The 72,089-nt window shown below is 36.1% G+C and overlaps 2 protein-coding genes across 3 annotated transcripts in view; one reads left to right on the top strand and one right to left on the bottom strand.

The window, feature by feature from the left end:
* Gbeta5 (guanine nucleotide-binding protein subunit beta-5) overlaps positions 1 to 15,509 on the top strand; it is an 18,518-nt gene extending 3,009 nt beyond the window's left edge. The window contains exons 3-10 of one of the 2 annotated variants that reach the window (XM_069825555.1): positions 862 to 998; positions 4,326 to 4,444; positions 6,439 to 6,565; positions 8,282 to 8,425; positions 8,552 to 8,692; positions 13,060 to 13,156; positions 13,236 to 13,402; positions 15,245 to 15,509. In XM_069825555.1, coding sequence (XP_069681656.1) covers positions 862 to 998; positions 4,326 to 4,444; positions 6,439 to 6,565; positions 8,282 to 8,425; positions 8,552 to 8,692; positions 13,060 to 13,156; positions 13,236 to 13,402; positions 15,245 to 15,256 — 944 coding nt within the window. In that variant the 3' untranslated portion in view covers positions 15,257 to 15,509. The remainder of the gene's footprint in view (positions 1 to 861; positions 999 to 4,325; positions 4,445 to 6,438; positions 6,566 to 8,281; positions 8,426 to 8,551; positions 8,693 to 13,059; positions 13,157 to 13,235; positions 13,403 to 15,244) is intronic. The other variant, XM_069825554.1, reaches the window with a different exon arrangement.
* A 10,211-nt stretch (positions 15,510 to 25,720) lies between these two features.
* On the bottom strand, positions 25,721 to 45,411 carry LOC138699562 (venom serine carboxypeptidase). The gene is made up of 6 exons (XM_069825553.1): positions 45,066 to 45,411; positions 32,597 to 32,780; positions 32,027 to 32,173; positions 29,623 to 29,697; positions 29,379 to 29,545; positions 25,721 to 26,519 (listed from the first exon to the last, which is right to left on the bottom strand). The coding sequence occupies exons 1-6, from the start codon at positions 45,351 to 45,353 to the stop codon at positions 25,980 to 25,982; spliced, it is 1,401 nt and encodes a 466-aa protein (XP_069681654.1). The 5' UTR covers positions 45,354 to 45,411; the 3' UTR covers positions 25,721 to 25,979.
* Positions 45,412 to 72,089: the final 26,678 nt, after the last annotated feature.

Below are 72,089 nucleotides of genomic sequence, written 5' to 3'. Positions count from 1 at the left end.
AAAGTGTGTATTGGGCAAGTAGAAGACAACAGAGTAAAATGACTGATTACTTCCCTTCTAAGTAAAGTAGTTTGGTGAGTAGTGAACAAACTGTTTTAATACAGAATACTGTATTTATAATTCTAGGCCTACGTGTATTTTATTTTTGTTCATTGTAGGCTTAAAAGTCAGTACATAAATCTAAAATAAGTCTAATTAAGTTTGTTATTTTTCATTTTCCACCTCACTAGATTGATAATGTGAATCTCGGTTACTACGACACTCGTTTATAACAACATAATGTTTAAGGTCCCTTGGATGTCGTTATAACCAAGTTCTACTGTATTGTACGTCCCTTAGACAATTGGAACAGACTTTGCTGTAGTCCCAGCCATGGGACTGATGCCGGATGGTCTATGGCGAGTCCTTGGCCTCATTTCATTTCACTCCCTTTGATCTGATTACCTGGTTGTGTTTTTTCCGAGGTTTTCCCCAACCATAAGGCAAATACCAGGTAATCTTTTGGCGAATCCTCGGACCTCACCTCATCTCACTACATCTCACCAAAATATTGTAAAAAATTGTAAGAAGTTGTAGAAAATTGCAAAATTGTAAAATATTGTAAAAATTGTAATTGTAATTGTAATCTTGTAAAATTTTGACTTGTTCCACATCTTAAAGCTTCATTGCTAATGTAAGATCTATGGAATATAATAAATGAAATGAAAAATGTCGCCTCTTTCACTCATGATTACGAAGATAGCTGTAACCTTTAATATGATGTATTTTTCATGCACGTTTACAGCATTGTGAAGAATCCAAAGAAAGACTGTTTTGAATTACGACCATTGCATGCATAGTGAACTGGTTGTTATGCTGCAGTGTCCACAGTGGCTGAGCGGCTGGAAGTGATCAACTACTTGAACATCAAACCCCGGCGTGTGCTGAAGGGCCATCAGGCCAAGGTGCTATGCTCTGATTGGTCACCAGACAAACGTCACATTGTATCCTCATCTCAGGTAATGTATTATAGTAGATTTAATATTAATATTGTTATTATTATTATTATTATTATTATTATTATTATTATTATTATTATTATTATTATTATTTATTGTTGTTGTTTCTACAATCAAGAAAACCCTACCAAGAAGAATGTTAGAATTTTTGTAAAAAAAAAAAAGTGATATAATATACTTGCCGAGTTAGCTCTGTGATAGTGCATCTGCCTCCATACTAGCTGGCCAGGTTCGATTCCCGGTGGGTTCAGAGATTTTTGTGTAAAATTTCTAAGTTGGGACTAGGAGAGGTGACAGTGCACAACTTCAAATCATTAGATTGTGCACCAATATGCCTGGGGTTAAATCCCAAATTTCTTCGCAGTGCATATGTCACTGTTGATAGTGATTCGTCTGTCTGATGGGGATGTTAAACCTGGCAGTTTCCTTGATGCTATTTGACAGGAGTAGACTGTGTGTCCGCACCAGGTTTTCCCTTCTCCCTTCTCCCTTCCTTATCCTCACCCAATCCCTACACTATACTTACACGAACATTTACACATACACTCACCCTAGTACACGACATAACTCTCCACAGATACACATCATGCACAGCAATGGTCTGCTGACGTGATGTGCAACTTGAAATTGGGTCACAGTCCTGCCATCTATCCGCAATATGCGTAGCCTGAATCACGTAAGTGAAGTGAATAGGCATTGGATATACACACACATAATATAATTTACTTACTTATTCCTTAGAACTATGGTCCTCTTGACAACCTCCTTTAACACAGAATTTTAGTCTCCTCTAACTTCTGCACATTTTCGCCATCAGTTAGGTCTTTTGGATCTAAGGTCTGACTGCACATCATCCTGTCACCTCAGTCGAGGGCGTCCTGTCCAACTTCTCTCACCAGGGTGTCCAGCTAATGTTTTTTTGGGTTCTTTCTTTCTTTCTTCCATCCTGTATATGTGTCCCAGCCATCTCAGCCTACCCAAAATATATATAATATGGCAATTCGATAAATTCTTTGTAGCATCAGGATTTTTGGAATACTTTACAAAGTGGAGAGCTATATTCAGCATTACTCGTGCCTATTGATTTCATATATGAGGTAGTTGAACAGAAGGTGTTAACACATATGAAAGTCTTCAAGACAAGAACACGTAGAGTTTATATTTATGTGTGTTAAATCGTTTGAAGTACTGTATTTCTCCGAATATAAGACGACCCCTAGTTTTTCAAAGACTTCTGAAGGATTTAATTTTTTGGCATAGACAGACAAACAGGTAGACAGCAAATCCAAAAATAACTTTTTCGCTAATGCTGAAAACATGCATATCCCTGAATATCTCGAGGTCGATTTTCCTTCAGCACAACAATTACCGATATTTTCTATAATAAAAAAGTGAAATTCAAGAGCAAAAGATCCCAGACAGACAGACATAAACAAAAGCAGTGGCAAACTTACAGAGTGCACGTCAAGATCTACTTTTTCAGTCTGAAAGATGTGGAAAAGTCCTGGACTGAAACTTATCTTCCTTATTCTAAGAAGTGAAGATGTGAACCATGGATTATTACTCGTTTAATATTTAATATGCAAAACCAGATCACTTACAAGAAATACCTACTTTCCAACAATCTATGTCTGACTCAAAAGTAATCACCTCTCATCTACTTACATATCAATTAAAAAATTCGGAACTGGCTGTATTTTCTTAAGATGCGAATTTAAGACAGGCCCCCATTTCTCAGTTGCAAAAATTGAGGAGGGGAGAGTCTTTCTGATGATACACTACTAGCAGGAATTATCATAATTGTTTCACTAAGTTTTTTTCCCTTGCGGCAATGCTTCTGAAAGTCCTAAGGTATGCAATTCTCCCTGAAATACGTAGATGGGTTTATGACGGAATTTGAGAGATGAATACGCAGACATATTGCATTACAAATTAGAAAATTCTAAAAGAGTGTGCTTTTACAATTTTAACAGCAAAATCTAAGTAATGGTGTTTCGAAGTAAAAAAGTTATTGAGAAGGAAAATTGTTATTGAGCAAATAAATACGTTCAACTATCTATGAAATTTTGTTTTATATTAAAATGAAAAAGATAACGAAAGTAAAATTTCGAAGGGTTTGAAAATATCAGAAAATTATTACTAATATTTTCAAACTTAACAGAGTTCGAAAGAGTACCGGTACAACAATAAAATTATAGTATACAACACTCTAGTCCTTTTGTGCTGTTATATGGGAGTGAAAATTGTACCATTAGGGCCAAAGATAAATTCAGGACTGAAATCTGTTGAGATTAAATTTATGCAAAGAACAGTAGAAAACAATTATTGGTCAGATTTCGAACGAAATGACGAACTTTTGCAAGTACCGGTACTGAAAGTAAACCCCAATTTGGGATGCGGAATCTATGTACAAAACAAATTGGATTGAACATGTAAGCCGAATGTCCAGATAAAGATTGCCAAAATTAAATGCTCCACATGGAAGAAGAAAGCAGGGCTGACCAATGAAGGAACTGACAGAAGAATTCTAAGGCCGAAACAGTCAACAATGATGTAGTATAATGATGGTGCCAAAAAAAGGATCCAACTTAATTCAGAATACAAATACAAGCCTACCTTTTACATCCATCAAAAGACTAATTAAAAATGAATATAAAATCAAGCAAAACCAAGCACTATGTACCAAAGTCAAAGATAAAAAATGGAGCATTTTAATAAAAAAAACAGAAATTATTCCAGAAGTCCCACGTAAATCTGCAGTAGCAAAATTCAGACTGCTTACAGAACACGATTATTTGGCCAAACACTTGAATAAAATAGGAATTTATACAAATCCAAATTGCCCTCTATGCAACAAAGAAGAAGAAATGACTGAAGATCATCTCATAACCTGTGAAGTTCTACCTGATGGATCCACCACAGAGAAATATTGGAGAGCAAGAACGCTAATGGCTTCGTTGCCAAAGCCCGGCATTAGATAACAACAACAACAACAACATGATGGTGATATGCATAACAAATTTGTTTTGTAAGCACATCATCTTTAAATATTGTCCATAATGTTTAAGGAACTTACTGTGTATTCTGTAAGCCATTCAGTCATTAAATGAAACATATTCAAAATGTTTCGTTTGCCAACTTTTCCCAGAATTGTCTTTTCTGTCAAACTTAATTCTCCATCCATAAACTCTCTGGCCCACTTCACTGGTGACCACTGCTGTTTTTTTCTGAATAATTATGGAATAACTCACATTTTTATTCCTTAGACATAGCAACCTTAACTATGTGTAATAGAATAGTAACTTTGCAGGGATGCTTTCATTGCAGGATGGGAAGATGATAATTTGGGATGCCTTCACCACAAACAAGGAACATGCTGTGACTATGCCGACCACATGGGTGATGGCTTGTGCATATGCACCCTCGGGAAATCTGGTGGCATGTGGGTAAGTTGCTGAAGGGTTGACTGTGGTTTTATGCGGTGGTGAGGGTGTATTGATGTACTTACCATCTTTGCAGGGATATGATATTTATTTTATTAAGTATTCCGTCATTAACTTATCTGAATATGATTGAAATTCAATCACTCATACAAATTATGTTTTAAATTTATTCTCATGTGCTAGTACTTTCACCTATTTGGGCATCTTCAGATCCTTCAATTATGTTGACTTGTGTTGAACACTTTTAATATATATGAAAATCAAACAAACTAAGATGTTAATAATTGATTAAATGGCGATCTTACTCGTGTTAATTGTGTACACAATTGGCACACAATTAACACGAGTAAGATCGCCATTTAATCAATTATTTATATTCAAGTGTTAAAAGTAGTGTACGAAAGATTCAACATGAACTAAGATGTTATTACTGTTACGTTAAAAATGCTAAAATATTAAAAAAAAAAACATGACACTGATATAATACAATTTAAAAAAGACATTGATAAGTATAAAAACACAGACATGTTAAAATACAATAAGTTGTAATTATTGAGTTTAAAACTGTTGTTTATATATATTGGGTTGTTGTATGTGTCGATAGTAGTACACGTCTTCTTAATTCACTTATGACTGAATAACAGCCATTCTTACATATGTGATTCAACAGCTAAGCCCATTTTCAGTATAATGTAAAATGAGATTGTCATCCATCTTTGATTTATGTAGATTATGAGCATAAGTGTTATATGTACCTAATAATAATAACATTACTATCACGATGTTATTACTTAAGACCATACAGTAATCTAGGTGTACAAAATTACGACGTAAATATTTATCTTGATCACTTTGTACACACGTAAAAAAAATTAATGTGGTTCAATACTTAACTTTCATTGCCGCCCTCACATAAGCCCACCATTGGTCCCTATCCTGAGCAAGATTAATCCATTCTCTACCATCATATCCCACCTCCCTCAAATCTATTTTAATATTATCTTCCCATCTACGTCTCGGGCTCCCCAAAGGTCTTTTTCTTTTTTTTTTTTCCTCCGGAATACTTAATAAAATAATAATATCTACCATAACTTATATTTTAGCTTCGGTCAATATGCCACAGTCTTTCAGGCTGAGATTTTTGCTATCTTAGCCAACATCAGGGAAAGTATTAAGGAGGGACTACAGTCGTAGACACATTCTTATACTTTCAGATAGTCAAGTGGCACTTACGGCGCTTGAAGCCTCCTTGATTAAGTCGAAATTGGTCTTGGAATGCTGCGAGTCCCTCATGATACTGACTGAACATAACACAGTGCAACTGAAATGGGTGCCAGGACATGCAGGGATTCGGGGTAATGAGAGAGCAGATGAGGCTGCCAAAGAGGGAATCGAGATCCCATTCATAGGACCTGAGCCTTAGTTGGGACTACCTCTAAGACCAGTAAAGCAGGTTATCACTGTTATCAGAAACTGGTTCTCAAGAAACACAAAAACTACTGGAACTCAAGTGAGGGCTGCAGACACTCTAAGGCCCTCATAAGAGATTTTGATAAAAGCAGGTCAAGTGACTTGTTAAAATTGAGGAAGAAACAGCTCTGCTGGCAGTTGGATTCCTTACAGGACACTGTGCCCTAAGAAGAATCTACACAGGGTGGGACATAAAGTCAACCCAGCCTGTGCTCGTTGTTCACTGGGAGATGAGTTTGTAGCTCATCTGTTGTGTGACTGCAATGCACTCGTGCATCAAAGAGCTCTCATCTTTGGAAAACATTTACCAAAGTTTGATGAGCTATCAACTGTCCCAGTCTATAGTTTGATTCAGTTCATTAAGAACATCATACTATTATTGGACTGATTGGATATTATGACGGGGAAGCAAAATAGATCTTTCAAGTCACAGTGCTAGGGCTGTCAAACCCTCCCCATTTAAATTCAATTCAATTCAAATACCATAACTTATCAGATCTTAAACTGTCAATAAAAAATCTTTGCAGGGGTCTGGACAACAAAGTGACTGTGTATCCACTCAGCCTGGAGGAAGATGTGTCCACCAAGAAGAAGACTGTTGGCACACACACCAGCTATATGTCATGTTGCACATTCCCCAACTCTGACCAACAGGTGGGCGTTGTTTATTTAGGGTTACCAGATGAAAAGAATGAAAAGTAGAACATTTCGTCAAGAAAGAGATGGGGGATTCATCAAATCCCATAATTGTGTGAAATGTTTATGCTGTTCGTGATTGTTATTGTGAACATGGTTAGGATTGTAAGGATTTAGGGATTTGAAATAACATTTTGATATTTCTTTTCATTTCTGTCTTTAATTTTTTAGTAGGTTATTTTACGACACTTTATCAACAGCTTAGGTTGTTTAGCGTCTGAATGAGATGAAGGTGATAATGGCAGTGAAATGAGTCTGGGTTCCAGCACCGAAAGTTACCCAGCATTTGCTCATATTGGGTTGAGGGAAAACCCCGAAAAAACCTCAACCAGGTAACTTGCCCCGACTGGGAATTGAACCCGGGCCACCTGGTTTCGCGGCCAGACATGCTAACCGTTACTCCACAGGTGTGGACTTCTGTCTTTATACTCCCCGCATTTAAATTTAGCAAGATGGAGTCTTCTTGTTGATTAATTCATAATTGCTTCCTCATTCCATGAGGCCTAGTCTCGAGACAACAATGCAATTGATAGCCTAAACGGTTCATACATTAATATATCTTTGGATGGAACATGATAACTCCAAAAAAGCTGCTTTGGGATACAATCATGTTTACTTTTCCTTTAAATATTAGAATTATAGTTTACATACAAATGTGAATGAAAATAACATAGATTTTAATTATATGCACATGCTCATGCTTTTCTATAGCATGTAAGTACCCTACAGGTAGATATAGATAGCAAGAAATGGCCATTTTGGTGTTATGTTCTGACCAAACCCCACAGATATATTGCTTGAATATGTCATTGGAAAAAATTGGATTAGTTCGGATATTAATAAGCATATTGCTCCTAGCACTCTTATATGGTTCTGAGACGTGAACATTAACCTGACAAGAGAGTGTTTGAGGTGACAGAATGAAATTTTTCAGATCTTTCGCAGGATCTTGAATTTGAAAGCAATACAGCTAAAGTAAATACTTGTGTAAACAACTGGTTAAAGCACTATAAGAATAATAATCATATTTAAATACCATTTAAAATTTACAATTATAGACTACTTAGAAAGTTGAATGACCAAAGAACAGATGGTATGATCAGTTTTTGGAATCCTGAGGATGAATAGCCAATAAAATGTCTAAACCGCGAAATTATTGTTGACACATAATGAGTATGTTTTTGCTAATGACATCGAAGATGATAAATTTATGTCATATTGATATTCGTCTAAAATAAAGAACACACAAAAAAAAAAGTGAAGACAATTTGGCTGCAGGTTTTTTTCTGTGCATATCTTGAAAGGTAACTTAAATAAGGGATAATAAATGAGCAATGCACGAATATTTAAAAAAAATTACATAGAACAACATAAAATAATAAGAACCTCTTGTATGATAACATAGAGAAAAGAACTCAAACACAAATGGGTTGCTATGGAAACATAAAGAGAAGAGTGAAAGTTGGTTGATTACGACCACATTTTTTACAACTTTTCGCTCAGGGAATGTGGAATCAATTTATCCATTAACAGATGACTTGTCATCTTCGTCTCATTGAAATAGCTCACTGTATCAAATGGCCCCCAAAGCCAATCAGGATTTGTGCTAATAATTGAGTGACACTGGCAGTCTTATCCACATGTCCTGTGCTGAGATTGTGACTTGTGTTATAGATACTGACAGGCAGCGGGGACTCTACATGTGCACTGTGGGATGTTGAATCGGGGCAGCTGCTCCAAAACTTCCACGGTCATGCAGGAGATGTGATGGCTCTAGATCTGGCGCCATCAGAAACTGGAAACACATTCGTGTCGGGGGTAGGCAAGACTGTTGAGTGTATGGTTATTTTAAGAGAGCATTTGTCAATAAGTTTGGAAGACCTGCTAAAAAGTCTAAAGAATTGTTGAATGTGTAGCTTGCAGCACTTTTGGTGATCGTTTCAGAGCTGTGACAGGATGGTACTGATCTGGGATATGCGCACTGGCCAATGTGTGCAGTCATTTGAAGGTCATCAATCTGACATCAATAGTGTCAAATTTCACCCCAGTGGTGATGCAGTAGCCACTGGTTCTGATGACTCAACAGTAGGTACCACAATGCGTATAAGTATATAACATGGTTTTGTTCTTAGACGCAAATTTTTCTATATATTTTCTGAAATCTGTTTTTTTTTTTTTTTTTACTGTTGTGAAGATTTTGGATTTTACAAAATTATATTTAGATTTGATCTCTCTGGCCTTTCAGTACAGAAGATCTGCAGAGTTGCCAACTTTATTGAGTCTGTTATTCTTAATTTTTTTTCTCATTATACGAAGTATGATGTTGCAACAAAACCGATTTTGAGATTTTCACCAAAATACATGTTTGTAACATATTTGCATTCTTGTTCCTGGACCACATCATTGGCTCTTGGTTATTCAAAGCAACTACAAAAGGTTGGATAAAAAGTAATGGCAACAGTTCGATAATTCTGACATGGCTTTATTCACAGGGGTACAACATTTCCGTACCTTCAATATAGTTGCTCCCCTTATTTATCACCTTTTGCCAAATGTTTGGAAGGTGTCGTACACCATCAGCGCGTCCATGTTTGTTGATGTTCCATATTGACTGCTCTATAGCACATAAGCTCATCTTTGGTATTGCACCGGGTCCCTCATAGTTGTTCTTTCACTTTGGCGAAGAGATCGTAATCGCATGGACTCATATCGGATGAATACGGTGGATGTTCCAGAATTTCCCATTGCCAGCGGCGCAAGAGATCCTTGACAGCAGCAGCGGTGTGACTCCTTGCATTGTCATGAAGAATGATGGGTTTCTTTACCACCAAGTGTCGTCGTTTTCTCCTAAGCGCTAGACGAAGGTGGTGGTGCTTCACGCAGTCCCTGAAAACATTCTTATGCACTACCACCTCGTGCCACATCAATTTTGATGCAGAAACATTGCTCTAGTTTTGTAAACATGATCGCACTGTTCCTATGAAAGTCAACATTTGACACACAGCAGTAGATTGACAGAGTACTGTCGCCGCTGGCTGCACTAACTCATCTAACAGTCCTTGTTCATGTCCGCACAGCTGGCAGCTCTCGAATGCACTATCGTCATGTGACAGCAGTGTTGCCATAACTTTTTATCCAACCCTTGTAGATATGTCCGAACACAGAATAGGTAACCTGAAGATGGAAACTACGTCTTTTTTCTACATATTCTGGTGCAGGCATTTTGAATTCACATGCCTTTATATTATTTTTAGGGTCTTTACTTCCTCTTTGGATTTACTGTGGCCCATAATGTTTTGAGCTAAAAACCGGTTGTGAGTTCGTCTCCTTTCATTTATATATTGTGAAAATTAGCTAAATCTTCAAATGGTATAATGTTTTAAGCATTATAATAATATGCTAGATTAAATTATAAATTGCTACCAATATCTTCTTCAGCCAGTGACTTCTCTCCTCACAAACGCATTATTTGAAATAAACACTGTATTTCACTATGTTCTGTAAAAGCTGTAAATAAAATAAAACAAAAAATGAAAAATATTTAAATATGCAAAGTTTGACATGAATGCACTTGTCATTTCTGCGTATACAGTGGATGCAGCGTCTTTATTTTATAATTACAGCAGAACCTTGATTAAATTATCTGTAATGTACTTAGTCAGTGGACTATTCATTTTGTTTCCCATGAGTTAAATTTTTTACATAGACAGAGTTAGACATTCCCTACAAGTACTTCATAAATCAGCTCCAAACAATGCTCTGCTTCCAGACATTTTTACCACCAAAAAAGGCGAATGAACATAAAAACGAAACTAAGCGAAGTGCAGAAATAAGTGACTGATTTCTTCACAAAAGCATAAGGGGATAATTTATCTTGTAGAGATGTTGTATAAATAGTATAAATATGGGGGTCAGAAGCAAAGGGGTACAAGTGACATTTGTAAGGACATGAATTAAGAGAATCCAGGACAAGTTAAAGCATCTAAAATTTTAGTGGCAAAGAGATATATCTTTTAACCACATCACACAATAAAATTGAAATCAAAAAGTTCACGGAATTTACAAAAGCTTAAGTACTTGAAACCACATTTTCTAAAAAATAATTTAAGTGCACTTATACCCCTTTACTTCTGATCCCCTCAAATGAACTAGCAAATGTTTCAATTTTAAAATATTTTTATAGATTGCAGTATAGCGATAATTCAATGCAGTGTTTCTCCAGCAAAATCATGTGTAGTATGCAGACAATAATGATTTCATTACGGCAGTAACTTCAGAATACTATATTGTGCACTTTGTCTATGAAAATTAAATTAAGGCACTAAGTGTCTAATTTTTTTTAACTGCCTCTTCAATTTTATTAGAATGGTTAATCGGAGGAAGGAATGAAGGAAGAAGAGAGAGCACAATTACAATACTGTACAATCCATTTTATTATTATTTAATGCTGGTAATGTGTTATTGTGCGTAATTTATCAATTAAACTATCTCATAGATGTATATTGATTATAAAAGAAAGAGAGCAATTGCAAAACGGGAAACAAGAAAGTGACACCGAGAGAAATGGAGTGATTTCGTCTCAAGATTAGAAAGAGATTTAACATTACCAAGACCCAAAACTTTCAAAATTTTAAAGAAAATAAATTCGGAGATAAAAGAAAATGTTGTTATAAACCCTATTCCTAACGAATCTCTACTTGCCTACTTTAAAAATATATGGTTTCACAAAAACATCTCTCTTACATTAAAGAATTCCAACAACAACACGACAGATATTATTACTTATGATGAACTCATTGAAGTATATAATCGTTTAAAAAACGGGAAAGCCCCAGGCAAAGATAATTTAAATTTCGAGCTTTTTAAATACGCTGGAGAAGAATTTACCTATCGATTTTTATATTTCTTAAACAATATATGGGCAGGATTAAACCCCCCAGAAAGTTGGCAAAAAGCCATTGTAGTACCCATTTATAAGAAAGGAAACAAAAAACTACGTGAAAATTACAGGGGTATAAGTCTTCTCAATTCTGGATATAAGATCTATACAGCCATAATCAAAAATAAACTAGCACATCTTTACGAAGACAAAATCACTGAAGAACAGAATGGATTCCGAAAAGGAAGATCATGTTGTGACAGCTATTTCACCATGAAGATTTTAATTGAAAAGCACAGAGAATTAATATTCCAACCCACTTAGCTTTTATTGATTTCATAAAAGCTTTTGATAGAGTTGATAGAAATAAACTTTTAGAGATTTTACGCTATGATAATGTGCCAAACCAAATCATTCTCTCCATTTATAATTTATATCAACAAAATGAAATTGCCATAAGAACTGAACGCGGAACTACTAGCTGGACTTCCATCAACCAAGGTGTTAGACAAGGGTGCGGTCTTTCCCCTCTGTTGTTTATTATATATATGAATCATATTTTATACCTTTAGAGGCAAAGTCATCATGCTGGAATTCAAATTAATCGAAACACAGTTCTCGATACACTAATGTTTGCCGATATTCAGGTTATTATCGCTAAAACAGAGGATGCTTTACAAAGAACCATTTATAATTTGCAAATAATCGCCTCTGATTTCAATATGGAAATCTCAAAAGAGAAAACAAAAGTCATGGCATTTTCGGGAGAGAATCCAATTCAAAGTAAGATCATGATAAATAATACTTTAATTGAAAGTGTTAATTCATTTAACTATTTAGGTTATAACCTCTCTTATATCACTGATGAAGATATGTCAAACAAAATATCTAAATTTATCAAAATCACTGGCGTCATTAACGCCGTCTTCAAATCCTCCCATGTTCAGAAACATACAAGGCTAAAGGTATATAAAACACTAGCTCGACCGGTCCTCACTTACAGTAGCGAGGCATGGACAATCAGAAAAGCTGATGAGCAAAGGCTGATGACAGCGGAAATGAGGTTCATGAGACGAACAGCGGGATGCTCTTTGCTGGAACACCGTAAAAATGTGGACATATTGCAGGAACTCAAAATGGATCCTATAGTTAATTTTGTTCAACAATATAGACTTCAGTGGAAAAAACATGTCGAAAGGATGGATCGCACTAGATGGCCTAAACAGATTCTTACTTATGTACCAAGAGGAAAGAGGAAATTGGGAAGACCACGAAAGCGCTGGCATGAGACCATAACAGATCCTGTAGGGTCTAATACGTGAGGGATATGATGATGATAGATGTATATGTAAATGAAAAGTAACTTAAATATAGTTCACTACTATCCATGGTAGGTTTTGCAGCATGTTACCTATGGTTACAGGGAGACTGCTGTATTAATAAGCATGATTTTATTTATTAATATTTCGAAAAGTTGGAGAAGTTAAATGTCATTGATTTGCAAACTCAAAATCTTCTTCACAACCTATTTTTTTTGTAATGTTTGATCTCATATTCGCTGCTCTGCTTTCAGTGTCGCTTATTCGACCTGCGTGCAGACAAGGAAGTCGCAGTGTACAGCAAGGAGAGTATAATCTTCGGAGTGAATTCTGTGGACTTCTCAGTGAGTGGTGAGTGGCTGTGTGATGCAGGAATGGCAGGTCTGTGTGCATGTATGTGTTCACACTGATGTATGTATGCATGTTGCAGGCCGTCTGCTGTTTGCCGGTTACAATGACTACACTGTGAACGTGTGGGACTCGCTCAAGTGCGTGCGAGTGACTCTGCTGTATGGCCATGAGAATCGGGTATCCTGCCTCCAGGTGTCACCCGACGGTACTGCGCTGTCTACTGGCAGCTGGGATTACACTCTCAGGGTAACATTCCTTCTTTTCTTTTTAGTGTTTCTTCATTTAAAATTATTGTTTTGATGGATGGATAACACCATGAGGCTGTGACTAATTTGTAATATTCACATAAAAGTCACTGCATAGTGCTTTAGCTGGGATACTAACTGGTTTTGGTATTTTGCATTCTGTATGTTCATTTTAAAACTTCCCACCATGAAGAATTTTAGATGTGCTGGAGACACGATTTTGAGGAAAAACATGTTGATTTAGTTTTCATGGAAGAAATTCAAAACCACTGATTGAATTTTCTGTTCCACCCCCTTCGCCCCCTGTCTCCCCTTTTGAATTTCATATTGCATCCCCTATGTTCAGGCAGGCATATCATTTTAAAGGGGATGACAAACCCTATCTGTCTAAAAAAATAATAATTTGGTCCATCCATTTCTGAGATAGAGTCAGAAATGTATCATTTATTGAATTAAAGTTTAGTTGATATGAAGATATTGTGCTAGAAACAAATCTGTCCTTTGCCAGCTATGATTGGAGTTGCTGTTGTCATGAAATTGTACTGCAGGTATTATTTTTAAGTTTATTTTTATACACTTCAACATCTTAGGTCATATTGCATGTAGGATCTTTGGGTATTTATCAGTAGGCCGTGAACTATTGCTTGATTCTTCTTCAATCGTCATTTGTTATAAATGGCTTGTATTCATTTTTAACCCCTATAATCTTATTATTGTTATTCATTAAATTATACGTTTCTATCTCAGAAATGGGTGGACCAAATTCATTTTTTTTTCGGGATAATTTAATGAATAACAATAATACGATTACAGTGGTTAAAAATGAATATAAGCCATTTATATAACAAATGACAATAGAAACTGAATCACAATAGTTCAAGGTCTGCAGATAAATACCGAATTACCCCACACACGTGATGTTATGACCTAAGATGTTAAAACGTGCAGCTGCTTTGAAAAAAAAGTCTTGGATAGTAGAAGAGGAAGTTTTTTGCCATGCTACTAATGGCTCCTCTAGATGCATTGACATAATGTATTCCCAGACTACCATGACAGGATATATAAGTGATCCTACCATGAGGATTGAAATGGAGAGTAGCCAGCTGGAGGATGTGAATCAAGAAAAGATCAACATTTACCTCCCAACAGTTGATTACTTCAAAGAAAAATATCAGCTTGAAAACAGTGAGGTGATTGGTCTTTTTATTGGAGCTCGTGGTGGCATTCCCAAGTTCTTTGAAAGCTTCAGGAAGACTTTTGAACTACCACAAACACTGAAATCATGTCAGCTTTGAAACGTTCTTGCCAAATTTTGAGTCATCATATTTACTTTATTTAAGTTTCTTCACTTTATAATTCATTATATACTGTATATACTTGTTTTAATTTTCTGTAAAACATTTACTTCTGTAAAATTCATATACTGAGTTCTTCTGGGCTACCTCCAATGGGAGGCAGTTAATAAAATAAAAAATAACAACATATTATCTTCATAATATGGCCTAATATAAACTAAACTCTAATTCATTAAATTATGTTTCTGGCTGTATCTCAGAAATGAATGGACCAAATTATTATTATTTTTTAGACGGATAGGGTTTATCATCCCCTTTAAAATTATATCTGAAGATACAAAGTGCAATTTGAAATTCAGAAGTGGGGCAAATGGATGGAACAGAAAATTCAATCAGCAATGGTTTTGAACATAGACTCGAAAACTTAATAGACGTGTTTTTTCTCAAAATCGTGTCCCCTGCACATCTAAATTATTCAAGATGAGAAATTTTGAAATGAACACATGGTATAATCGGACATTGTATGCAGCTGTTGTCTGTTGTTGCAGGTGTGGGCCTGAGCTGAAGTGAGCATGACCTCAAGATACCAAAGTTAGCATATCTCTGGGAGTTACCTAGTTACCCGCTACTATGTATCCTTACTACCACACGTCAAAGCTATGGTGAAGTGTGCACGTCATTGCACTTTGTCACCATGGTGTGTCTACATGCTGGTCATTTTTAATTCAAAGTATTATTATTATTATTATTATTATTATTATTATTATTATTATTATTATTATTATTGTGATCTAGATATTACCATATGTATAGCGCAGTTATAGTTGTGGTGTCTAGGGTGAGTTCACTGCCAACAGAGTTGTTCTCGATAAATCAAATACTCAAGGGATTGCTTCATCCTGCATCTATTTCCAAATTAGAGGAATGTTAGGACATTCATCCTCCAACTATTGTTATATGAGACTTCTGGTGAGCCATGGTTTATGTGCATGTTATTGATGGTGAGCAGACTTGATGCCATTGTTTTCAAAACCCACCAAGTGTTTCTTCATTTTAAATTATTGCTTTGAAAAAAAAAAATAATATACAGCCTAGAGCAGTACTTGCAGTAAGTGGAGTAGGGAGCTGCTTTCACGTAAATTATTTATTTTTTTTTGCAGTTTTTATGAGATTTTCAAAAAAGTTTTCTTTTAACCAATGGTACTTGACTTTGTGTCATCGACTCGTCTCCCCCCCCCCCCCCCTCTGTAAGTGACGTATTGTGACGTGTAGGTCTTCTTGCTGCCATAGCATTCCCCTCAGTCATATACAGTACATAGCACTGGATGCCGCATCCAGGGGGGTCCAGGTTCGATCCCCAAACAGGTCGTAATGGGATTTATGGTGGTGCTGTAGGGAGTTTTCTCAGGATATTTCCATTTTCCCCTCTATCATTCCACCATCACACTGTAACTTTCCTTCATTTCATCTATCATCTGCAGTAGTTAAGAATAGTCTGAGGTGAAGCCTTGGGAATAGTATGGGTTTCTGATGCTGATATAGGAAGGGCTTGGGGCTCCAGGCCCTAGAGCTTATCAGGTGTTGTCTGAGGATGGGGCTCTGTTAGGACTGAGGCAGTATGACCCATCTGTCAGCATCAAATTCACGAATGTCATTTGTGCCACCTGTTGGACTTGGACAGTCATCACTCATCACATGAAGGGTTCAGAACCATAGTGGCCCAAGCGCCATTTACTAAAACCGTAGAAAACAAGGGTTAAAATGAAGTTATTACCATAATTCAATGAAAACATATAGTAAGTAATATAAAGTATACATATTAAAACTAAGTGATATGTCAATCTTCATTAAACTATGGTATTCACTTAACTTTAACCCTTGCTTTCTCAGTTTTTAATAAATGGCGCTTGGCCCACTATGGCTCTGAACCCTTCATATATAAGCCAAAGCAAGCCTAAGTGTAAGAATCTGTCTCGGGTCCAGCCTTCGTCAAACATAGCACAGGATGGAGTAGAATGTCTGTAAGGGAAATGGGAGTACCGTACAAAAAATCTATTACCAAAATGACTCCTTCAATATACGATGCATGAAGAGAAAGTATTGTGATAATGCAGAACTTGTTTCAAGATTTTCGCAAACACATTTTCAGCAATCTCCGATACAGAAAGGAAGTCGTTTTAGGCATACTATCTGCATGTGTACAACCTGTTTCTCCCAAAGTATTACATATAGAAATTTTGTTCACATTCAATATAAGTGGGAATTTGCACATGAAATATAATTATGTCACTGCCACAGAAGTAACTTCTGACATCTCTAATAAAGCATGTGATGGTACAGGGCTAGAGCATGGTGTTACAACTAGCAGCATTTCCTTTCCCTCCCTCGGAAGCAGAGAGTAAGCAGGCAGGGAGAGATTTTATGTTCATTACTGTTACGCATGGAAGAAAGTGTTTGTTACAATAACTATTGAGCTAAGGATCTACAGTATGTGGCAATGCCGTCGTCACTTGCCTTATGGTGCTAGAAAGGCGAGTGACAAATTCTCTATTGGCTGAGCCAAGCAGGCAGCAGGTAGAAGGAAGCAGTTGTTAATGAGACTGTCAAAAGCTGCTTTTTTGCTTGTGACAACTTCCAGATAAAATGGCAATTAACAGAAAATTGACTCTGTTTTTCCTTGTATAAGATCATATGATAAATGGGACAGGAAGTATGTTTCTAAAAACATTTTTGTCAGAGATATTAATGATATGATATGATATGATATATTTGGTCACAGCACTTCTTTACATATAATGGTGTACCTCACATTTTTGTATCCGGTGCCACCATTAACATCTTACAGTAACACATTATTTGCAGTAAGCGTCTACACAAATTGTCCCAATTACACAATGTACCTTTTTTTATTACTTGTTCAATCTCCCCTTCAATATTTCTCCTACATTTCATTTGCTATTCTCTATTTGATCATTAATCGTAATATATCTAAAATTATATAAGCCTTTCAAACCCCCTTTTTCCTCTAACTACTATTCACTAAGATTTCAATTTCACTTATTCTCTACAAATTATCATATTGAATTATTTGCCCCATTTGTTCTTTGACCTTTTCTCCTATCTTTCTCTTATATTCATTTACTGTTCCAACGTTCAAATGTTAGTACTAATTTTATGCTGTCACTTGTTCATTTCTCTTAACCCTTTTTCACTATTTTCACTTTTTCCTATTTGCGCTCACTTTCACTTTCTCACTATTCCACTTACATCTAATCATTTCACACTACTCTCACTTCCTGTAAATACTTATATTTCTCTCTACACATCAGCTTATACACTTTCTCTCTCCCCTATACTTCTCTATTATTTACAATTACAATTTCCCTTTACTAGCACTTTTTGATCACATCCCCACATTTTTTAATCATATCTAATACCATTGCTATATCCTCAGCTGTCGCAGGTTCTGACCTTTCTTTACTGTTCATCTCTGCTTTATTTCTATCTCTGTCTTTCTTTCTATTTCTTTCTTCTTCTTCTTCTATTCCTCTTTTATTCCCCCCCCCCCCCACGCTTTCACTTTCACATCCTAGATTTCCACTTACACTCGCACCCTTAATCTTTTCACTACTTTCTTCCCTATCACTTCCTAACTCTTGGTTTCTCTTTTTATCCCCACTCGCCTTTTTTCTAGCGCAGAGATATTAATGATTATTTAGAGAGTTATGCTCCAAAGAAAAACTTCAGTGACTTATAGATACCTGTAGGGTGGATTTTTCAAAATTAACATATTTCTTACTGTTTATGAATTATTTAGTGATGCTGTATAAATTACGAAATTATCATAATTGGAATTGGTGATAACAAAACAGTACTGTATTTTGAGATGAGACCGAGGATTATCTGACATTCATCTAAAAAAAATGGGAACAACCTCGGAAACAACCAAGTAGTTAATCAGCCCAAGCAGGTTTCAAATCCACACCCGAATGCAGCCTCAGATCAGATCAGGAGATCAGCTCCTTATCCCTGAGCTCTGGCAGTAATTTTCTAGCCATTATTGAAATGGAGAAAAAATAAACATTATTCTGTAGAAAATAGATTTTCTGTATAATAAAATTATGTTATGGTCTTTTTTCCCCCCCAAAGGTTCCTCCAACAGTAAGGCATCATCAAATCCTTCAGTGCTAGATAACTGTATACTTGATGCAGCACTGTTAAATTAACAATACAGAAATATACGTCTGTTGTAAGATTTTGGTCAAGTGCAATATTTACTGATAATTTCATGTAGACATGTACATACGAAATTTCAAAACTCTGTCAAGAAATTAGGGTATTTCCTAAATTCTTCGGAAATAAAGAAAAAGGAAAGAAGATTGTTTTAAATCAACTGTTAGCCTTTTTTCTTGGTAGAGCTATTACAGGAGAATTACTAACATAGATTTTAAAAAAATTTGTTTCAAAGAAGTCACTTTTAAATGGTGAATTTTGTTGTGACATATTTTCGCATGCACCACTTCAAGTCTGCTAGTAAACAATTTGTTCAGGTGTGCAAACCATGAAATGCTCTCCAAAAGTTTAAGGATTAGGATGAATATTAAATGCCCAAATGCTCTCCAAAAATTTAAGGATTAGGATGAATATTAAATGCCCCGTCTGTTATCTATTACTGTATAAATGTATTACTGTTCTGTTTACAATATAAAATTGAGATTCTCATGAAAGAAGACAGAGTTGGACTGACAAGGAAACTGTTAATGAGCTCATGTCGAAACCTCCCCTTAAACTGCTCTCACAGATCTCTACACCAGGTATTAAAAAAAAGTTACATTCCCTTACTAACTGTAAGGGTATTAATATATATGTTGCATTAAAAGCGATGGTGTGTATATGTATTCTCCATGAAAATCTGTGCTGTGATATGAGAGAGAAGACGGTGTACTCAGTGTGCTTTGCCAGCTGATTGAGCATATCTACTCAAGGCCAGGAGCTACTCGATTTTTCGGTAAACTTACATTCAAGCTTTAATTTCGCAACCTTGTTAGTATGAGCGGCCAATATTTTTGTATTTGTTATGGTTATCTAACATTGTGCACAGTTTCGACATGGGCCCATTTACAGTTTCGTTCTGAGGAAGGAGCAGTATCATGAAGGTCTGCTTCCACGATGTGGAAATGCATCGAGTGGAATCAAAGCAAAGAGATGGAAATTTCCTTTCTGCTCCTCATATCTAGTGGAATCTATTCGAAACGAGATTTTCGACTTGATGTCATCATTCAGAATGTTTGTTTAATAATGCTAACTGCTTTATTTGAAGAAGCAGAGAAAGAAGAACAACATAATATGAAAATACACAGGAAACAATTTTTTAATCATGAAATACAAGAAATAAGAAAAACGAAAGAATTTTCAACATTATTTCAGTATTTGCTGTGAGACGAATCAGAATGTGTTCAGAATGATTAGAGTTGTAATTAAATAAAATAGTTTTAAATACAAATTTTAGAGAAAATTCAAAATTATAGACAGAAATGGAAATCTCATATACTCAGGATGCCTAGAACAAGAATACCACGCCAAGCACTAAATTACCGCCTATTAGGAATAAGATCTTTGGACTATCTACTGAAACGATGGAGTGAGATCGTGACAGGCCACCAGGCTTAATACGTGATAGGAAGAAGAAGTTGTTTTAAATACATGACCATTAACCTGTACAGTTTCCCACTGCTTTTCATATTTCCATCCAGGCATTTTCTTTACAATAAGTCGACCTGCTTGGTGAGTTAGTATAGCGCTGGCCTTCTATGCCCAAAGTTGCGGGTTCGATCCCGGACCAGGTCGATGGCATTTAAGTGTGCTTAAATGCGACAGGCTCATGTCAGTAGATTTACTGGCATGTAAAAGAACTCTTGCAGGACAAAATTCCGGCACACCCAGCGACGCTGATATAACCTCTGCAGTTGCGAGCGTCGTTAAATAAAACATAACATTTAACATCTTTACAATAATGGACATTTATTACATTTATCTGTGCTGCACAAGCTACATTAATTTTTCCAAGTTCATTATATTTTGATAAAGGAGCTGACATTAGAAAATAGAAGTAATATTAATTGAATTTGATGCCAAATGGATGATTGTGATTACTAGCAAAGATTCATGATTGCTTCACTTTGATTCTACTGTGGAAAGCAGAAAAAATATGCTTGGCAGAGAATTCTCTTTGCCACGTTTCATCATGCCCCCATTCTTGATACCCGCTTCCACCGGTCTCCATTTAAAGAAAATATCTCCTCTATTCATTTCATTGTGTTTCCACGTAGTGGGAGCAGACGTTCATTCTGCCCAGTATTACATTGTGCTATGTACTTAATTGACAAATGACACAGCTGAATCTTTTACCTCTGAAAATAACCCACATCAATTATTGTCACTTGCAAGCACTGTGGATCCCTTGAATGGGGCTCTGTTCCTACCTTTGTGCTTCGTTGAGTTTAAGATGCAGATGCTCTGTTGAATTGTATCCAGAGTTATAATCGATGTTGAATGTTACCATTGTTAACTTGCAGTTGCTAGTCTGTGTTGTATCACTGCATTTAGAATTCATTCCAAGTTGTATTTTGTTAACATTGTTACTGTGCTTATGTTCATCTGAAAATTAAATAATAATGTTTATGTACAAACTCAGTTTGTGTTGTAATTCATGTCTTCGAGAACTTACCCTCATGTCACATGTGCAAGAGTTGTTCGATGCCAGTATGATGTAACATTAACTGCAACCATATGGTTTGGAAAGAAAGGAATGGGGAACTTTCTGTCAAGGCATGAATAAAGATTAGAATGTGAAAATATAATAATATATTGTTGAGAAGAATACAATTGTAGAGATTCTTGTTTGTCATGGCTAACTTAATGGCATGTGGGAAAGAACCCATTACGTAGCTCTGCCTTAAACAACCCAGGAGGTGTAACTTAGTCAATTTTAAAATTATGACATACATTTATATGAACATTTTTCATCACAATTTTATCAGAAATCAGTTTCTAGAGTACCCTGTATATGTATCGAAATTTTTACGGACTTTATAATCTTTAAAAAGTGTTGTTTCTGATTATTTACATTTCATTTCCTTACTTTGGTATTTCTAAAAGTTTTTTGTTTCAATTATTATTATTACTGTATTGACCCAACTCTAGTATGTCTTTGAATACGACCCCAAGTTTTCAGATGTTCTATATGGAAAAATAAAGATATCGCACTATAATATGACACATTTTGAAAATGTTAAAGAATAAAAAACTTCATCTTCTGGAATTGAGCTGGATTCTTCTTGCACTGGTATCCTCCCACAAAATGGTATCCTCACTGACTTCCATGTTATTACAAACATGGCCACTTTTTGAATCCATTCACAACTGACTCCCTGCTATAATCTATTCCGTGCTGTAATTATCCACTGGTTTTGTACATTTGCCTTTTGGTGCCAGAGCATGTCCCCTTTAAGGAACCAATCGTTATACTCTGTGTTTCACCTTACTAAAGAACAATTACCTCTTAGTGTTATATTTCGAGTGTAGAAGAAGGGCTGAATGACTGAGTTGGTGGCTGACTGGCTTTAAGGTCGTTGTTAACAAACCCTTTAAGGATTGCCTGCACAGAGAATATAATCAATCATCTGGTACGTTTGCATGTCCTATAAAGTAGAGTTCTATGACTGAAACACAGTGGTGCCTAGTAAACTTAAATTAAAGATGTGCTGCCCTGAAAAGACATGGTTTAATCATTTCTTACAAATGATTTGCGAGTGTTTTGTCTATAAACGAATAATACTGAACATGCTAAGAAGAAACTGCCTACTGAAAGATGCACTGGAAAGAATGCTGAATGAAACAAAAGCTCGTTTTTGATTTTGTGATGTGTTTGTAAATTGCATAATGTGGAACAGATCGATTTTTCTCACTATATTTAATTTATTGTGAAGTTGGTGCAACGAAAATGGTTTTTCTGGCAGCTCTCTTATAGTAATAGTTTTTGATATAGCACTGATTAAACTTGAATACCACCGTATTACAGAAGTGTTGAACACACACAATTAAACATATTATCAACTTGCCACCTTATACTAGCCTGGCTGCTGACTGAACAGTCTTCATATAGAACGTTCTTGTAGCTTTAATCACACATAACCCCCTCTGCAACTATCAAGAGTAGACAGTCGAGAATAGCATAGTATGAACTGATGTGACCACTGAGGTGTTCTGTGAGACGAAAGATCAGTCAGTTTGTAAGTGTATTATGAGAGGTATCCGCACTCCTAAGGGCTGAGTATGGTACTGTCCTCTTGCCCACCTCAGCAGCCCAGTTGCCTACACTCTCTTGCTTCTATTGTAATGTGAACAACATTAATAGAAAACGGCCTGCACACGAGATTATTGAACTGTTTAAACTAAAAGAATAAAATTAAAGTATGTACTGGGTGTGCACCATCCACGAGCTGTTTTTATGCACAAAAAAACTTGTACTATACTCGGGCCAATACAGTAATATAACTAAAAAAGTAACATTTGCGGGAATAAACATGTTTCCAAACACTCAAAAACTTTAAGCCAAATTAAATTACAATGATGAACAAATCCGATCACATCTATAATTCTGTATCTTGTTGAAGACACAATACACAGCTTTTGTTCACAGTGAAAGTGAGCCAAAATTGTAAGGTTCACTAAATTACTCACAATTCCTAAGTAAACTTAAAAAATGAAGTTTAGAGCTTGCTGACTCTCAGTTTATGAGGTTTAAATTAATGAACTAGCAGATCACAAAGTCGACAGGAGCTTCAACAATACTTGCATCAGATACCAGGCTATGCCCCATTAGAAGATTCTATCCTCCACACATTGCAAGTTTTAAATCTAATTTGTAAGTACATTGTCAAAAATAAGTGGCAGATTTTTTCAAGTATTGTTAAAATATTTATTAACTGTTAAGCTCTGAACAGTTTGTTAAATAAAGTTTTTTTTTTTTTTTTTTTTTTTTTTTTTTTTTTTTTTTTTTTTTCCCATGTCTTCAACACTACGTAGTTTGACTTAACATATTGTTAAGCATTTCTTAACTTTAAATATAGAATTTTAGATAATTAACTCATGTGAAAAATAGCTATCTTCAAACAGAAGATATGAAAGTAATATTTTGTCTCTCTTTAGGGAATATTCAGTAGGCTTATATGACTGGTAATATAACATTTAAAAGATGCTTTGGAATGTTTACTGAATCACTGTTAATGTAGGAGAAGATAATCTTTGGCTGCTTATTTTGATGCTGAGTTATTGTATTGAATATGTAGAAAGTGTGGGACCTGAACATAGCATGTTAACTAGGAATGATGATTTTTATACTATGCATACTACTCAATTTGTTATAAAGAATATAGTTTTTCAAAACAAGTAATCCTCAAAATGCAAAATGTTGCAAGAAATTGAACCCAAATTTGAATATCCTTTAAAAAAAAAAAACACTTACTCTAATTCGACAGCTATGGAACTAGTAATTCTTAGAATTCTATGCTACTCCTAACAGCTCTTTTCAATTAGCTGTAGCTGATGTCAGTAGTGTTTCAAAATGCACAGTGAGTAAATATATCACAAAGGCTTCAGCAGCAATTGATTCTTGAACGAAATTACATACAATCTCCACATGGACCTAAGCAGAAAGAGAGATTAGACAGTCTTATATGATACGAAATTTTGTGAGTTTTTGGGTACAGTTGACTACACCCACATCCCTATATGAATTCTGTAGATTCAAAATCCCCTACATTCACTTTCACAAAGTAACTGGTGACAGATAGAGTGGATTTTGAACCTAACAGTGATTTTTAACAAGCTCCTTGCATGAAATTTAGTGACTTTTGGAACTCAAATCTATATAAATCAATGGAACTCATTCTTGGCAATATAGGCGCATATAAATAACTCAATTATGAAGAAAAAAAGGTCTTTAGGGGTTCTGAATATAGAGAATTCATATCATCACTCTGGTGATCACAATGCTGAGATTTTTCGAAAAAGAAAGTCATATTTTAGCATTAGAACTATATTATTTTATATTATAATTCAAGTCTGCCGAGTTAGCTCTGTGATAGCACGTTTGACTTCAGACTAGCTGGCCCAGGTTCGATTCCAGGCGGGATCAGGGATTTTCGTGTAAAATTTCTACCTTGGGACTAGGAGAAGTGGTGGTGCACAACATATAAACACTAGATTGTGCACCAATAACAAAACTGGTATGCACATATACAAAGAATGAATCCAAACAATAACACGACAAATTAAAGACTATAGACCTTCTGGACGCCGAGATGTAGGATGCCCATGTAGAAGATGGGCAGATGACTATTCCAATGTGAGTGGAACGGATCTTTGAGTCCACCATGAAAATGATAATGTTGATGATGTGCACCAATGTGCCAGGGTTAAATCCCAAATCTCTCTGTAGTGCAAATGAAGAGAAGGCATATGTCACTGTTGATAGTGATATGTCCGTCGGGTAGGGATGTTTAGTCAGGCGGCCCCCTTGGTGCTATTTGACAGGAGTAGGCTACGTGCCAGCACCAGGTTTACCCTTCTCCCTTCATCATCATTCTCACCCATTCCCTAAACTACACTTACACGAACACCTACACATACACTCACTATAGTACACAACGTAACTCGCCACAGATACATATCGCCAAAGTGGCGTGCAACTTGAAAATGGGTCATAGTCCTGCCATCTATCTGCAATATGCGGAACCTGAATCATATATGTGAAGTGAGTAGGCATTGGATACATACACATGTTATAATTTAACACTATCTACAACTTTCATTTGTCACCTTTTCATTTGTGGATCCTGGCCTACTGTAACAGGTTGTGATTTTATACATGTTTCATGACTTCCTCTATGATGTAGAATTTAAATGATAATTTCAGTCAATCAAAAATTGCTTTACATGTACAAAATCATTACTAACTGGTATTGAGTAGTTAAAACAGTACTCAGAAAATAATGTTATAGTTAAGTGGTTGTTTTAAACAAAATTATCTTGAAGAAATGGAAAACGCATTAACAAGATGTTAAAAATAAACAGGCTGCTAATTTAACATTTGTTAAGCCAAATTAACATTACTTTGAGAAATTGGCCATTAATGTTGTTCGGACTTTGGCCTTTCTTACTTACTAAAATTCTTCTGTGGCTGATTACTACCTAGAAACTTTCCAGACAAATTTACTGTGGTCATTGGAAAGGTTTGTTGGCTGTGAACCTGTTGATAAGGTCCAGGGCCCACTTGGGCTGGTCGGAGGGCACCATGTGGCCTGCATCCCGCACCAGGAGCTCAGTCAGGTTTTCCACAGTCTTGGCATAGCCTGCCAACTCACTGCCGACATGCCACTTTGCACGTGGTGCTGTCTTGTAGGCAGCTGCCCCACTCCAGTCCAGGGCCTGCAGAAAGCCAAGTGACAGAGGGTATGCCACGATAATATCCAGCTGTCCATTGTACACGAGCACTCGGTAGTGATCCAGCAAGGCCTCGACCCATGGCTTTACAGACTGCATCACGTCCTCCTTGAGGTGTTGCTCCACCTTGTCATCAGTGTGGAATGTCAGGTTGCCCACGTGAATTGCCCGTCTGACATTAGTGAGCTGCACATAGCTCCCCACGTCATCATTACCTGATCCCTTGTCATGTAGGTAGTTGTAGTAGAAGGTGAAGCCAGACACGTTGTAGAACACCGACTTGCTGTGCATGTCACCATTGAGAAGCTCATCAAACACCTGTACAGAACACCCGACTGACTTAAAACTACAGATCTCAGGAGTGTTTTGACAAGATATTTTAGGTACAAGGATGTAAAATTTGAAGCAAAAATTAGTTTTGGGTTAATAGTATGGTAAAAATAAAATTCACAATTTTTGTTAAATGGCTGATAATGATATTAATTTTTTTTGTAAAATGGAAATTATTTTTCTGATGCGAACAAAGTACAGTAGAAGCTCTTAAGTTCGACAGAAATCAAGTTCGACATCCTATAGTTCGACTGCTTACGTAGGAGAATTAGATACACCCCTATACGGACACTAAGAAATGGGTTTGCCATTTGAATGGCAATTGGTCCTGTGCCTTTTAGTGATACTTTTGTTAAAGGAAAACAGAATATTTTATTGATTAGGACATCCATAATGATCACTGATTTTAAATTAATGAAGTCTTCTTTTTCTATTTGAGAATTGTGCCGTTTGTGAGACGGAACTGTCGAAATCCACTGTGGTACTAGAAGTGCATACGCAAGTCTCGGGGTGGGCAGGAAATGCAAGTACAGTAGGCCTACTGTATTCCTTGATGTATAACCAATAAGAATTTGTATTCATTTCACCTGCCACACCCACTACCCTTATTGGACAGAACTTTCAATTCTGTTCTGTCGAACTTACGAGAGTCCACTGTATAAAATAACAAATACTGATACTAGCCTGAAGGCTTTTGGTAGATATTCAACTATGATAACTATAGAAAGCAGGATATGACAGGATGTCATTTCTCACACAAAATATTTAAATTTCAAAGAATAAGTTGACACTGTAAAAACGACAATAAAAGGGTTAAGAATAGGTATTCTCATAATATATTATTTCATTTTCTGAGTTGCACACAAAAGGCATGATTTATAATCCCAAAATTAAGACATATGATTTCATTTATACATTGTATGGTTTCGATAGATATATATTACGCACATACTCACATAAAATGGCTTTATGTACAGTATATTATAATTACTTATTTACTTGTCTAGTTCATGAAAATCGGCATAGTGATGTGAATGTTAAAATATCCTCGGTATTAGAGCATGTTTCAGGGCCTCACCTATTGTACATGTAACCAAATGTGTTCAGGACAAGTAATGCTAATCCTTTAAGAAGGGGACACTCACTCTGACACATATGGTACCGCCCACGTTATTCCATTCATTTTACCTCCTCCAACATTTGCAATTGAGCGGTCAGAAGCAAAGGGGTGTTAAGTGCACTTAAGTTACTTTCGAGATTAATATGATTAAAAGTTACTAAGCTTTCGAAAATTCCGTGAAGTTTTAATTTTAAATATTAATGTGTGATGTGGTTAAAAGATATATCCTTTCACCATTGAAATTTTAAATGCTTTAGTTTACCCTGGATGCACTTAAATCATTTCTTTTTAGAAATGTCACATAAACCTCTCTGCTCCTAACCACCTTAATTGTAATCTCTGACATTCAGCATGGTGATCAAATTTGAAGGTGGTATTTTGGTGCATCAACAGAGTTCATTCTTAAGCTTATACACTTTTCAACACTAAATGTATCACTTATGATATTATTAAACTTATTAAATTAACAAGTCAAATATTTTTGTTGTGTTAAATATTGTAACTATAAAGATGACGTAAAATTCCACCGAAACTAGTCTCTTAGGTAAGATACCACAATACTGCGTGTTCAGTTCAAAGTGTGTCATGACTCGCTGTATGCCGTCATGTGGCTAGTCGATGAGCCTAGAGAATTCAATCTTCCTACACTTCCGCAGAGGCATATTACCTATGTGCCAGAGAAGTTGCCTAGCAAATACGGTGTTCATTCTGAAGAGTACTTACCAATATGTACGGTAACGCCTGTAGTGGCAGGAATGAGAACTGTTTGGAAACACTTACTGAGGTGAGTTTTTTCTTACTGTCGGGATATGGGGAGAGGGTTAAGATGATTACTTACGTATTTGTTGACATTAACTTCGATGATCAACATGGACACGGAGCATTTATTTGTACTGTGGAATGTTGCCATATGCAACCGATGATAACAAATACCCTGCATACGACTTCCCGCGCAAAACACAGTTCGAAAGAGGTTATGGTAGCACACAGACAGTACAGACTGCCATCTGTTGCTACGACGTTCAAGTTATATCATACACGTTCTCAAGTTCAGATTGAACGTCTTGATTAATAGGCAACTTCTCTGACATAAAAGCTGAAACTCGCTTCAAATCGCTGACTCACAACAGTGACGTCATGACACACTTTGAAATGAACACCCAGTAGTTCCAATATTTAACACAGTGAGATATTTAAGTTGTTAATTTTTAACAGGTTTAATAATATCATTAATAAGGTAATTGTGGTCAAATCGAAGTAGTACACAGTTCACTGTTATGAATATACTGAAAGACAGTAAAAAGTGTTTTTCTAATATACTAGAAATTTCGTAAATTCTTTGGTAAAATCACAGATAATTTTGATACTGAGCCATATTCTTATGTCATAAACAAAGCTTCTGAAATAACGTGAGATATAAAAAATATGAAATGGTTACTAGATATTAACCTCCATTCACCAACACAAGTCGTCACATGGATTGTAGAGCTTTATTTAACAGTCCTTTTAAGCTATAGAGGCTTTAGACTCGTTAAGTATATACTTTATGATATGATGTTGAAGAAATGATGGGCAAAGTGTAGCAAGGGAAACAAGTAAGTAAAGCACATTTGCCCTATAGCTATTACATTTACTGAAAATCTGATGAAATTTATTGGAGAAGATATTTTGATGCAAGATCATCGGCTGGCTACCTCAATACACTAATTTATTTTGTAGTTACTCACATCGAAAGCTTTGTCCCACTTCTTCTCCTGGATGTACTTGATTCCCTGGCTCTCCTGCTGGTGGAAGATTTCCCTGGCATTCACGTCTATGAGTCCGATCTGATACAGATAGTCTCCATACTTCAGCATGTGTTCAGGATCACACAATCCGTTCCCGATGGCCAGGCCTGTAAAACGTCTTGTGTTAATGCCAGTAAAGCAAGCATTGGTATTACATTACCTACAATGGTGATGTCTGCCTTACCTTTAAGATTGATCTTCTGCTTTGCTCCTGGGTTTTTAGTATGAATTGTATACGACAGGGCAGGAACATATTTTCCTATAAACAAAAATCATTGATTTATTATTACTGATTGTGAGGAAAGTAACATAACTGAAGACATTACATATTTCTCTTGACTGATGAACAATTGTGCAAGAGTATCACACTTTAAATGACATTTGTGAAGAAAAATGTGAAGTAATGTCTAAAAGACTAAGATAAATATACAGAATTATGTACTACATCATTACTGACGCAAGAAATTAAATTATATCATATAAAGGTATGGCAGTTCCGAAATTATCACATGGAAGTGAAAAGCGAGTACCAGGTTGCCATGACGCCTAATTTATTTTATTGAGTTCAAAATTTTTTACTTTGATTTCTTTTGTTGCTACAACTAGTACATAATGTTAACAAAAGTGGTCATGGGAATGTAGTTCTTAGATTAGTATTGTTATATTTCTTGCGCATGTCAAGACAATTGTCAAGATATAGCTTCAGTAAAGATCACAGAGTGTCTCTGAGAGCATATGATTGCATTACATAGATATTTAATATTATACATCTTGATTACACAACTTTTAACACTGTATCACTTCGGAATATGTATGGTAGGACTTTCCTGTGTTAAATTTCAACGTACCTCGTTTACATGTTTCGACCTATTTACGGGCCATCTTCAGAACTGGTCGTTTCAAACACGTTACAAAGAACACATCACAGCCATAACAAAATTACAAAACACCTCCACAAATGCAGAACACATCACAAATGCTAACCACACCCACAGAGACATCAACACAGACATGGAAATACTACATATCCAACCAAAAAGCCAGAAACTAAACACACTAGAACAATATGAAAATACAGACACACAAAAACACACCGCAACGAGATTCTCAACACACAACTCAACTTCAAAACACACACACTCTTCGACTCTACACTATATCACAGGAACACACCTTCACAGGAAACAGAACAAGTGGCGCCAAGACCAACAACGACCAGTTCTGAAGATGACCCATAAATAGGTCGAAACATGTAAACGAGGTACGTTGAAATTTAACACAGGAAAGTCTTACCATACATATTCCGTATTTAATATTGTTAAATATTTCCTATTATCAGGCAGTACATCTCACTTGACGATATATGTCAGAGGAAGAATAATTGTTTGCATGAATCTGAAGTCTGAATAGTGTAATATGTAGCAGTCGGCATTATATGCAATAAATAGTGAAAGGAACTGGCCATCCTACTCCAGTAACTCCTGGCCCAGTTGCCTCATGAGTGGTACCTTGTTGGTGTCACTTATGGGGTCCAACCTGTGCTGGCTTTCGAAAAAAGGGATTAGCTTCAGAAAATTTTGGAGTTTTGTCTATCCCCGTGTACAACTATAAAAAAAACAATATCACTTACCAAGAAGAGAACTAAATGTAGACTTAGTGCAATGATAAATAGATAAATTAATAGACAATTGTGGGTTCTTATTCACTGCCAACAACAAAAACGAAAACAAAAATAACAACAGGAACAGTAGTAATAGTAGTAGTGATCATAATCATGATGATGATAATAATAATAATAATAATAATAATAATAATAATAATAATAATAATAATTATTATTATTATTATTATTATCATCATCATCTCTTGACTGCCCCACTAGGCGAAAACTCCTCTCTCCTCTCACTGGCCCTGAGTTTCTGCAATGGTGAATTTAATGGAGAAATTAAATGGGCCCAGGCAAAAAGAAAATTCTGCAATTTTTTTTTTTCGCTGTTAAAAATAAATATTCCCTCCAAGCAAGTAATCGAGAAAGAAAAATACTTTCAAATTAATTGTACGATTCACATATTCTGTTTGTTAAAGAACAAATGATTCAAAGTGTAAGAATTTTAAGTCTGAGCTGGACTAACCCGAAATATTTCTCCCAATAGTGCCACTGAGTTTCTGGCATGAATTTTAAGCCTACCATTCAAACTTTAGGTGGGAGACAATGAAACAATCACAGAGGTGAAAAAATTAGAACAAGGGAAATGATAGTACTCCATCAAAATCTGTTCCAACTCTGCTTCTGTGACTAATTATTATACCAATTTAGACTAAAGGAAGTGAATTCATGTGGTTACAGACAGAAATTAACTGCAGGTGAATCGTCTGTTGGCTTTTCATCGGGAAGACCAGATTTCAGCACCTGTAAGCTTCATAGTGTACAAAGCGATAGAGTGGAGGCAGTTTTTCACTAAGTACTTAGATTTCTCAAGCTTCTTATTTTCATTTTAATTTTTTTTATCATTTTTAATATTGATGGGCAGTAACTTCTGTGAACTAAGAAAACTGCTCTTTAAAAGTAGACCTGCCACTTCAATTACCTGCGTATGACTCCCCAGTTATGTAAAATTCGTTTTTCTGTAAGTCAGGGAAGAGCTGAAAAAACTGTAAGATGGCATTGTATAGATCTTCTCCAACAGCTGTTTCATTCCTGGTATATCCGTCATCACTATCTGTGAAGCTGTAGCCTGCAAAAGATAACACAATTTAGGTCGACTTCGTGCGATACAGTTGCAACACAAAACACTGGGTGCCTCACTGTGCAAACCTAATCTTTAATTGAAATTAGACAAAACAGTAAACTTGATCAGAAGAATTTAAATAATGACACCTTTCTATTGTATTTTAAGTCTCAATTGGGGTGGTTAGAAGCAAAGGGGTGTAAGTCACATTTCTAAATATTTTATTTAAGTGCTTCCAGAGTAAAATAAAGCATTTAAAATTTCAGTGGTAAGGGGATATATCTTTTAACCACAATGCACATTAACATTAAAAATTAAAACTTCACGGAATTTACGAAAACTTAGTAATTTTTAATCACATTTTCTCGAAAGTAACTGAACTCCTTTGCTTCTGACTGCCTCAATTGTGAATTTTCACAAGATCCGCACCTGTTCCCACTGGATTATCAATGTAGATCACAGAGTGAGTTTTTGTCCAAGAATATTTCCTGGGTTTCAAGTAATACTTGTCTTTTACAGAAAATGGCCCATGTTCCGTGAAAAGTCCGAAGAGAGATGTGGCTCCTGGACCTCCCTGTAGCCATAAAACAACGGCTGCATTTGGATCGTTGCTCTGTGGAAATAAGAAAGGTTTGTTAGCTTGTATTACAAAAAAGACGAATTTGTTTAACAATACTATTTGTACCAGTATTGTGGGACTTAAATATCCACATCAATGAGAGTGCTGGCTTTTTGAATTTGGTTGGGAAGCATTCAGGGCATTGCGATAGTTCCTGCAGCCCCACAAAGTGGAAGAAATTTTTATTTCAGAAAGGCTACGAAATTTCCTATATTTCTTACTTTAATTACCTATATTATTTTAATTTCTCACAGAAGTGACTTGGATATGTCAGTTTATCATTGACTCAAGATGCTCCAAATGGTAACTGCAGAAAGGTAAACCACTGACAGGTAAGAAGCCCAGAAATATCGAAAGACAAACTGATGGCATTCGAAAAAAAAAATAATAAAAAATTAACATAACAAAACATGAATAAAAATATACTTACATGGTAAAAGATAATGTCGAGTATATTAAAATTAATGTAACTGTAAGAGAAAGCAAAAGAGGAGTCATCAGGTAAGAAACATAGAGAAACACTACTAGAGAGAATTGCAAAGAGATGACTGTCAAAATCTCCTTCAACATGCTTTGTAAAAATATTTCCAACTGGAAAGCTTTAATTACTGTATATGTATATACATATACAGTACACGCACACAAACAACATTACATTACATTCTTGTATATGTGTGCTTCATAATTCTGTGATTATAGTTTTTATATGAAGATCATGCTACTATCATTTCTTAATGCATTCAAGTTATAGACCTGTTCATGATATATTTTATTCATAACTGGTATCTGTTCAATTTGGGGATCTGCTTCTGCATCACAAATAAGAAGAATACAGGTCATGCAAAATTGCTATTTGAGGCTGATGTCTGGTGCACCTTGGTATATCAGCAACAAGAACCTGCACAATGATCTCTGTATTCCTGAGGTGATGGAGGTCCTAAGACAGAGCTACATCAGACTGTATAACTCCTTTCTAAACCACATGAATCCGCTACTTCAAGTCATTGTCACTAATCCACCGCAAGATCAAGCACATAGAAGACTAAAAAGAAAACGTCATAGTGATATGAGGCTATAGAGTACTTTTGGGATTGCCAGTGGGCAATACCCATAAACAAGTGTAAAGTTATTTTATTTTATTTTTGTTTTTCCTTTCTCTGTTATTGTTATTCCCGACTATAATGTATTTATTTATGTACAATAAAGTTTACTAAAAAAAAAAACTGGTATCTAAACTGAGTTTCCTTCACCGTCCTTAGCAACCTAAACAATGACTTTATTCACAGCAGCCATCGATCGCTGGAATCAAAGAAGCCTCATTCTTGACTCCACTGTCCCTTTTGAGAAGGATGATCAACAAGCCAATAACGTTAACGATGAAAAGAAGTCTGTTTATAACCCATGTATTCATCACTTCAGTGAGAGATACAAAATGAATATTAATACATGGGAAGTGAAAGGACTTCTTTTTGGTGCTAGGGGAACTTCATTTAAGTTAACCAAAACCATTCTCCTTTCTCTTAAATTTTCTAATGAGGACATTAACAAAATTTGTCTAATGGTATTGAGAGATTCATTATCCATTTTACACAATCACTTGTATAATACTATGCAATTTTGTTTTACTTCATTTCATTACTCTTCAATGTATTTTCATCTCATGTTTCTCCGAAATCAAATTGTACTTTATTTTTAAATTTATCATTGTTCCATATTCTCTCCGCAATCATATTGTATTTTTAATGTAACCTCGGCTTTGTATTCTGGATCCTAGTGGTCAGCCGTAGATTTTGGCCAGATGTCCCAAATTTAAGTACGGTGAAATTTTAAACTCAAAACTAATTACATTATTAAGAAAAATTAAAATGGTGGTAGATAATACGCCTAATCAACTGCCAATTATTAATTTTATTTGCTCATGAATATTACTTATAAATTATTCAAATTGTAATTACTCATTTTATATATTGTTTTAATTTATAGTATTTTGTTTCAATTACTTCATTTATTGTTTACTTTTTTCTTTTCTCGTGTCTATTTATACTGTAATTGTGAATTAACATTTTTAAATCATTGTCCCCATGACAACCAACATATTAACAACAATAAAATCCATATATTCATTTATTTATAACTTCTTCACAAACAACACATTACAAAGAAAAGGAGTACAATTTAAATTAAATTTAGCCTACCAGTAATGGATAAAATAAAGTATAGCAGACTAGAGTAAACAGATTTTATGCTTTGCCTCGGGTGCTAACTTCTGACTTTTTTATTTTTTATACTATAAATTCCTATTATGTAATTTGAGATCTTTTTTTGGTTTACTTTATATGGAAAAGTATTGGTGATTGTACTTGAGGTTGGCTGCCCACAAGAGGACCTTTTAGAAGCAAACACATTTTGAACTTGTAACATTGATGACTGTTGTACAATAGTATAAACCTGATGAACAAATGCCAGCTTTACATTTGAAATTAACTATTCTGTTTTGATAGCTGAGCCTTTATTAATTGAAAATCGGCTCTTTTTTGCTTCTCCAATAACATGTTTCTGTTGTTTTATCTTTCAACAAATTAGTATATATTTTATTGCTATAATTAGTAAAGCCTTTCTTGTTTATACTCATTTCAATGATCAATATGTCTGCTACAGCTGTCAAATTTCTGACAGTCGTAGATATTGATTACTAGTGTTGGCCTCAGGACAGATCATAAACAAACTTTCTCCATATTTCTGTGTCTGTCCATTTGTTTGCTCTGCAAGTGACCAATGCTTAATCAATGACAGCAACTGGATGATCAAAACAACTCTGAAATTTTCTTAATGGGACTATATTAACATAAATGTTTTGTATATTATGCTACACTTTTGCTACTTTTATATTTGTAATTACTGATTACTCTTTTTACAAGTGAGGTTGCTGTTCAACACCATCGATATGCAATGAAAAATTATGTGATTAGTATTAGTCTGCTGTCTTCACTATGTGAATAGTGTATGTGCTTCCCAACCAATCGAATCGTAGCCTGGTCAATGGAAGAGATTTATCTTGCATCATAAAGTCCCTTTATGACTACCTACTTTATGAAATTTTGGAAGACCATGAGAAAAAGTATTGAATTCATAATTCTTGTTTTTGAGATAAGTTCAAATTTTTTTCTCAATATTGTCTTTATTTCTAGAGTATAATTTAATATCTTGAGAGCAGTACTGAGTAATTAGTTATTCAATAACAGTAATGATTTTAATTAGTTCTAATTGTTTTCTAAATTCAAAAAGTTTACGTTAGTTTTCAATATAATGGATGGAAGTTTCTTTTTCTTAGTCTGTGCAGTAGGAATAATGGGAACAGATGCATTAAAGGGGTCACCTACAGCATAACATTAAAAATATACTCAGCAGAAGTGATTAAAAATTGGAAGTTTATCCTTTAAAGAGGTGGAAAAATTCAAATAGGCCTATCTTGGAGCAACAATAACAAATATAAATGATACTCGGGAGGAAATTAAACACAGAATAAATATGGGAAATGCGTGTTATTATTCGCTTGAGAAGCTTTTATCATCCAGTCTGCTCTCAAAAAATCTGGAAGTTAGAATTTATAAAACAAAATTATATTACCGGTTCTCTGTATGGTTGTGAAACTTAGACTCTCACTTTGAGAGAGGAACAGAGGTTAAGAGTGTTTGAGAATTAGGTGCTTAGGAAAATATTTGGGGCTAAGAGGAATGAAGTTACAGGAGAATGGAGAAAGTTACACAATGCAGAACTGCATGCATTTTATTCTTCACCTGACATAATTAGGAACATTAAATCCAGACGTTTGAGATGGGCAGGGCATGTAGCACATATGGGCGAATCCAGAAATGCATAGAGTGTTAGTTGGGAGGCTGGAGGGAATAAGACCTTTGTGGAGGCCGAGACATAGGTGGGAGAATAATATTAAAATGGATTTGAGGGAGGTGGGATATGATGGTAGGGACTGAATTAATCTTGCTCAGGATAGGGACTGATGGTGGGCTTATGTGAGGGCGGCAATGAACCTCCAGGTTCCTTAAAAGCCATACTGTAAGTAAGGAAGTGATTTGTCAATGTAAATTGATAATCGATTTATGAATTACATGCTATCAAATGAAATAATTTAGTTCTATATAGTATGTAATAAATTACGGAATAGTTTATTGTACCTAAATGCAAATTTGTACTTTTAGCTAAGGATTAAAGGGTTTATTGGTCCATGGAAAGGTAAGTGTTTGGAGCATATCACTGTTACTTTGTAGCAACACAATATTGCGTTTTAGGTTCAGAGAAAATACTCGTCTTTAACGAAAACACTTAACCCTACGAAGTGGCGGTGTTGTTGTGAACATTTAGTCAAAATAGGAAGCATTTTACTAGATAAAAAAAGATTTATTATTTCATCGACTCAGTTATTAGTATTAATTATGTGGGATTAGATTTACTTATTAATAAATTGATGGAGGTCATGATAATTGGTTCCAACCAATCAGAGAACGCTTGTGTTTATTGTTACACAGCTGTCTTTATACAGATATCGAAATAATCGAAATTCTAGTTGCGATTGGGCGCGTACGCGTAGGTTCAAAGTTTATATGGTGGTTATAGTTTTGTTATAATAATGCGTAATTACGTGTGTGTAAGATTCATTCCCGCTACTGAATTGATTAGGAGCAATTTTTCCTTTCTCTTCACAAAGGATATTTATTGTATGTGCTAAGTGCAGAAGACTGAAGATGAAAATGAAGCGAATTTTCTGTGACGAAACTTGGGTGAGTGTTAACTTTTTTTTCTCGTATAATCGTATATTCCAATGCTTTTGGAATCAATTTATGTGTTTATTACAGTTACCAATAAGATTATTTTATTAGTACAATATTTGGTTTGCTAGAACTTTTGTGCGTTTGAATTTTGTCTCGCGAAAATATGGAGACAACACGTACGGTATATAACTTGAACTTTATGATAGGTGGAACTAAAAAAACTGAATTTGTATCTTCACTTTCCAATAGAAATGTCCTTGAGTAAGAGAAGACTCCTTGCTCCGCTTACTGATAGTGATAAGATATTGAAGAAAAATTCACTTCAGTTACAATTTGTCAAGGAATTTATAAGAGAGACTTCGTACTTATTTGAGTACCGTTACTTAAGAGTCAACAAATCTACAGAGAAATGTCGAGTAATGCGGCCAATGTCCAGCTTATTGCATATCATAGGCAGGAGCCTATGATGCCTCTGCTCAGGGCCTCGTGATTCTGGGTGTCTCAAAATGCAGGAACAAGCCATTTTTAAATGAATTATGCAAAATGAAACAGACAACTACTCTAGCAACTGAAAATCAGATTTGAGGAAATAAGTAAGTAGGCCCTACTGAATTATTATTTCGGAATATGTATTATATGACTTTTTTTGTGTTAAATTCTATCGTACCTGGTTTACATGTTTCGACCTTTTATGGGTCATCGCATACAGAACAATAACACTCTACAAAAACATCTCAACACACAAACAAACAAATACAACCACACAGGCGTATACAAACTCAAATGTAACACCTGCAACAACTTCTACATAAAACAGACAGGCAGATCATTTCAAACACGTTACAAAGAACACATCACAGCCATAACAAAATTACAAAACACCTCCAGATATGCAGAACACATCACAAATGCTAACCACACCTACAGAGACATCAACACAGACATGGAAATACTACACATCCAACCAAAAAGCTATAAACTAAACACACTAGAACAATATGAAATATACAGACACACAAAAACACACCCCAATGAAATTCTCAACACACAACTCAATTTCAGGACACACACACTTTGACTCTACATTACACCACACGAACACATCCTCACAGGAAACAAAACAAGAGGCGCCAACACCAACAACGACCAGTTCTGAGGATGACCCATAAAAGGTCGATACATGTAAACCAGGTACAATAGAATTTAACACAAGAAAGTCATATAATACATATTCCGAAGTGATACAGTGTTAAACGTTGTGTAATCAAGATGTATGAATTATTATGTTAGAAAACCCATAAAAAATCACTTTATTGTTTTAAGTTTAGAGTCATAAGTTGATTGCAGAGTTTAATGTGTTCCACTTGTGAAGGTTGGCTATCATGTACAGTTTATTCAAATTGTAACAGTAGGCCTATTTAAATAATTAATAATGAATTCAACAGCCAAAGTCAACAACATTGTTAGTTCTCATTGTACTGAGTGTTAAACCAAGTGCCTAGTGCTTGTGTACCTTGCAGCTTATCTAATTTCTATGGTATAGAACCTCTATCGGTGTGTAGTGATAAAGTGTTTTTGTAGGAATGTTCATAATTAAAAATAAAATTCCCAAGTAAATTTAAGTTAGTAGCCAATAAAAGAAAACGGAAAGCTATTGAAATTTAACAACAGGAAAACCAATGCTGATCATTGAGCCAGTATGTCTATGTTCGTTCATATGTTACTAGCAGTAACTCCTTTATCTACAGACATCTCCAGTTTCAAAAAGTTAAGAATGTTTTAACACAGACTAATAAAGATTTTATCATACAGAGGCAACAGGTATATTTTTGTATAAGCCTAAGCCAGAATTTAGGAAAAATAAACATTCCTTTCAAACTCCTGAATTACTTACTGCACTAGAGGAAAAACAACCAATGCAATTAGCTTTGACCCTGTCTTGTGGCCACACATAATCACTGATACTGTACCTTATGGGACCACTTTATTTTTAATCCTTCTCCTCAAAATAGAGAATTATTAAAAACCTCTGTGAGATAAATACATGGTGAAAGGAGATAGGTGACAGAATTTAAATAAAGTATGATAAGTTAGGCCTATTTATCATATATTAAAAGAAGGGGCCTCATAAAGAAAATTAAGCTCCGGGCCTCTGAAATTATAGGTAAATCAGGCCCTGCTTGAAGTGCTTTGTTTATAAAAATTTTCCTCAAAGTAATTACTGGACAGGTATAAAAACAAGGAAAAGGTCATATAAATCTGAGAGAGTTTTGAGTTTCTGTATCACCTATCATAGATGTAGGAACAGCCAAAGCTTTGGAACTATGTACGTAACGTCTCAATCACAAGAAAAGATAAGTAAAGAAGTAATGGATCCAACATATAAGTTTGTAGAACCTCTATTATCCGTGGTAATCAAGAGGGTGGGCTAAACGGTTAATCGAAAACATCTGATAATCCGTACCATTAAATATTTTCGTAAATTTAGTAAATAATACTTACGCTTTCGTATTTTCGGGTTGCTAAAAGGTAGTGATGTGCATTCCATCTACAACCTCTCCTACCCAAATCCCATCCTCACCTTCACGTGGTGCAACCTGCTTTGAACGAACGAGGCTCTGGGGACCGAGTACCAGCGGTATAACTGAAATGTCATATGCAGAGGAAATGCTGCATACGTGGAAACCCCACCAATTGCACCTCTCTGGGCTAGCAACCCATTGAGCGTCATTTTCACATTGCTTTCAAGTCTCAACAGAAGCCTCTGATGACAAAGATGGATTATGATGATGACAACACAGGCAAGTGCAAGGATAAGACATGGAAAAAAGAAAATATTTTAAAATTTGGAACTTGGAATGTACAGGGCATTTCACACAAAGAAGATCGATTAGATGATATTTTAGCCAAAAAGAATATTTCAATAACTTAGCAGTAATTTCGGAAACTAAAAAGAAATTTAAAGGAAAAGAAACTGAAAACTACCTTCAGTTCTATTCTGTGTTGACAGCAAGAGTAGGGCCAGAGCTGGAATCATGGTAATGATACATAAACACTTCAGGGTTGTTGTAGATCATTATTATTACTGGAACGAACGAATGATTCAATTACGATTAAAATTGCAAAGAGGTTATCTCACAGTTATTATGCTCCAGTAGAAGGGAAAGAAGAAGAAAGTGAAGAATTTTATACTAACTTACAAAAAATTGTCAGTAAAGTTAACAAATCAGATATGCTTTTAATCATGGGAGATTTTAATGCTAGAGTAGGAAATATATAAATTGAACAATTTGTAGGTACTCTTGGTGAAGAAACATGTAATAATAATGGTAACAGATTGATTGATTTTGTGATGTGTAATAAACTCAAAATCATGAATACAATGTTTGAACATAAAGAAAGTCATAAATATACATAGGAAGCCAGGAATTCAAAATCTATCATCGATTATATCCTCGCCTACTGTGATGCTGGACTGTTTCGAATGGGTCCAACCATTCATTGCGCTCTTCGTACACAGCCATTCGTAATATTTGTTGTTATTTACGTTGGTGTAAGAACAATTATTGCAAAGTGCTTCATACAAAAGTTGTTTAGTTTTTTATGAGGAATGAGAAAACAACATAAAAAATGTAGGTTCCTATTTAAAAAAAATAAATTGACCCTAAAATAACCATCACAACGTCCTCCAAATAAAACACGACAAATGGCATTTACTTTCCCCCATAATATCAAGCAACTTTTATTCAAGACATTTATTTCTACAACGCTTAGTTTTGGAGATATTGTACAGTATCAACTTAAATGGCCCATCCCGTATATAAGTTACAGGGTCTATGAAGTACAACTCGAACAGTAGACCATACTGTGTAAGAGTAAATACCACACTTATGGAGTAACGGTCAGCGCGTCTGGCCGCGAAACCAGATGGCCCGGGTTCGAATCCCCGTCGGGGCAAGTTACCTGGTTGAGGTTTTTTCCGGCGTTTTCCCTCAACCTAATATGAGCAAATGCTGGGTAACTTTCGGTGCTGGACCCCGGACTCATTTCACCGTTATTATCACCTTCATCTCATTCAGACGCTAAATAACCCGAGATGTGATACAGCGTCGTAAAATAACCTAATAAAAAAGGGTAAATCTTGTAATAACACTCTAGAAAAAACGTGCTAATATAATGTGCAGTACCTATATCATATATTTCTGTAGAAAAAAAAAGAAAGAGAAAAGAAAGGAAGGAGGAGGCAAGACAAAGTCGGATAATCCACCAATCGGTTAATAGAGTGACGGATAATCGGGATTCTACTGTACATTTCTTGCCTTCCCTGATGTTGTGTTGATATGTAGTCCCGAAACATTGAATTTCCTGCATATAACAAAAAGCAACATTCCAATAGTCTCGCACCACATGGAACATCGTGAAGGCTTTAAAAATCGAAAGACTTTTCTGGTACTCAGTGACTTTCTACGTTACTGATTTTAAATTTTTAATGAAAAACATCTTTATGTAAACCTCGGATTTTTAGGCTCGAATAAGATAGGCTACAATAATTTTATGTGAAAATTCCTAAACGTATGCAAGACTAGAAGCTCTCGAGGGATGATACTGCCTAAAACTACGTGCATTAATGAATGTACAGTATGTTTTAGTCTACACTAAACGAGCCAAACATCCGAGATCTATTAATAAAAGAAATATCGGTACCGTAAATTAATAAGGCTAGGGGAAATGTTCATGTACTTATGTCTATTCTGCTTTAAGCACCTAGTACAGAACATTTTGTTGATATCTTTTTAAGGGCACAAATTAAAGAAATACCTTATCTCCTACCGAGTTGGCTCAGACGGTAACGTTTGGGACTAGCATACGGGAGGTTCCAGGTTCAAACCCCGTGGCCGGCCAATCTGACTGGGGTTTTTCATGGTTTCTCTCAGTCCCAAAGAAAAATGTCGGATTAGAAACTTACATACAATGAATCACCAATGCCTCAATCACCAATATCATAAACATGAATCAAAATCGAAAATCTGTTACAAGAAAACAAGCCATTTACAATACATAATAGAAGCAAGAACTCAACAGTAGTAACCACGGCCTGCTGGTATAGATCTACCCACAGATTCTAAACACGCGATATGACCACAGATGTTAAAGCGTCTATAAATAATAATAATAATAATAATAATAATAATAATAATAATAATAATGATGATGATGATAATAATAAAAAACTTATCTCCGTCGTATTAAAATAAATTGCCTTGAACCAAAGACTTTAGAAGCACCTTCGATTTTCGATTATTTGATCCGGGCGCATGCATTCTTTGTTGAGAATCAGTCAACAATTTGCGACGTGGGGCAAATTCAAGAGATTTGTCATCATTGTATTCAAACGAATTGTTCAGGATCAAAGATTTTAGAAGTATCCTCAGTTTTTTATTATTTGGTCCAGCGAGTTTGCATTCTTTGTTGAGAATCAGTCTATATTAATATTTTCATTGTATTGAAATCCACTTCCTTGGACCAAACAACAAAAGTAAATAGAATTTTCTGTATATTACTCAAAGCAATACTGACGTGGGTAACATGAACACATTTCCTATCAATTTGTCAAAAGGTTGTACTTAGAAACAAAATTATAAAGATAATTTCATTCTGTAAACGACACTACTTACTGTATATTGGTTCTACCTCTTGTCTGTCTATGTGGAAGGTAAAAAATATGTAAACAATATATATACGATATATTATCACTCTGGAAGAAATCGTATAAAACATTCAAGTAATTGTCGTGAACTGTGATTGGGGGAGGAGCTTGGTGGAGTTCATAAATCATGGGTAATTTTTTCTTTAGTAACGCTGTGCACTTCAATTCAGAATAGTATTATTATTATTATTATTATTATTATTATTATTATTATTAGTAGTAGTAGTAGTAGTAGTAGTAGTAGTAGTAGTAGAAGTAGAAGATTACTAATTATTATTATTATTATTATTATTATTATTATTATTATTATTATTATTATTACCAATGATGTTGTTTAATGCCGTCCTTAATTACTCAGGCACCAGAGACGTTATGATGTTTTTTTTTCGACACCATAATTCGATGGCGTAAAGCCTTGGTTTTTCTGAACTGACGCCTGCGAGGTGCGAGGCCCGTCTCGCACAAATACGGACTATACGAGAGATAGTGAGTAGTTTCTATAACTGCGAGGTGCGCCAAGACGTAGCCTAGATGGGAGAATAATATTAAAATAAATTTGAGAGAGGTGGAATATGATGGTAGGGACTGGATTAATCTTGCTCAGAATAGGGACCAATGACGGGCCTATGTGAGGGCGGCAATGAACCTTCGGGTTCCTTAAAAGCCATTTGTAAGTATTTACATACTGTAATACACGCGAATATTCTCATACTGTACTTTCAATTTGTTTCTTGTCGTCTTTTTTCCGCTTGGAAACGAAGGAAATGGTTCCGTGCAAGAATAACAGGAGAGAGGAACTCTTGTTCCTTTAATTAATCTCCGAGGCAGAAGATAGATCAAGAACAACTGCTGCAGAAATGAAATAACAAGAACAGCAGGTTATAAATGAACGACTTCAAAACAAACAGAAATTTTGGAAGAACTGAGGATGACATCAGCCTTTGAACAAATTTTAAATTATAAGTCAAAGTGGATACAACATGTTAATAGGATTCCCCGCAACAGATACCCTAGATTACTAAAACATTACATCCCGCCGGGTACAAAGAACCCTGGAAGACCACTGAAGAGACTTCTGAACCTCTAATATGAGACCGGAACGGGCCAATCTTTGGAAGCTAACCTACATGATGATCAAGAGGACTTATAAAGGCCTCTTGATGATGATTCATCTCCAGGGTATTCAGCTGACAAACGAAACTGTACATAAACAAATGCACGTGGCATTGAGTTACATCGGCCATCTGCCGTCTGCTGAATCATAGTCACGAGACTATTCTGTAGCGGAACAAAATAGTGCGATTCTAAATTTACAATGATTTTCACGTAATTTCTTTCATGAATGGATATTTATAGTTGTGATTAATTTTATTATATTGTAATTTATAATGTAGCTAAGACATTAAATCCCATTGTTATCGCAATAACTGTAGGAAAAAATAAGAAGAAAAAGCATCCTCTTGTGACGGCAACACCATGTGGCTGGGAAGTTGCGGAGTAATACAAAATAGTGTTTTATTGTGAGTTTTCATTCTACAACTTAAGAGTTATTAATTATATAGTTCTTTCACTATCAAGACCCAACCGTAGCATAGTCAATTGACGGGTTTCCATCAAGATGGCAAAGTTCGATCCCTGTCAGGGCCTGTAAAATTTGTGTGCACAAAGCAACTGTGAGGCAGGTTCTATATGGATATACAGTATATTCTGTTGCTTCAGTATCGCCATATCATCGTGTCACCTCGTCCGTAATTTAAAGCCGTTAAATAATAAGTAATGCGTTACCTCGACGGGGAAGAACCAGAAGAAGAGGTTCGAGTTGAACTGCTTGTTGACGGTGAGCAGACCTGCGTAGCTGGTCACGTTGGTGCCCTTGAGGGGGCCCACCCGTGCGGCCTTCTGCGCCTCTCTGATCTTTCCGGCCTCTATGAGCGGTGTCAGGAACAGGGGCTGACCGGGGTCCCCTCGCACAGGGATCTGTGTGATCCGCGGGTACAAGTTGAAGAGACACATCCCTGGACCCACGCCACACACGAGCAGCAGCACAATCTCACAAAACCAACGAACCGCCATCGTGACCTGACAGCAAGTGAGGATGCTGCACCGGCTTTATAGATCAGCTGATCGCAGGCTTGCCGCATGTTTCTCTCTGCATGACGAAACTACCCTTCGCGTGTTGTCGTGAGCAGTGATACCAACAAGAAAAGAGAAATGTTATCTTGCCTTTAAGAATTCGTGAATTCCAGATAAGAAAAATATTGAGATAAACAAACACTTAATGCGAAATGTATTATGTCGCTGTAATACATAACATGATTTGTTATCTAACTGGAGCGCGCGAACTCTCCACGTGCATTCGGTACAGTTAATATGGAAATCAGTTCTGCTACTATGAAGTTCGGCATTGATACTAATGCTTTTTCATAATACCTTGTTGATGATTAGTCCGATGTAGAGGTAAACATTTGATAATTGTATGAAAATTATACTACGCAGTCAACTCGTCTTAATGCTGCTTAATCTATATCAACATTTTCCCAAATACTTTTTACTCGTCCCAATAATAGGGTCGCCTATTGAGAATTTTAGGCGAAACTATTTCAAAGTTTGCCAATTTGTTATACGAGTATCTTTGGTTCTAACTTATCCCATGGTTAGAAAGTTCGCTTGGATACACGATCAGAAAATTGTAGGTCAGATATCTTTGAACGCCACTGTACGTGAACGTTATGAATGTTGTATAAAAATCAATGAAAGAATTTTGAACTTGTGTTTTATAAAAAAAAAGCATCAGTGAAGGTGTGATATTGTTTTACAAAGATATGTTTATGGACCAGTTTACTAAAGCGCTTTACTCAACTGCAGTTTATATATATATATATATATATATATATATATATATATATATATATATATATATATATATATATAACTTGTTACATAAAAGCGTTATCCATTTTCAGTAGGCGTCCTTACTGTTCGCTTTGGCACATACTGTAGGCTTACTAACCTGATTTTCGATAGCTTCAACAAATTCGCAACAAAAACCAGGCATGATTACTTTTATTAATTTCTCTTAGCAAAACGGTTTTACTTCCACCATCTCATTTTTCACTTTATTCTGCATAATAAAAAAAATACTAGGTCTATAATCGTCTGCCGAATGTTGATTGGATCGCTGTTGTGTCTTGCAAATATAGACGCATATTTTCTTTTACTAAAAATTTGTATTTCATGTTCATAATCCTTCTTTCCTTTACTGTACGGATTAGACTAGGTGACCTGTTCCACATTCGGGAAAACTGATCCCGCGATCTTGCTCTCGGGCGGTCCACTTTAAAATTTATTTTTCCTGTTGTTTTATAGGCTATGCTAGACTTTGTCCGTTCTCAAAATGTGATCGCACCAATTTTATTTTTACTGTATGCTATTGTCATTTAAATGTTATGTATTTAATTGCGTGTGGATAACGACATTTCTGTTTTTATTAGAAAGCAATCCACCTATTGCTCTGGAGGATTTAATCTCCTCTATATTTTATACCTTCTTTTTGTAGTCCAGGTTTCGCAGCCGCATTTTAATACCGAAATGGTTAATACTTTTGAATCGAGTAGACTTTCCTGTTATGGTCCGATATGTCGTACCAATTCTCATTAATTTTACATCAGTGTCTTAGGTGTAATGTAATCTCATGAGAAGCGAAAACCCTAGTAATTAAAACTAGATACCTGTTCGATTATGGTATTGTTTGATATGACTATTTGCGTATGATAGATCTCTTACCTTGAAAAGTAATGATCTTAGTCTTTCCAGACAAATTGACTGGCAAGTACTGAACATGAATAAAACCTGCAAACAGTTCAGCATAGGTCGCTGTACATAGACATACAGGTATACATTTTTCCTTGTCAGCGAAGCTGAAGTACTCGGCGTATGACACATTCGGCATCATGTATTAGGCCTAAGGATGATGCTATCAGGGACTGATGTAATTAATCGTCAGCACGAGAGCACCCATCATGCTCACCTCAATCTCTCTCAAAGCCATAACTAACGATGCCTGGTTGTATTAATCACAGATACTTCCCCGCCCACATGATAATATCAATGTTCTTTTTCAGCGGAAATGAATGCCATTTCCTTTACGGCTCATCCCGATATCTGTCTTAACGCCTTATGGAACTCACAGATAGAAAGAGTGATCTCAATTGAAGATTGGATATAGAAAAGTCTGTAAGTGCCAATATCGTTGAAAATTGGTTTTTCGAAAAAAAAAAAAAAGTTTGTCTCGCTCAATCCACTAAGGAAAATGATAAGTCCTGTTATAATTTTACTTAGGCTCTATCTTCTCCTATAGATGTGCAAAATGTTTGATATTACATTACTAGTTGCACAAGAAAGCCCTGTTTTCTATGGTTTGTCTCTTTACCACTTACAGCTTTTTTATGTCCAGTCTTCAATTTAAGACACAGAGTCAATTGGCTCATTTGTAGTGACTCTAATTGGCCTTTCGTTGAAAATGAACAAGAGGAGCCAATTTCATTAGAGTTGCTATAAATGAGCCAATCAATGATGAATTCAGAGAGTGGCTCGGGGGCGGGGAATCTCTCCCTCCCCCGGATTTCAGGATGTTCCCCCGGAGATTTCAGACGTTTTTTGAGTAATATAATTTACACAAAAACACTTAACACCGACTTTGTGTCACAATTTTACACAGAAGTTACCTATTCATGTTCATCAAGTTTTATTATACATTATAACAATATTTCTGACGGCACACTTGATGCTATTCGACAGGAGTAGGCTACGTGCCGGCACCGGGTTTCCCCTTCTCCCCTCCTCATCTTCATCATCACCACTCATTTCATACACTACACTTCCTTCTATGCGCAAGGTTGCGGGTTCGATCTCGGGCCAGGTCGATGGCATTTAAGTGTGCTTAAATGCGACAGGCTCACGTCAGTAGATTTACTGGCATGTAAAAGAACTCCTGCGGGACAAAATTCCGGCACATCCGGCGACGCTGATATAACCTCTGCAGTTGCGAGCGTCTTTAAATAAAACATAACATTTACACTACACTTACACATACACTTACCCTAGTATACGACATAACTCTCCACAGATACACATCATGTACAGCGTGGCCCGCCGAAGTGGTGTGCAACATTAAAATGGGTCACAGTCCTGCCATCTATCCGCAATATGCGGAACCCGAATCACGTAAAGTGAAGTGGGTAGGCATTGGATACATACATACATACATACATACATACATACATTCTTAATTTAATGCCTATATTAACATTTGGTAGGCCTAATATTTAAAACAACTATAAACAAATGAAAGCTTGTTTCTTTAATTGACCACAATTTTCTATGTTCCCATGTACATAGACTGCCTCTGGTGTTGTTAGATAAGATCTGAATTATTTCTTTTGCTGTTGGTTCCATCCAATTCCCCGGTATAGTATAAATGTCACCACCCCCGCCAGGGGATAAAGTCTGAATTCAACACTTGAGCCAATTGACTCTGTCTCCTATTTTTTCGCCTGTGGTTTTCCTGTGGTTTCCATGAGGCGTTAAGACAGATATCGGGATGAGCCCAGGAAATGGACCACGGACCTATCACCACCCTTATATCTCTCTTATACCGAATTTTGCACACCTCTACTCCCTCTTACTTATCTGTCCGATTCCACAGTCTTTCTCGGTATCATAACTTAAATACTAGGTTTCAATATGATAACACGCTAGAAATACCACTCCACACATCGTCTCTTTATTCTTCATCTTTCACTGTTGCTACTTCTCGTCACTGGAATTCTCTGCCGCCTGAAGTCAAGGACTGCCGAACTTTAATTTCTTTTAAATGTAAATTAGAAAAATATCTTATGATGAGTTGCCAGATCTAACGCGTTGCAAATATTTAATGCAATGTGTTCCACTGTATTTTTTTTATTTTATTTTTTTTTGTTTCTTATTTTTATTGTGTAATCATGCAAATCGTGTTTATTTATCACTTAACACCAATATGTACCCCACTGTGTTGTTTTTTTTATTATTAATCTATTTTTTTATTGTGTACATTTTATTCAATTGTCGGTTTCTGGTTAATTATGTGAATTATACTTACTTACTTGTAATCTAATACTAATATGTATACTAATGTATTTATTTTTATTTTTACTATGTACATTTTTTTATTGAATTATCGGCTTCTATTTTTATGTGATTCGTATTGATTCTAACAACATTAATTTGTATTCCACTATGTTTATTTTTATTTTAGGGGGTAAATTTTATGTAACTACTTCTTTTGCTCTCATGTACCTAAATCGTATTAATTACTTAATTCCGATCCAGTTGTATGTTCAACTATGTAAGCAAGTTTTAATCATGGTTGAGTGTAAGAGAAGGCCTTACGGCCTTAACTCTGCCAGGTTAAATAAAGCCATTATTATTATTATTATTATTATTATTATTATTATTATAATATATTGCGTATTTAAACATTTTGGAGTTCACTTATTTTCGGGTGACAGTGGAGTGTGCGGTTTGGCTGTACCTCCTTCCTGCTATACTATCACTACGACGACCACCACCACCACTACTACTACAGAGTGATTTATATAGAACTGACACATTTCTTTCTTTAATTGTTTCAAAACGAATTGTGCTAGCGACAACTTATTATACCTAAAATGTAGAGGAATTTTGGGAGATTATTTACCTCTATAGCAAATGTTGAAAATGTCCTCCATCCTGCATAAGGCACAACTCAACACGTCGTTCCATGTTACTGGCCACTCGTTGGAGGACTCTGTTGTCAATAGCTTGAATCTCCTGTGTGATGTTGTGCTTCAGATCGTCCAATGTCTGGGGACGTGTGGCGTAAACCCTGTCTTTTAAGTAACCTCATAGAAAGAAGTCCGGCGTTGTCAAATCCGGAGATCTCGGTGGCCACAGGTTCCTGGAAATTATTCGGTCGTCAAAGAAACTTGCAATTAGTTCCATGGATTCATTCGATGTATGGCATGTAGCGCCATCTTGCTGAAAATATCCTTGACTCAGCTCTACATCGTCCAGTTGCTCAACAAACTCCATGAAAATCAGTCGGTAGTCTGCAGTATTCACAGTCTGGTTAAAAAAAATTGGCCCCACTATTCTCTGTGCGGATATTGCGTACCAAACTCCGATTTTAACCGAGTGCATAGGTGCTTCATGGATGACATGTGGATTTTCGATGGCCCAATGGCGTGAGTTCTGTGAGTTCACATAAAGAGTCGTTGATTTAATGTGTACTGCATTTTCACGTTGACACAGAATGTCGAAAACAGCTGCCAACAATAGGAATAAAACATAAACATCTGCGCATCTAGTGTTGCCAACAATAGGAATAAAACATAAACATCTGCGCATCTAGTGACAAGGAATCGAAACTCCAGCACATTCTGCTTAATTTGGTGCTAAAATTGGGTCAGTGCTGCCAACAATAGGAATAAAACATAAACATCTGCGCATCTAGTGACAAGGAATCGAAACTCCAGAACATTCTGCTTAATTTGATGCTAAAATTGGGTCATTGAATGAATTTCCAACGGAATAATTAAAGAAAGAAATGTGTCAGTTCTATATAAATCAATCTGTATAACTAGGCCTACTACTAGAGTCGTGAAATGTTCGAACATGAGAGGAGATATCAAGATACTAGAAATTTCGCTCTATTCCACAGGCATCCAACAATACGTAGAAGTGAAGCTTTTAAATTAAAATAACCGAATTCGTTAAAAACCGGTAAGAGACCTTATGTTCTGTTCATGTTTGCTGGGTCTCTGTAGAACAGAAGTTTGCTTTGTGTTTGTTCTATCTTTCCCCTTCCAAGTTCAGCGTCTCTGTTAGTTCCTCCTCTCCTGCGTCTTTTTTGCTTTAGCTGCTAGGTATATCAGACGCATATCTCGCGAAGTTATGCATAGTAATGAGCATAGGTAATTTTTGTTATTAGCGTGACTGAACAATATTCACAAAAATATACGTAATGCATAATTCAAACAAAATGTCGTTGTTCCTGCAATAACTCCTATGTGACATATTTATCGATTTTCAGATTTTTGCTCCATTAAATAACTTAAATAGTGATACAGCAAATAATAAAATCTCCTGTATGTAATTATATTCCTTTGTTTCGAAAATGTAAGAATTTACAGTCTCCTATGTACGGCTGCCATAGGATGAATAAATGTGTTTTTCCTTCCTACTAAAACAATTTATATTTTGCACATAGGAGTAACTGCAGGAATAACGACGATATCTTTTTAAAAATGTATACGTTTATAGTATTCTATTTACTGTCTGGAATGTTCAAACATGAGAGAGGAAACGAAGACGTTACTAAACTTCGTTTATTCCATATGAAAAACTAATCTTATGCATATGTGCCAAACTTCTTAAGCAATTTAAAACATGAAGGGATGAGAGGGAGGACGGCAAATGTTTTCATAACGTGGTCTAACAAAGACGATAGATCTCCTTCTGCAAAGCAAACATCGGCGAATATCGAACTTCGTCACATTCGACAAAATGAACCAAATACAGTATCTGTCATTCAAGACAATGTATATCAGTATGAAAACGGAATAACAGGCTATATTTTATTTATTAACAGCTTGGATATTATAAGCTAAAATAATGTGTAACATGAAAATGAATATTTTATTTATGAAAGATTGGATATTATAAATTGTAATAATGTGTAGTATGAAATTTATTTTATTTTATGCTGAAGAGGAGAGTTCGAACGAACATGAAATATCTGCTTCCGAGAAGTAAGCTTCGGTTCTACAGAGACTCAGCGAACTTGAACCGAACATAGCGCCTATAATGCACGACGCTAACTACTACTACTACTACTACTACTACTACTACTGCTAGGCCTACTACTACTACTACTACTACTACTACTACTACTACTACTACTACTACCACTACTACTACTAAACACAATAATTGGCTACGAAGTGGAAGGTCTCGGAACTTGGTACAGACCATACCATTTCATTATAGTACCGAGTTCACGTAAGTGTGGAGCTTGTAAATTGAATTAATCTGTTTACTTTGTATTGTAAATGTTTGTATAATTTGGCTAATGAATTGTATATTCTTTAAATTGAATAGTAATCTGTATAGTTCTACTGATGAATTGTTTATGCTTGTAATTTGAAGTAATTTGCATGATATGTATTATCAATTTCTGTATATCTCAAATGATTGAATTGTTTTCTGCCTTTAAATTGAATTAACTTACTTCCTATGTATTATATTTTATAGCTCAGCTGATGAATAATCGTTTGAGTTTGAAAATTTAATAATCTGATTGGCTATGTACTGTATATTTTTAGTAGAACCATCAATGTAGCTCAGTCGGTAGACACGCTGGCCTGCTGATTCGGAACTCGCTCGGACATGGGTTGAATCCTCTGTTGTGATTGATTGGTTTCTTCCGAGGTTTTCCCCAGCCGTGAGACTGATGCCGGGTGGTTTATGGCGAGTCCTCGGCCTCACTTCACTTCACCTCCATTTGGCCTGATTACCTGGTTAAGTTTTTTCCGAGGTTTTCTCCAACCATAAGGCAAATGCCAGGTAGTCTATTTGCGAATCCTCGGGCTCACTACATCTCGCCAAAAAATTGTAAAACATTGAAATTGAAATTGTAATCTTGTAAAATTTTGACTTGTTCCGCATCCTAAAGATTCCTTGCTAATGTAAGATCTATGGAATATAATAAATGAAATGAAATGAGAAAAAATCCCATTCGCCTTTATGCGTGTAAAGAGAAACTTTTATTTTTAGTATTTGGATCTTATATTACGGAAACAATCTTTGGTCTATTGTCCTATTCTCCCAGGTAGGCGCATTTTCAACACACACCTACTGACTATGTTTTCGGGTTACGAACTGACAATCCTATTATTGTCCGAACCAACATAATTTGCATTTCGACAGCCGACGATCGGAGAATGCTATGTAATGCTAATGATAAGAGTTCTTGACGGAATGATGTATATGCCTAACATGGGGAAACGGGACAACCCCGAGAAGAATCCTAATTTCGACTTTTTCCGCGATAAGTGTCATAGACTTTTCAATGAAAAAAAAAAAAAAAACCCTGGCCGCGACTCGAACTGTCGCTACAACCGCTGCTACCATTACTACTACCACCATCACTACTACTATTATTACTACTACTCATCGTCATCATTTTATCGAGGCAGTGTTGAGTTTCTAGTAATGTTTATATTCGATTTATATTTAAAATACTGAATGCAAATAACATCCATATATCTTTAATTTAGCAAGCTATGATGTAAATTATACTGTAAAAGATACGCTAATTAAATTTCACAAAAGAATGTCTTTTCCATCGGTACTCTGTAAAGGAGAACAAGACAAAAGACGTCTACAGATAGCTAAGATGATTTTTTTTTAAGGAAAAAAAGGCAAAGTGGTCGGTAACTGTCTAAAAATAGAGAGAGTATAGAAGTCGAGAGAGATAGAGAGAGAAAGAGAGAGAGATAAAAGAAAAGAAATGACATTAGACCTCGAAAGTACAAAGTCTGCTGGAAATAATAAAAGACAGAAAAACGAATTGGAATCAACATACTAACAAGATGGAAGGCCTAGAATAGTAGAACTCTCTTACAACTGCAATCTGATAATCTTAAACAGAAGAATTTTGGTACGAGATAGCTGAGTTTTATAAAGCGTGAGACACCAAATTTATTCCATTCCACTATTCCAGTATTTATGGTGGTTACGCGTCCGCTCACTATCGTCTGATGAATGTTCATGTAAAGAAGAGGGAATGGGAGGATAAACAATTAAAAGGCACGCAATCGCGTGTCCTTGAAAGGGAATTTGGGGCTGTGAGGAAGAATCTGTGTGAGTTCTGGACTGGTTGGTACTTGAAGATTGTCGCAGAGCACGATCCGCAACACGAATTAACAGCAACAGGGCAGGAGAGACGTCGCTATCCTTGTTAGATTACTGATTCGAGCCATAGCACTAAAAAGTGCTATATAGGAAAGGTGACGATCGAATAAAATCGCCCAGAAATACCCAAAGCGGCACACGAAGACCAAGGCTCCGATTTTTTTAAGGTTCTGATTTGGAAAATGTCTGCTTGGAGAGTATGTAGGTCTGTGGCCTATTTCTTTTAGGGCTCATTCCTACAGTTCTCTTCGCGTCGTAGGAGAGCCACGAAAAATTCTATATATTCTATATTCTAATTATATTCTATTATTCATGTGCTAAAAAGGATAAATGTTCATCTCCCCTCTTTCTTAAAAAAGTCCCTTGTGCAGACACTTGTATTTCCCTATTTTGACTATGCTGACATTTTACTGACTGACCTCTCCAGCGACAACAAAACGAAACTTCAACGTGCTCATAATTTGTGTGTACGTTTTGTAAGCAATGTTCGTAAATATGATCATATTACCCCATCCCTTGAAGCAATAGGTTGGCTTAAACTAGATAAGAAAAGAAATTTACATTCACTTCTCTTTCTCTTCGAAATCTTGAACTCTTCTATTCCTTCATACCTGTCGTCTCGCTTCACTTACCTTTCTTCCCACCATAATCTGAACACACGCTCTCGTCATGAAACAATACTAACAATACCATCCCATCGCACCTTCTCATACTCATCCTCTTTCACAATAGCCCTACCAAGACTCTGGAATTCGCTACCTACTAGCATCAGGGACTGTCGAAATAAAATTGAATTCAAACGCAAACTTACTAGGCACTTGGTCAGTAATTGATTTCTTGTAAATAGTTTCCTTAATATATCATAAAATACTTCAATATCCAGTAATTTCATCACTACACAATTTTGGTATTCTAGGTTTAATTTGTAATTCAGTAAATATAAAATATTCTTTGTTTTTCTATGATAAATTATCTAGCTTTAATTAGTCAGGTAATCTTTTCGTACTTTGATTTTTATTGTAATTGTAATTGTATATTTAATACTAATTGTAATTTTATTTGTAATTGTAATTGTAAATTTAATACTAATTGTAATTTTATTCTTCATATTATAGTTGGAATATCCTGGTAAAGGGCAGAGAAGGCCTGACGGCCTTATCTCTACCAGGTTAAATAAATAAATACTAATACTAAAAATCACAGGCAGGATGAGGTGACCCAATTTAGGAAACTAGCCCATTGCCTATAAAGTCTCTTCTTCTTCCTTCTTCCATCATGCATTAGGCCTAGTGGCCTGTTACGTTTTCACGCCGTCGTTTCACCGGACGGTCCAAAGATCTTTTCCCTAATTCTTTAATTATTTGGCATATTATTCTTGTAGGTGGCGTTCTGAGTACATCTATGGTTGCGGTCACATTGAAGGCACGCTTGGGCAAGTAAAATGTAAGCGCCTGCGAGCGCAAGCGTGCTTGAAGAAACAAAATTAGAGAATGTCTGTTCGAAACTATTGGTGCGAATGTGTTCACACTGGAAGCAAGTTACAAGCGCAAGCTCGTGCACGCTTGTTCATCAGTCTCCGCTGATCAAATAAGTTTGTTTTTTCTAGTACGCTTGCCTGTGTGACGTGATACTTGTAGCAGTTTTTGTGAGTGATTTTTTCCACAATGGATGTTGAAATACTAATAGCATGTATTCAAGGAAGAAGGACAATCTGGGATGCATCTTGTAAGGACATTCTAAAATAATTAAAGAATAACTCTGGCTGTTTACGGGGTTAGATACAGCTTAAAGGAGTAACATTTTGGAAATATTCAACATTTTTTTCCTCCATTACTGTATCTTGTACAATAATGAAAATTAGTATGTGTAAAACACTGTCCTGCTATATGATAAACATATTTTTACGATTTAAAAAAATTATTTATATATATTTTTTTCAAAATTCAAAATTCACTGTGCAGTGATGAAGCGTTTCTCTCATAACTCAAAAAGTATCCAACATTCCGCGATGAAATTTTTGTGTGTGTATTTATGCATGTCATATCTATAATATGATGCAAAATCACTTCTCTACCTTTGATAGATTGATAAAAAATAAATTCATTTAAAAAAATGGTCAAATATCTAACACAAAATAAAAAAAAATATTGAGGGAATGTACTGTAGTTGAAAGAGCATGATATTGTAAACATGAGTTTCAGCAATAAAATAAAAGGGAGAGAACATAAAAAATTAACAAGTTTATGAGTTATGAGCGAAACGCTTCATCACTGCACAGTGAACTTTGAATTTTGAAAAAGAAAAAAATTTTTAAATCGTAAAAATATTTTTTTCATATAGCATAAGGATAGTGTTTTACACATACCAATTTTCATTATTGTACAAAATACATTAATGGAGGAAAAAAATGTTGAATATTTCCAAAAATTTTACTGCTGTAAGCTATACCCAACCCCTTAAGAAGATCGGGAAAAATTAGTTTATATTTTCCATCTTCCTCCCTGTCCTTAAAATATTCGTTCACCCACTCATCCCTTAATGCATTCTCATCTATCATTAAAAACTTCAACACTCCATTTTCTAACACTAAATGCTCTTCAACCGAGGAATCCATTTCGACAACTAGATTGGTAGTGGAAGCGGTACTTACATCCAATGTGACCACACTTCCAGAGCAAGCTTCTAGGCACGCTTGGCGCTTCCATTTTACTTGCCCAAGCGTGCCTGCAATGTGACCGCAGCCTATTTATTATTCCCCCTTTAGGGGAGGGCACGGACTGGGACTCCTCGCATACAGGCCGCTCGGATGGGCCTACTGTACTACCCGGGATGGAATGTTGTGCATGTCCTAAGGCCCTCCGCGCTACAGATCTCCCCGTGCGCCGCCACCGAATTGCCCTACAGCGTACATGACCCCTTCACCATTCCACGTAGCCCTCACCGCAGTCCCTCAACCTTGGTCCCAGGAGTTACCATGAGCCCAGTGGAGAGTCCACGGTACATAGCACTGCCACTAACAACAACTGACCACATATCCATGGGGTCCAAGTCCGGCTGTCCGTAGGGACTCTACATCGAAACCTGGAAAAGAAACGGAGATGATGATGAAAGAGGGGAAATGTAATTATGAAGTTGAAATGAATCCGAGGTCCAACGCCTAAAGTTACCCAGAAATTCTGCTTCAATTGGTTGAGGGAAAACCTTGGAAAAAAAACTCAACCAGATAACTTGTCCCAAACCAGGATTTGAGCCCGGTCAGACGTTACTTCACAGCGGTGGACATCTGAGTACATGGCTATAAAGTAATTCTAAAAAAAATATGAAATATGGGTTCTTCGACTCTCAGAGCATAATGTGGGAAAGAGTGGTTATTATAACCAAGCGGGGATGTAGGAGTGTGTTCCTGGGTGATTGTGAGAGAGTGGTTGAAGGTGGGACATGTTTGGCCATTCTCATTCTGAAAATACGCGATTCAATTGGTAATGGAAACATCAGTTGCACTGGAAGCTGCATTCAATCCGCTGTAATTACAAAAAGTATTAAGGAAAAATCATTGAAATATGTATATACTGATGGAATGTTAAAACTATACTTTTTTCACAGAGTGTCTATCAGTTTTGGATGAAAAGAATGCAAGAATACCTCTAGGTTGTAAAAGAAGCTCTTAAATTTTTGATAGCAGCTGCAAACTCATATTTATGAAAAATAAGTTTCTAGTAACTTATATGATTGCTATCGAAACAAAAGCGAGAAATCTTCTTGAAATGGAAAATGAAGTCAGTGAGTGTATAGCCTACCTATGAAATAAAGAGTTCATTAGAAGCCATCTTGTGAAAAACAGACACATGTTGTCGAATTCATTATTTTTTATAGCTACTGAAATATTTTACACCGCTCTTGACACCCCCTCCCCCCAGGGGGTCGCTACCCACACTTTTGGATACTACATAAGTTCAGAAGGAACTAAGAAGGCGAATTCAATGTGCAAGCTTACACCTCCGATCGAACAGCAAACACACGAATCTTCTCGACTTCACCTGCACTGCGAAATGACAAAGTTCCTTTCAATGTGCAGACTTACACCTTCCGCCATTTCTTCTTCTTCCTGTCCTTCGATCAGTTTGATCACACTTCCCTTGCCTCGCGTATGTCGTAGCTAAGAAGTTACGTCCATTTTCAGCTTTTCCCCTTCAAAATTTTATAGAGCTCCTTCAGTGGAGCAGTGTAATCCTGAGTGAGACAAGTGGCCAACAGGCTTGGAGCTCACATATTCAGTTTCTTTCAGTCCCGAACCCCTTGCGAGGACGCGTTTGCATACCTTTTAAATTTCTCCTCTTTCAATATTTCAAGAAGGCGAACGGACAAACAAAATCGTATTAGACAAGACCAGACCATAATGGACAATTACAGTAGGTATATAAAGGAACGAAAGGAAAAACGAAGAGTACTTCTTCCGTAGCAATAATGTAGGAACGTTTATTTTCATAAAACATTAAGATCAAGACTTTTGCAGAACAGTGCTACATAGCGGATTTAATGAATCCTAGACTGGAATAAAGTGAGTGCCTTGCACCATGTCATAATGTCGTGGGTCCTCCCTCGGGTTTCTTGCTTCATTGCAATTAATTGCGCAGTCAGCGGCCCCTCGGAGCAATTTATTAACTGGAGGGGACTCGTCCTCATGAGCCGCTTCCCGCTGCATCCCGCTCTGAGGGGAAGCCAACTTACTAATCATGAAAAAAATCCCTAATTTCAACGCAAATACACGTTGTGAGATTTACTTTATAGGCTATGTTTGGTGTGTCTGACTATCTCGGGATGCGGTATTCAACACGTAACTCCAACTGAATGGAGCTGGACATGTCAGTTCACTAAAACTCGATGGTTTCCATAATGCAGCGGTGACGAAAATGTAATCGTGCGCCGAGCCACTGTGTAACCTGCAACGTGCATAGCACCTATGGAGGGAGGCGGACACCCGAAGGGGAAGTGAAGCAACTGTCTGACTTATTAACGGATTTTCATTTTCCTTACGTCAAGCACTTAAATATAATTTTATACAGTTCAAGGCTACAAACTAATGTTTAGTACGTGTAACGAAGAAAGAAATGAACAATAAATGAACAATATCACAACCTAAAATTAACTGTCTTCAGACTGTCTCTGCGACATAGTTTCAAAATCAGGAATTATGTCACTTAACTGCCAGTCGTAGTTAATCACGAAGGTATTTGTCTGTCAGTCGTGATCTAAATTTGGTTTTTACTATTTTAATTGTTGAAAATAATTTTTTCACAAACGTAAGTTGTAGCGAACATGGCTTCAACAGAGCAAATGAAAGAACCAAGCTTCGGATATTTATTTTTTGGCAAAGTTCAACATTTGTCAAGTCCTTACAATTAGCTTTCATTTGACATCACATAGTAAATCAGTGAGTTCAAATTGAAGAGCTAACCGCATAATTCGTACATCTGTTGAAAAAGGGTCGACGTACAGAGATGATGATGATGATGATGATGATAACAACAACAATAACACTAAATCTTTCATCAGTAACATGTAGTATAATGCCGTTTTATGTTATACAACCGTTTTCCTCGTCATACATTTAATATTCTCATCATATTGACAGCAAAAAAATACGTCCTTCCATTCTACTTGGAACTTTCGTACATGGTTTCGAGAGAGACATATGCCACTCGCAGGTCAGAGACAAATACAAATGGAACGGAGTTTGACTCCAGTGAGCGAGAGAGTGGGGGTTGGCGGAGGTTAGAAGCAAGCGAAAAGCACAGCTATCACTGCGAGCCACAATGTCTCGCGAGTCTCGTTCTCGCCACGGCTGCGGCATAGTGACAATAAAGAAACGAATTGAAGAGTGTAGTGGATGGGGCTCTACCTTCGTGGCGTGTGACAGGGTTACTTTTATCTTTTTATCAAATGGTCTAAACTTTTTAATTACGATAATTTCAGTGACAATTCTCTTAATTGTCACGATTCAGTGCTTGAAACATATACCATTCGAAAATTAATGACAATACTTTAATTAATATCAAAAACTTATTTTGTGCGAGATCGTGCGTATTTGCTTGTTTTCCGCACAGAACCAATATGCAGTAAGTGTGAAATACCACATTCAGTATTCCCAACGTAATGCACATAACAATTTCCCTCTTCTTACCGCTTAAGCGCGACATTCATTTTACTGCTTTAGGCTTTTAACATATTATTTTTAGAGACGTTTAACATAGTAATAATTATAAATTGGAAACTTACCATTGCAATTTCACTTAAATTGCAATGTTAATTATTGTTTTTAAATATTTGCAAAAATTAAGTAAAGTCTACTACTCCACGAAACTTATTGCATTCCTGATACAAGTAACATTAAGAAAGCCGTGAAAAAATCAACAAGATTCCAGATGCCGATGTTATTACTGCAATATGTTATATAAATAATATTGTTAAAATATTAAAATGAAAAATAAATCATTACATAACCTTACCGTTTGTTTTAAGTTCGCATTTATAGACTGGGGGAAAAAAAAAGATAGACGTATATCACGGCCTGCTGGAGTATAGTAAACACAGAAAACATTTTATAGCAACAGTGTTGAAGAAAGATATTTTTGTTTTCCGAAGTTGCCGTCATTAAACAGAAACCAAGATGGAGATTTCATTGCAACTAATTAGAAATTCGTCTTTCAGGTATGTAATAAACGATCTTCGCACAAAATAATGTATGATACACGAGCGGTATGTTTGTTTTCATGTTCTCGGAAATTAAAAAAGCTCAACTACGTTTCGCTTTTTCAGTCTTTTCCTCGACCATGAAAACGTCAACATACCGCTCTTGTAACGTATATTACTATATTAACATTTTACATAATTACAGTTCTTTAATGAATGACTGTGAATGCCAGGGCGTTACAGTATTCACAATCGCCAAGAATCATCCGAACACAAAAGTCACACTGTGACAAAATCGCTATTATCTATCACAGTGATTTTTCCGGAGCTGTCACAGTTCAGAGCTTTGACGGAAAAATGCTGTCATACCCCACCTCTAGTTTGGAGGTGATAAAACTAAGAGTCTGACGTCACTGCCGGCACTGTAATCATTTTAAGCGAAAGTTGTGAAACATACAGTAATCAAAATACACATAATGGAAAACATGGGTGTGCTATATATATATTATGTATATGTAACCTTAAAATTTGCAATATTTATTGCATTGCACACTGGATTTACATATACTGGGGTAAACTTGGGATTTACAATGCGGTCGGGTGAGGGCTTTCAAGAGGGCCGTGAGAGGTTTGCTAGCATGTTTTCCAAACATTTGACCCTGATTGGTTTCTGCGGGTGTCCTATAGTCTATGCATTTTGTTACGCTACTGGGTTTATAATACTATACGTGTACCACTGATGTCTATCCAAAATTGTTTTCATTATACGCTACTCTAATATTAATGATATAAATGGTTACGACTAAAATAAAATTACACTACTTATTGAAGATTTAAACAAATATGATGTCTAGTTTGAGGTAAATCTGAAGGACTGGTAATGAGTGAAATTTTTATTATAGGCCTAACTAGCAACCTACTAGCAGGTAGCATAGCGGAGGAGGCCTTCCCTCAAACCGGGAAACATGTGCACATCTTTCGATAATAAGCACATCATCATCATCATCATCATCATCATCATCATCATCATCATCATCATCATCATCATCATCATCATCATCATCATCATCATCATCATCATCATCATCATCATCATCATCACCATCATCATCACCATATTATTATTATTATTATTATTATTATTATTATTTATTTATTTTCACATATTAAACTTAAATATGTTAAGACTCCAGTTAATTATTGCATCTTTTCCCCTGTTGGCCTATAGTTCGTACTACTTTTGGCTTGTATTTCCAAATATATTTTGTAAATCTGTTGTGGTCAATAATTCTTGCCAATTTTGTCTATAGCTTTCATAAAACCGTTTGTTTAGACTGTTAATTTTAAATTTATTTCTAATATCTTTATTCCTGATCTTATCTGATAGTCGAACTTTTGTTGTGTTCCTTAGAAACCTAATTTTTGCAGTCTTTGTTTATCCGATTCTTCCAAAAACTCGTTTACACGACCATTTAAACACATATTTACGGTCATCGTTTTGTAAAATTTAGTCTCTGTCTTTAGTAGTCTGTATAGCTCTAATGATGAATTGTATATGCTGTAAATTGAATAGTAGTCGTAGTATGTATAGCTCAATTGTTGAATTGTATATGCTGTAAATTGTATAGTAGTCTGTATAGCTCAGCTGATGAATTGTTTATGATTATAAATTGAATTAATCTACTTGATATGAATTGTACAAATTTGTATAGTTTAACGAAAGTATGCTTGTAAATTGAATTAATCTGTTTACTTTGTATTGTATATGTTTGCATAGTTTAGCTGATGAATTGTATATGCTTTAAATTGAATAGTAACCTGTATATTTCTATAGATGAATTGTTTATATTTGTAATTTGAAGTAATTTGCATGATAAGTATTATTAATTTCTGTATATCACAACTGATTGAATTGTTTATGCCTTAAATTGAATTAACTTGCTATGTATTATATTTTATAACTCAACTGATGAACAATCGTTTGTGTTGTAAATTTAATAATCTGATTGGCTATGCACTGTATATTTTTAGTAGCGCCATCGATGTAGCTCATTTGGCAGACTCGCTGGCTTGCTGATCCGGAGCTGCTCTCGGGCTTGAGTTGATCCTCCGTTTGGTCCCATTGGTTTCTTCCGAGGTTTTCCCCAGCCGTGGGACTGATGCCGGATGGTCTATGGCGAGTCCTCGGCGTCATTCATTTCACCCCTTTTGATCTGATTACCTGGTTGGGTTTTTTCCGAGGTTTTCCCCAACCATAAGGCAAATGCCAGGTAATCTTTTGGCGAATCCTCGGGCCTCATATCATCTCACTTCGTCTCGCCAAAATATTGTAAAAAATTGTAGAAAATGGCAAAATTGTAAAATTGTAAAAATTGTAAAATATTGTAAAAATTGTAATTGTAGTTGTAATCTTGTACAATTTTGACCTGTTCCACATCTTAAAGCTTCATTGCTAATGTAAGATCTATGGAATATAATGAATGAAATGAAATGAAACTGAAATACTTCTCTTATTTTTAAAACAATGGTGCATTAACATTTCCACAGATATTTAAATCTACTTACTTACTTACTTACTTACTGGCTTTTAAGGAACCCGGAGGTTCATTGCCGCCCTCACATAAGCCCGCTGTTGGTCCCTATCCTTAGCAAGATTAATCCAGTCTCTACCATCATATCCCACCTACCTCAAATCCATTTTAATATTATCTTCCCATTTACGTCTCGGCCTCCCCAAAGATCTTTTTCCCCTCCAGCCTCCCAACTAACACTCTTTATGCATTTCTGGATTAGCCCATACGTGCTACATGCCCTGCCCATCTCAAACGTCTGGATTTAATGTTCCTAATTATGTCAGGTGAAGAATATAATGCGTGCAGTTCTGTGTTGTATAACTTTCTCCATTCTCCTGTAACTTCATCCCTCTTAGCCCCAAATATTTTCCTAAGAACCTTATTCTCAAACACCCTTAATCTCTGTTCCTCTCTCAAAGTGAGAGTTCAAGTTTCACAACCATACAGAACAACCGGTAATATAACTGTTTTATAAATTCTAACTTTCAGATTTTTTGACAGAAAACTAGATGACAAAAGCTTCTCAACAGAATAATAATTTAAATCTACAGTGTCCCAAATTGATGTATACACATTTTGATACACTATTTCTCAGTAACGAGATGAGACAAATACGATTTTCGCGGTTTTATATTCCTTAAACCCGTATATGTTCAAAATGGCCCCCTTCCCCTACAGTGCACTCCCAACAACGACGTACGACAGAGCTACATACCAACTGGATTATTGCTAATGGAATATCATTACAGGTATGTTCAATCTGAACTCTCAGTTCCTCCAGTGTTTGTGGTTTTGTGGCGCACACTGTGTCCTTTAGAACTCCCCATATGTAGAAGACTGGAGGAGTTAAATCCGGAGATCGAGGCGGGAACTCCGCAGCACTTCCACTTCGTCATATCCATCAGAGTTCCACCTTCTCCGTTTTCCATCCAACAGTCTTCAAGGGAACTCCTTTGATAACGAAGATGCTTTGCAAACTTGACTTGGCGAATTCTTTAACATCATACCAGCAGATATCTTGAGACACAGAAACGAAAAGCTACCCCAGCATTGGCAGAGGGTCTTATATAATGTAGGAGAATGTATACTGATTAATTTCTGTCTTCTATTAATCTCAAATAAAAACATTTACCACAGCGAAAAAATGCCACGAACTTTTTGCATCCACTCAGTACTAATCCAATTCATTCCTTAAACTCTTTGGGAATGACAAAAACATCGCTCCTGCGTTTCCACTATTTCTAATTTGATTTAATATTCTTTCATGAGTACAATCTACCGTATTACTGAAGAAATACAGTGATACAAAAAGCGCGATCATTTATAAATGATGCCGCCTGAACGCCTACCATAAAAACTATAGTTATTTTTTACATTGGACACCCTCGAACAAGAGATGGCGATAACAGTTTCAATAAGTCTGTGCTTTTGTCTCGGGTCAGGAGACTCAAGTCTTATTTGCAGGAGAAACAAGAAGAATTTATTGCTTTCGCTACGCTGAGCGCTATTGTCTGAGTTATTTGATTGTTCCACGATTACATGTGGAAAATGATTTTGATTGGTGAGGTCCATAGACAAAATACGATACAATAAATCGGTACTATGAAGGTGCCGCATACTTTCTCGTTACGTGTTTTACGCGCTTCGCGATATTTCGTTTATTTTATCATGTTGCCAGAGATATTTTCTTTTACAGTTTATTTTCTTAGCTATAATACGACAGATATTTTGATGTAGACCTACGTCTTTCTCCTCGCTAGGTATAGGAGAATAACTTTGGAATTGAGCGTCACGTAAAAGTGCAACCCTAACTAGTTCTCCTTGTATTCCTCTTCTTCTCTTTGTATTCCCCTCGTTCTCCTTGTCTTCCTCTTGTTATTCGTGTCTTCCCTTGAATTCACAATGTCCCTGTATTCTCCTTGTTCTCATTGTATTCTTCTTGTTCTCTTCGTCTTCCCTTTTCTTCCTGTCTTCTTCTTTTTCTCATTGTATTCCCCTTGTTATTTCTGTAGACCTATTCCCCTTGTTCACCTTGGATTCAACTTGTTCTTCTTGTATTACCCTTGTTCTCGTTATTCTTCTTGTATTACCCTTGTTCTCGTTATTGTATTCCCCTTATTCTCTTTGCATTCCCCTTTTTCTCCTTATATTCCCCTTGTTACTCTTGTTTCCCAATATTCTCTTTGCATTCCCTTTGTTCTCCTTGTATTCCCCCTTTTTTCATTATATTACCGTTGTTATTCTTGTCCTCCCCTAGTTCTCCATGCAGTCCCCTTGTATACGTAAAGATGTATATCATAGTAATGTTATGCACCTGTCGACAGGTGATCGCACGCAAACGTAGTTACATATAAGCAAATAAATAAATAAATAAATAAATAAATAAATAAATAAATAAATAAATAAATAAATAAATAAATAAATAAATAAATAAATAAATAAATAAATAAATAAATAAATAAATAAATAAATATATGCAGCATAGTAAAGCGATGTATCTGTCGACAGGTGATGACACTCATACAAAGTTCTACGTAAAGCAGAGTAAAGCTATGCACCTGTCGACAGGTGATGACACCCATACATAGTTGTACGTAAAGGTATGCAGCATAGTAAAGCTATGTACCTGTCGACAGGTAATGGCACCCATACATAGTTGTACGTAAAGATATGCAGCATAGTAAACCTATGCACCTGTTGACAGGTGATGATACCCATACATAGTTGTACGAAAATATATGCAGCATAGTAAAGCTATGCACCTGTCGACAGGTAATGGCACCCATACATAGTTGTACGTAATGATATGCAGCATAGTAAAGCTATGCACCTGTTGACAGGTGATGACACCCATACATAGTTATACGTAAAGATATGCAGCATAGTAAAGCTATGCACCTGTCGACAGGTAATGGCACCCATACATAGTTGTACGAAAATATATGCAGCATAGTAAAGCTATGCACCTGTCGACAGGTGATGACACCCATACATAGTTATACGTAAAGATATGCAGCATAGTAAAGCTATGCACCTGTCGACAGGTGATGACACCCATACATAGTTGTACGAAAATATATGCAGCATAGTAAAGCTATGCACCTGTCGACAGGTGATGACACCCATACATAGTTGTACGTAAAGATATGCAGCATAGTAATGCTATGCACCTGTCGACAGGTAATGGCACCCATACATAGTTGTACGTATAGATATGCAGCATAGTAGAGCTATGCACCTGTCGACAGGTAATGACACCCATACATAGTTGTACGAAAATATATGCAGCATAGTAAAGCTATGCACCTGTCGACAGGTGATGACACCCATACATAGTTGTACGAAAATATATGCAGCATAGTAAAGCTATGCACCTGTCGACAGGTGATGACACCCATACATAGTTATACGTAAAGATATGCAGCATAGTAAAGCTATGCACCTGTCGACAGGTGATGACACCCATACATAGTTGTACGAAAATATATGCAGCATAGTAAAGCTATGCACCTGTCGACAGGTGATGACACCCATACATAGTTGTACGTAAAGATATGCAGCATAGTAATGCTATGCACCTGTCGACAGGTAATGGCACCCATACATAGTTGTACGTATAGATATGCAGCATAGTAGAGCTATGCACCTGTCGACAGGTGATGACACCCATACATAGTTGTACGTAAAGATATGCAGCATAGTAAAGCTATGCACCTGTCGACAGGTAATGGCACCCATACATAGTTGTACGTATAGATATGCAGCATAGTAGAGCTATGCACCTGTCGACAGGTGATGACACCCATACATAGTTGTACGAAAATATATGCAGCATAGTAAAGCTATGCACCTGTCGACAGGTAATGGCACCCATACATAGTTGTACGTATAGATATGCAGCATAGTAGAGCTATGCACCTGTCGACAGGTGATGACACCCATACATAGTTGTACGAAAATATATGCAGCATAGTAAAGCTATGCACCTGTCGACAGGTGATGACACCCATACATAGTTGTACGAAAATATATGCAGCATAGTAAAGCTATGCACCTGTCAACAGGTGATGACACCCATACATAGTTATACGTAAAGATATGCAGCATAGTAAAGCTATGCACCTGTCGACAGGTGATGACACCCATACATAGTTGTACGAAAATATATGCAGCATAGTAAAGCTATGCACCTGTCGACAGGTGATGACACCCATACATAGTTGTACGAAAATATATGCAGCATAGTAAAGCTATGCACCTGTCGACAGGTGATGACACCCATACATAGTTATACGTAAAGATATGCAGCATAGTAAAGCTATGCACCTGTCGACAGGTGATGACACCCATACATAGTTCTACGTAAAGATATGCAGCATAGTAAAGCTATGCACCTGTCGACAGGTAATGGCACCCATACATAGTTGTACGAAAATATATGAAGCACAGTAAAGCTATGCACCTGTCAACAGGTGATGGCACCCATACATAGTTGTACGTAAAGATATGCAACATAGTAAACCAAGCACCTGTCGACAGGTGATGGCACCCATACATAGTTGTACGAAAATATATGCAGCATAGTAAAGCTATGCACCTGTCAACAGGTAATGGCACCCATACATAGTTGTACGGAAATATATGCAGCATAGTAAACCAAGCACCTGTCAACAGGTGATGGCACCCATACATAGTTGTACGTAAAGATATGCAACATAGTAAACCAAGCACCTGTCGACAGGTAATGGCACCCATACATAGTTGTACGAAAATATATGCAGCATAGTAAACCAAGCACCTGTCAACAGGTGATGGCACACATACATAGTTGTACGAAAATATATGCAGCATAGTAAACCAAGCACCTGTCAACAGGTGATGGCACCCATACATAGTTGTACGAAAATATATGCAGCATAGTAAACCAAGCACCTGTCAACAGGTGGTGGCACCCATACATAGTTGTACGTAAAGATATGCAACATAGTAAACCAAGCACGTGTCGACAGGTAATGGCACCCATACATAGTTGTACGAAAATATATGCAGATATGCAGCATAGTAAACCAAGCACCTGTCAACAGGTGATGGCACCCATACATAGTTGTACGAAAATATATGCAGCATAGTAAACCAAGCACCTGTCAACAGGTGATGGCACCCATACATAGTTGTACGGAAATATATGCAGCATAGTAAACCAAGCACCTGTCAACAGGTGATGGCACCCATACATAGTTGTACGAAAATATATGCAGCATAGTAAACCAAGCACCTGTCAACAGGTGATGGCACCCATACATAGTTGTACGTAAAGATATGCAACACAGTAAAGCAAGCACCTGTCAACAGGTGATGGCACCCATACATAGTTGTACGAAAATATATGCAGCATAGTAAACCAAGCACCTGTCAACAGGTGGTGGCACCCATACATAGTTGTACGTAAAGATATGCAACATAGTAAACCAAGCACGTGTCGACAGGTAATGGCACCCATACATAGTTGTACGAAAATATATGCAGATATGCAGCATAGTAAACCAAGCACCTGTCAACAGGTGATGGCACCCATACATAGTTGTACGAAAATATATGCAGCATAGTAAACCAAGCACCTGTCAACAGGTGATGGCACCCATACATAGTTGTACGGAAATATATGCAGCATAGTAAACCAAGCACCTGTCAACAGGTGATGGCACCCATACATAGTTGTACGAAAATATATGCAGCATAGTAAACCAAGCACCTGTCAACAGGTGATGGCACCCATACATAGTTGTACGTAAAGATATGCAACACAGTAAAGCAAGCACCTGTCAACAGGTGATGGCACCCATACATAGTTGTACGAAAATATATGCAGCATAGTAAACCAAGCACCTGTCAACAGGTGATGGCACCCATACATAGTTGTACGTAAAGATATGCAACATAGTAAAGCAAGCACTTGTCAACAGGTGATGGCACACATACATAGTTGTACGTAAAGATATGCAGCATAGTAAACCAAGCACCTTTCAACAGGTAATGGCACCCATACATAGTTCTACGAAAATATATGCAGCATAGTAAACCAAGCACCTGTCAACAGGTGATGGCACCCATACATAGTTCTACGAAAATATATGCAGCATAGTAAAGCAAGCACCTGTCAACAGGTGATGGCACCCATACTTAGTTGTTCGTAAAGATATGCAACATAGTAAAGCAAGCACTTGTCAACAGGTGATGGCACCCATACATAGTTCTACATAAATAAATAAATAAATAAATAAATAAATAAATAAATAAATAAATAAATAAATAAATAAATAAATAAATAAATAAATAAATACGCTATGCTATAGCAATGTCGATAGGTGATGGCACCCACACATAGTTCTACATAAAGATATGCAGCATACTAAAGCTATGCATCTGTCGACAGGTGATGGCACTTATGCATAGTTCTACGTAAACAATAGCATAGTGAAGCAATGTACCTGTCGACAGGTGATCGCATCTACACATAAACACATTTTTACATATAAAAAATAAATAAATAAATAAATAAATAAATAAATAAATAAATAAATAAATAAATAAATAAATAAATAAATAAATAAATAAATAAATAAATAAATAAATAAATAAATAAATAAATAAATACGCAACATAGAGAAATTTCCATATCATATTCCTTTGGAATTGAATGAAGATTGTGAGGTGATCGTTGTATGCCATATTCAGAATCTGCTTATAGGCCTAACACTTGGTAATCCGCAAGTAATGTTGTGTCAGCTCTGGTCTTTTTGTCTATTTCAATACTTACATGTAGATTCTTATTCTATTCAGCTATAATTTTGTTTTGTTCGTCTAAATAATGAAAAGTAACAGCGAGAGGCTGCATCCTTGTTTCAAGAATTTATTACAGAAAGTAAAACACCCTTTTCTTCTGCTTCCGTATAAGATATTATTGGTATCGTGACAAAGGAACTGAATTGTTTCGAATACGTAAAAGATACGAGAGAGTAGGCCTGCGTTATTTATGTGACAATATTATTTTATATCAGGGATATATATCCGTGAAAATTAGCGAAATATATTTTCGCAGCTTCATAATGTTTCTCTTTATATTTCGTAGCATAACGAGAGAGTAAAAGACCGGAAAAAATGTTCGGGCTTCTGTTTCTATAAATGTCTCTCATTGTTCATATGTGCATTATTTATTAGTTGGACTAGCTGCTAACGACAAACCGAACGGCAAATTGATCCACATGTACTTTCTGTGCTATTTAAATCCGTTTTGTTATACATTTTTCAAATACTCTAATTTTGTTAGTAGTTAATATTTAATAAAAGAAGATGAAACACAGTGAAATGATTTTTATGAATGTTGCGTATGTGCATGCAAAGGCCTTTTAATGAAATGGAATATGTTAGCAATTTATACTGCAATTTTCATTTTCCAGTTTTTTTTTGTTGATTTTATCATCACAAACGGCTACAGTAATATTCGTGCGTATTAAATTGCTTTGCCTGGTTGAAGTTTTCTTCGAAGTCGCATTCATGTTGATAAATTATAGCAGAATAATATTGTTTACTCATACATGGAAATTAACATGGCTAACTGAAAATTTAATAAGCTGAGTTGTAAAAACACAAAAGTTAGTAATAGCGTTGAAATTGTTCGCGGAACAGAATTATTTTACTGAATGCAGTGCCTTTGCGATCATCGCTGTGACGATACGTGGTCCGCTGTGCGGGTGTTTTCGCAACTATTTTGATGCAATTATTTGGCAGTGATATTGTAATCGAATTGTGCCGCCCTGCAGCGCTGTAACTCGATTTTCCGGCAATTAGGAGCGCACATTCACAGACAGACGCACGTCACACCGCCATATTGCCATACCAAAAATCAACTCATGTGTATCAAAGTATTACGATGCTGTAGGTTTTGACTGATATGCGTTGTCAGTGTCTCAATACAGGAAGAGTGGTTTTTGGTTATTCATACTTACTTACTTACTTACTGGCTTTTAAGGAACTCGGAGGTTCATTGCCGCCCTCACATAAGCCCGCCATTGGTCCCTATCCTGAGCAAGATTAATCCAGTCTCTATCATCATATCCCACCTCCCTCAAATCCATTTTAATATTATCTTCCCATCTACGTCTCGGCCTCCCCAAAGGTCTTTTTCCCTCAGGCCTCCCAACTAACACTCTATACGCATTTCTGGATTCGTCCATACGTGCTACATCCCCTGCCCATCTCAAACGTCTGGATTTAATGTTCCTAATTATGTCAGGTGAAGAATACAATGCGTGCAGTTCTGTGTTATGTAACTTTCTCCATTCTCCTGTAACTTCATCCCTCTTAGCCCCAAATATTTTTCTAAGCACCTTATTCTCAAACACCCTTAACCTATGTTCCTCTCTCAAAGTTAGAGTCCATGTTTCACAACCATAAAGAACAACCGGTAATATAACTGTTTTATAAATTCTAACTTTAAGATTTTTTGACAACAGACTGGATGATGAAAGCTTCTCAACCGAATAATAACAGGCATTTC

The sequence above is a fragment of the Periplaneta americana genome, chromosome 5 (genome assembly GCF_040183065.1).
Source record: "Periplaneta americana isolate PAMFEO1 chromosome 5, P.americana_PAMFEO1_priV1, whole genome shotgun sequence".
NCBI classification, from domain to species: Eukaryota; Metazoa; Arthropoda; class Insecta; order Blattodea; family Blattidae; genus Periplaneta; species Periplaneta americana.
The sequence above is the reverse complement of the archived record's forward strand: the minus strand, read 5'-3'. Positions and strand labels throughout refer to the sequence as shown.

Excerpts from the sequence above, each read along its gene's own strand:
- LOC138699562 (XM_069825553.1), bottom strand. The coding sequence starts at position 45,353 with ATGGCGGTTCGTTGGTTTTGTGAGATTGTGCTGCTGCTCGTGTGTGGC. Across the intron at positions 29,546-29,622 it reads GCAGAAGATCAATCTTAAAG|GCCTGGCCATCGGGAACGGA; the intron begins GTAAGGCAGACA and ends GACGTTTTACAG. Across the intron at positions 26,520-29,378 it reads AGTGGGACAAAGCTTTCGAT|GTGTTTGATGAGCTTCTCAA; the intron begins GTGAGTAACTAC and ends TGTTCTGTACAG.